Raw genomic sequence first — 71,180 nt, 5'->3', positions numbered from 1 at the left:
GCTTCCAGGTCTCTGCACACAGGGAAGCCTCTTTGTTGTCACTGCAGCGACAGACTGAACTAGAAACCCTGGTCCAAGGGAACTTGTTAGCGGGTTTCTTACAATCTTCAGCAACTTCCAATTTCCCATTTCCAGAAAAAAAGCAAATCAAGTGTAATATATAAGGTAGGGATTACTTCATAGGGTGGTTAAAAAAAGAAAAAGTCAACCTGTCTTATTTCTTGAGGAAAGATCACAGGTAAATGTGGAACAGATTTTTTTTTTTGAAGGGGGCAATAATTCACACATCAAACTCAGCCCTTTTAAGTGTACAGTTTGGTGGAGGGTTTTTAAATATTTATATTTTATATATATATAGAGAGAGAGAGCACGCCAGAGCGCGCGTGTGCAAGTGAGTGGAGGGGCAGAGGGAGAGGGAGAGAGAGAATCTCAAGCGAACTCCCTGCTAAACATGGAGCTTGATCCCATAACCTTGAGATCATGACCTAAACCAAAATCAAGAGTCAGATGCTTTACCGACTGAGCCACCCAGATGCCTCATTTAGGTGGTTTTTAATTTAAAAAGTGCCACAAGGGCTCCTGGGTGGCTCCGTTGTTAAGCATCTGCCTTCAGTTCAGGTCATGATCCCAGGGTCCCAGGACCGAGCTCCACATTGGGCTCCCTGCTCGGTAGGGAGCCTGCTTCTCCCTTTCCCCCTGTTTGTGTTCCTTCTCTCACTGTATCTCTCTCTGTTAAATAAATAAATAAAATCTTTTTAAAAATTAAAATAAAAATAAAAAAATAAAAAGTGCCACAAAAAAATGAAAATAAAAATAAAAATAAAAGTGCCACAAGAGTGGACTGGAAGGGTAACAAGATGGTGTGGAGATGGTGGAGCTCCATCAGCTGAAGCTTGTTGAACTAAAGCAGGAATGTCGTGCTCATGGTTTGGAGACCAAGGGAATAAAACAAGTTCTCATCAATGGGCTCCAGGCATATCTTGAAGAGGAGGCAAATGAAGATGTACTGGAGGGCGCCTGGGTGGCTCAGTGGTTTAAGCTGCTGCCTTCGGCTCAGGTCATGATCTCAGGGTCCTGGGATCGAGTCCCGCATCGGGCTCTCTGCTCGGCAGGGAGCCTGCTTCCCTCTCACTCTCTCTGCCTGCCTCTCTGCCTACTTGTATCTCTCTCTGTCAAATAAATAAATAAAATCTTTAAAAAAAAAAAAAAAGATGTACTGGAGAGGAAAACAGAGCAAGAAGAACCTATTAAGGAGGGAGAACCCCCCAGGCAAACTGTGGATGAGGCAGCAGAGAAGAAAGTGGTAAAAATTACTTCTGAGATACCACAGGTGGAGAGAAGGTAGAAGAGAGCTGAATGAGTCCATGTATCGATGAGTTTGGAGAGTAAGAAAGCAGCTCAGGCAGCGAGATTTGGCATTTCTTCAGTTGCATCCAAAGGCCTGCCATCTGACGCCAAGACTATGGTTAACCTGGATAAACTAAAGAAAAGAGCTCAAATATTTGGTTTGAATAATCTCCAGAAAGTCTTGAAGATGATGAGAAGCTGATAGAGAGGAAGGAGTGATTTGGGATTGTCACAAGCTCAGCTACAACGGAAACCACAGAGGAGACACAGGCCAAGCACAGAGCGCTTTGCGATTGCCTGATGAAAAACTTCCTGCTTTCTGTTCTCCAGTGGTTTCCATCTCTCAGACTTGTCTTGGTGATATATATACCTAAATGCACAGTCACGTGCCTGGGTCCTTGCCTTGCAATGAGAGAGCATGGACCCTGGTACATCCAGAAACTTCAGCAGCAATTTGACTCATTGCTGTTCCAACAACTTTAAGGTGGTTGTTCTTGTTTTTTTTTATTATTATTTTGCTTGTTAATAAAAAACAAATAGAAAGTAAAATAATGAATATATACATACAGATAAATAAATAGAAAGTGCCACAAGAGAACTTTCTGAGGTGATAGAAATGTTCAATAGCTTGTTTTGCATGATGACTTCACGGATATATATATATATACATATATATATATATACTTAACAAAACTCTTCTAACTGAACCATTAAGACCTATTCATTTTATTGTATCTAAACTATACCTTAATTTAAAAAATAATTCTAAAAGTATATGGCGCCAGGACACTTGGGTGGCTCAGTGGTTAAGCCTCTGCCATTAGCTCAGGTCCTGATCCCGGGGTCCTGGGATTGAGCCCTGCATCGGATTCCCTGCTCAGAGGGGAGCCTGCCTCTCCCTCTGCCTGCCACTACCCCTGCCTCTCTGCCTACTCGTGATCTGTCAAATAAATAAAATCTTTAAAAAAAAATAAAATATACACATTTGTCTCTAAGGATGTGTCTTTATATAAATATTTTTGTTCTTATGTGTTTTCTGGATGTGAGGTCATCTATGTGGGCATATATGTAGGGGTTTTAATCTCTAGCTAGGTATTTGTGTAGGAGAGAGCCGGGGTGAGATGTATTTATCTATGGGTGTGTTTGTGCTCTCACAAAGGTTTAGAATTGGGGCGTTGTACACTCAAAGTGGACCAGTAACTAGAGGTAGGGATGTGTGAATTTCAAACAGGCAACGTTCCCACTAATGGAATATAATTTTATTATTTATTTATTTTTAAGATTTTTATTTATCTGACAGAGAGAGAGCACAAGCAAGGGGAGTGGCAGAGGGAAAAGCAGGCTCCCTGCTGAGCAGGGAGCCCAATGTGGGGCTCTCCACCCTAGGACCCCGGGATCATGACCTGAGCTAAAGGCAGACGCTTAGCCAACTGAGCCACCCAGGTGCCCCAAGGATATAATTTTTTTTTAAAGATTTTATTTATTTATTTGACAGAGAGAGATCACAAGAAGACAGAGAGGCAGGCAGAGAGAGAGAGAGGGAAGCAGGCTCGCTGCTGAGCAGAGAGCCCGATGCGGGACTTGATCCCAGGACCCTGAGATCATGACCTGAGCCGAAGGCAGCGGCTTAACCCACTGAGCCACCCAGGCGCCCCCAAGGATATAATTTTAAATACATTAAGACCCTTCTACTTTACAGAGAAAATAATTTAAAAAAAAAGGGGGGGAACACTTTTTGAACAACTAGTGTTGCCCATACCCAGCTGGGTACTTCACCGTCTCTTGTAATTTTCACAATCAACCTAAGCAGGTACAAACTGACCCAGCTTTATAGTTGAGGAATCTGAGGCTTGTCCAAAGCAACAATAGGTGACCAAGCAGTCTGATCTCAGAGCCTGTAATTTCTCTTTCTGCCAGAAGTCTCAGCTAAACTGTGAGACAATCTTCTCAAGGAGGAGAAAATGATGAATGAGTATTTCATTAGACCTCGCACTGGCTTTTAGTGATATGGAATGTGATTTCAATTTTATTCAGAAAAATTTCACTTCTTATTTTCACATGAGAGAGAATTATAGTGTTTGCTTAAGGCTGAAGGTCATAAAGCTGAAAGGACTCTGGGCTTTAGTTTAATTGCAAACTATAAAGATCTGACCCAGAAGAGTGCTCCTACCTCTCTGGACTCCAGGATGCATCTCCCAGGTCTCCTCTCCTAACCGTTTCTCTCAGTCCCCATCAGGGACCAGATCCTCCCCCTTCTGCACACCCCCCACCCCCCCATCCCCCACCCCCCACTCCAGCTTCCTGAGGACGTTCCTTTCTGCACGGTCTTCATCTCACCTCAATGCACTCTGCCGTCTGTAGGCTGCCTCATCCACGCCCTTGGTCTCACCCGCCCCTGGGCTCACTCCAGCTCACACCCCCTTGCAGTTCTGCAGAAGTAATCTACCTAGATAGCTCAGAGGACTTTCAAACCCAACAATTCCAAAGTCTACCTCATTTTCTTCCTTATCTACCCTTCCCTGGAACATGCCACTTTTTCCTCCTATATTTATCGTGGCAGCACCACTCACCCACCTATCCAGGTGAGAAACCGGAGTCATTTTAGACATCCTTCATCTACATTCAATAAAGCTTGAGGTCTTCCCATCGATGGCTCTCAAACACACCCTCCTTTTCTCTATTCCCACAGCCGTTGCTTTGGTTAGTTATGACCTTCACTACCTGTTCACTGGACCACCCCCACAGCAGCTGGGCTCTGGCCTCCAACCAAAAAGTCCCTGCCAGTGTGCATGTCTTCCCTGTTTGCTGTAGCCAACAGGAAACCAGATTCCCTTCTGCCGTAACTTAAACCCTTTTCTGGTTCCTTTGTACCCGCAAGCTAACAGCGTAAGAGGCCCTACTGAATACTTCATAAATACGTGGTCAGATCCACACTCCAATATTCCAGTCTACACTCCCAACATTAAACTCCATGGTTTTTTAAAAGATTTTGAGAGAGAGAGGGAGCACGTGCAGGAGGAGAGGGTGAAGTTGGCTCCCCGCCGAGCAGGGAGCCTGATGACGACTCCATCCCAGGACCCTGTGATCATGACCTGAGTCAAAGGCATGCACCCAACTGAGCCGCCAAGCTGCCCCTAAATTCCATGTATTAAACGACTTAAAGTTTCCAGAAGATATGCTATTTTAGCCCTCTATGCCCTGGAAAGTATGTACTTCTACCTCAATTGAACTGATTTCCAATTATTGGTTTTCTTCCCTTCTTTGGGAAGTTTTTATACCTTGTGCTTCTCTCTCTCCTAGCTTTATCATCCCTATATTGCTCTGATTTGTTCATTGGTGCATCTGCCTTTCCTACGTCCGATTCTTGAAGCAGGCACAATGCCTACCACACTGTGAGTGTCTGAAATGGTACAATTTCTTAAATATTTATGAGATTGTATCTCAAATTTTAAAAATTCAAAGGCCACACCCAAGAGACTCTTATCCAGCTCGAACTCCACTGGTATAGCAGATCTACACCAGCTCCTTCCCAGTCACGTTGATGACCACGTATTTGTCAAGTATTCAGTACAACAACCTAGCAACCAAATACAACAAGGAATCTTGGATTGGATTCTGGACATAAAAATACAGCTATAAAGGACATTAATATTAGAATGGAAATGGGTTTTATGGCAGGTGATATTGTTTTAGGAACCATCTTTTTAGGAACAATGGTATTACAATCCGCTACAATGTTCTTTCCCTAGGCATAAAACTCTTTATGAGGTCTGTATTTAAGGAGTTCATTTATCTGTATTTATTTTTGAGAGAGAACAAGCAAGCGAGCAAGCATGTGCACATGAGGGCTGGTATGGGAGCAGAAGAGAGGGAGCAAGAGATCTCAAGCAAGCTCCATGCCCAGCATGGAGACTGACACAGGGTTGGATCTCATGACCTGAGCCAGAGTTGGACTCTTGAACCAACCGAGTCACCCAGGTGCCCCTCAGAGTTAATTTTAAAAGAAGCAAAATAATATAGAGATAGAGCAAATGCAGCAAAATTTTCAATAAAAAGTAGTATTCTTTGTACTAACTTGCCAACTTCTCTGCATATCTGAAAGTTCTCAAAACACATTTGGGGTAAATGCTAAAAACACAACGAAAAATAAAATCCGTTAAGTCTTTTGAAATTGAAGTATTAATACTGCTCTTGGGTTTCTCCTGCCCAAATCCACTGCCTGGTACCTTCCATTGCCATGTTCACCCCTTAAAACCACTGCATTTCAGTAATTAAGTTTGTGTTTTAAGGTTGTAAAGTACAGCTACCCCTCACAAAACACTCAAGTTTGCTCTCCTAATTGGTCAACCCGCACAAGACTGTTCATTTCCCTAAATGGCACCATATTGCACTTCATAAACCTAAGCAAATGAAACCTAAGCAAATGAATCTGCTTCCTCACTGGTCCACGTACTATCTTGACATCAACTACCAGAGCTTTTCATATGGGAAGACAAGGTGATCAAGGAATCACTAAGGTTGGAGTAGCCTGAGGGATTAAAGTCTGGCAAGAGCTAGTTATTTCTAGAAGGGGAGAGGATAGGCCTTCTCTTAAATTTCTACTACATTCAGACAAATTTTTAAAAGGCATTTATCACCTTTCAGAGTTGAATTTAGATATATGCCCCAAAGAAATGAAAATGTATGGTTCCACAGAAACTTGGATATGGCAGTCACAGTGCTATTATTCATAACAGCCGAAGTGGAAACAGTCCAAATGTCCATCAAATGATGGGTAAGCAAAATGTGGTATATCCATACAGTGGAAAATTAATCATAAAAAGGAGTAAAATATGCTTATGTGTCACATGGATGAATCTTGAAAACATTACACTAATCAAAGCTTACAAAGGTTATAGAACACGTGATTTATATGGAGTGTCCAGAACAGAAAATTCATAGAGACTAAGTTTATCAGTTTCTGATGGGCTGAGAGCAGAGGAGTCAGGAATGGGAGAATGACTGCCATAGGTACAGGGGAGATGGAAATATTCTGGAGTCAGATGGAGATGGTTGTAAAACTGTTGTGTGAATATACTAAAAACCAATGAAATGTGCACTTTACATCAATTAATACTATGGTATGTAAATTGTATTTCAATTTCTTTTTTTTTTTTTTTAAAGGTAATGAAGGGGCACCTGGGTGGCTCAGTGGGTTGAGCCACTGCCTTCCGCTCAGGTCATGATCTCAGGTCCTGGGATAGAGTCCTACATCAGCATCAGGCTCTCTGCTCAGGATGGAGCCTGCTTCTTTGCCTACTTGTGATCTCTGTTAAATAAAATCTTAAATAAATAAATAAAAGGGTAATGGAAAGCAATACCTACTCAGTCCCATTTTTAAGAACAGTCGAGGGGGAGCCCAAGGGCATGCTGGGTTTGGTTGCCCTTTCAGTCTTCAAGTCACCATTGGCCAGAGTGAAGTGTCCCCATTCTGCAAGGTGTCGCCAAAGCTCTCCATTACCCCCTCCCAACCCTCGCAGGGGTACTTATGTTAGCTTTGGTACCAGCAGGGCCCATCTGGGCATACCCCACATTCCTACTCACCATTGTAATCCCAGCGCTTCCTTCCAAGACCAATTGTCATGCAGATCTCATTCCCCTATCTTCTTCATTGTCCTCATTGTGCTCACCATTTATTCATCTTCCTAAATTTGGTTTTGTCCATTGCTTTATCTCATCTGCGCAAGAATGGTGTACAACTTAACAGCAGTGGCTCAATAATGTAATTTCTGGTGAATGAGTACACTAGCCAAAAGCATTTGCACTTCTTTTTTTAAGATGTTATTTATTTGACAGAGAAATCACAAGTAGGCAGAGAGTCAGGGAGAGAGAGAGGGGAAGCAGGCTCCCTGCTGAGCAGAGAGACTGATGCAGGCCTTGATCCCAGGACCTTGAGATCATGACCTGAGCCATGGCAGAGCCAAGGCAGAGGCTTAACCCACTGAGCTACCCAGGTGCCCTCCACTGTGTATTATTTTAAAAATGAAGCTCTATGCTGCAAAATGTTTTTCTCCCATAAAAGGACATCCTCCTTCATTCAAATATGTTATCTTTAAAAAATCTTGCACAAGTAGTATTTTATTATGGACAATTTAGGTTATAAATCTTTATACACTTTTAGGAAAACATTCAGGCATCATAAACAAAAATCTCAATATGCAAATTAAATTTACAATGAGAAAATAAACACAAACTTATTTTTGAACTATGTGGCTACTGCTGTACTACCTTTGTAAATCCTATCCAGAGTCCAAAAATGTAGTCAAGCCCTAAAAATGTAGCAGAAGCATTTCCGCACACTGGTATCCATCATCTAGTTTGTGCAGCAATGTTTCCACTAGATTCATAGAGTATCTTTTGGAAGAAAGAAGCAAAAGCTTGTCATTTGGTGGCTTTTCTGACTTTCTGCAATTCTTCAATGGGTTTCCATTCTTGGTTGATTGTTAGAAGCTTAAAAAAAAAAGGAAAAAAATTTTTTTAGATCTGTCCTTCATCCTCATGGCCCTTTTTTGGGATTCTCCACACTCCCTTTGGAAAAAGCCATCACCATAATAGTTGTAGTCAAAGAACCATCTCTAAAGACATGCACAAAACAGTATTGTGGGTTCCCAAAGTATCATAGATCAGAAAGAAACATCAAATATATTTTCCCACTTTCACGTAACAGGTGCTAGGTTTTTAAGTTCCCCATGGCTTTATGTGAACTCTTTTTAAGTTCAAAAAGAGTGTCTACCCCCGGTGAGTGGCTGTAGAATGCTCCAGCACAGGGGCGTGGCACATAGCAGGCTCTTAACCAAACTTCCTCACTGTAACTACGCAGCAAAGGTACATATGATCTAAGTTATGCAGTAAGGTGAAAAGGGGCAGAGCTGTGGACAGTCCTTGACTTCCCAAAAGCTCAAATTCAGAGGTTCTCATTTATCCTCACAGTTTTCTACTGCTGCAGGATCTAGGAGATACAGGTGTTTTTTTTTTTTTTTTTTAATTTTAAATTGAATCCCAGTATCATTAACATACAATGTTATCTTAGTTTCAGGCATACAACAATTCTCTACATTACTCGATGCTCATGATTCAACAACTCTATGCATTACTCAGCGCTCATGGCAAGTTCCCTCCTTAATCCCCATCTATTCCCCCCACCCCCCACCCAGCTCCCTCTGGTAACCCCTAGTTTGTTTTCTACAATTAAGAGTCCGTTTCTTGGTTTGCCTCTTTTTCCCCCCCTTTGCTCATTTGTTTCTTAAATTCCACATATGAGTGAAATCATATGGTATTCCTCTTGCTCTGACTTATTTTGCTTAGAGATACAGGTAGTTTTAAAGATTCTAAATGTCCTTCATTAGGTCAAACTATGCTATTCAGAGGTTTAAAGAAAAAAAAAAAAGATTTCCTGATTGACATAAGTAGTGTTAGTTCCAACAGACTCAGTATTTACTTCCAAAATATTTAAAATGTTATAAAATTTTTGCTGGTCTTCAAAGAATGAGTGCCTGTTAGTTGATTTTGCTTGAAGAAAAGGCCACTCCTGTTTCCCAGAGCTCCTGTTATTTTTCCCAACAGACCTTACACTAACTTCAGATAAATGATACCATGAGGTAAAATATTACAATAATGATTAAAGTTAGCATCTGAATACGTACTCTGGGCTAGCCACTATGCTAAAGGTTTTTATGTATTTTACATTCTTTATCTTCTTAGCCCTATTATTGAGCCCACTTTAGAGATTGAGAGCCTCAGAAAGGCCAGGTTGTCCAAAATCACCTGTGAATAACGGACAAGGACTTCAACTAGATCTCTGCAACTCCATAGCACTCCCCTTACCACTAAACAGCACTCTAAATGTGAAAAGGTATTAAATCCATTTTGCTGACAAGGGTGTTAAGGCTCAGGCTAAAGGTATATCGCCTTAAAAACAACAACAACAAAAAAAAAACCATTTATCTCGGAGAGAGCACAAGCTGGAGGAGGGGCAGAGGGGCAGAACCTCAAGCAGACTCCGTTTTGAGTGCAGAGCCCAACATGGGGGCTTGATCCCATGACACTGAATCCTGACCTGAGTGAAACCAAAAGTCAGACAGTTAACCAACTGAGCCACCCAGGCATCCCGTAAACTACTTTATAATATAGCAATACCTTTCTAGGTACACTAGGATCCACAGTTTCCCAAGGTTCTGGATTTCTTTTCCGATCAATGCTAAAAATAAAAGGAAGCTGATTAAACACTGAAGTAAGTGAATTTATATATTTATTTTTTATTTTTTAAAAGATTTTATTTGGCAGAGAGGAGAGCGCGCAAGAGCCAGCGAGCACACAAGCAGAGGAAAAGCAGGCTCCCTCCTGAGCAAGGAGCCAGATGCACGACTCAATCCCAAGACCTAAACTGAAGGCAGGCCCTTAACCAGCTGAGCCACCCAGGTATCTCTAAAAAATGTAAGTGAATTTAAACCAACTCTGACACAGGGTCTGTAAACATGCTGGGACATCATAGAACAGATCCAGACTGATAAACGGGCATTCATCAGTTAGTTCTTTGAAACTGATGGAAGGCTGAGTAAGGGAGCCTCAGGATTTGGCTCAAATGTTGAGGACCAGTTCCTCTGAGAGTAGAAGCTCTGTGTTCCCTTTGTTGGGCTGGATGGGAGAATGTTCCCATAAGCTGAAAAGCAGCAGTGAGGGTTTAGAAGTGTTAGGCTACGAGCAATAAAAAAACAGTATTCTCGCTCTGGTTTCTGAGACAGGCAGAAGGGCTGGGGTTGAACTCTGTAGGTGGTGAACTGCACGGTGAACTCCCCTCTGCCAGGATCTGGCTTTATTTATCCCCTTTCCAGTCCTGCTCTGGGTCAAGATCAGTTTCAAATTTTTCTCTTCCTCATATTCCAGGTCCCGTGATATCTGATCTTCTTACACAGAGCTGAGATTAGGTTCACTGTAGACAACTCAATCTATATACGCTACCACATTAGGAAAGATCTAATAAACTGATTTTTGATAAGTAACCCAAAAGACCATTTGAGAACTTTAAATTTCAAAACTTAACTTAAAAAATCAAACTTTACTGCACAAGTGGAAGAGGGCCCATGGATGAACGGGTGTACAAGGAACAAACTAATTTTATCAGCATCATAATTTAACAGTCTCCTGGGTATCAGAAAGCTTTCTAGTCCAAAGTTTGACATTCTTACACTAGAGATAAAGGTAGGAAACTGATACCATGCATTTCATTACTAAGGTCAACCTAACACTGCTAAAAACGTTTTTATAAATGATGCCTACTTACATCACATCAGTTTTTTGAAGGGAATATACAGCAAAAGCCGAAGCTCCACCCGCTGCTGTGGCCATGATCAGCACCAAGGGAATAAGCTAGCAAAAAACAAGTGGAGGATAAATATTCCGATGTTTCAATGTGAAACGTTAAATTTAACGCAGTTAACTAGATATCATTTTATACTTTCTTCAAAATCTGCACCTTATCTTTAAAAAGTAGTTGTTTTAAGAATTTCAATGGTCTTAAAAACTTACTTCCTTCTTTTTCCTCAGGAGTTGGAAAAAGTTCATGATGACTTCAGTGTAGAACGCCAAATCTAGAGTTTAAAAAAAAAAAAAATCCAAGATACTGATCAAAACTTCAGCCACTCCAAACCAACCTGGGATGGCCAACCGGCCGACGTCCTCCCCACAACGTCCGTCCGACTAAAGTCAGCCTCGGGCGCCTCACCTGGGAGGCGGGGCCACAACACACGCGCGAACGCTGCAACCGCCCCAAACATAATTGGGTCCCAGCGTCCGCACTTATATACTGATCGCAAAGGATGGGCCGGGCCAAGGCACTCTAATCACGCGGACCGGGCTGGGGGCGTGCGGGGCTGACTCTCTTCCCCCGCTCTGCGCCCATCTGTCGGGCGCCCCCTGCAGGACATCCTCCCCGCGGACGCGACGCAGCCGAAAGCGGGCACTGGCGCCCTCTGCTGCCAGGCGTGGTCCTTTCCCGTCGCCAGGCGAGCGCAGAGGCTCCGCGTTTTCAGAGCTTGGGACCCGGCCCAGCGCCTGCAAGGAAATGGGCCCTGAGAACAAGCGGAGCTCGGATGGCCAAGGCCTGGGTGAAAACCGAGACCTCTAAAAGGCAACCCGGAAAAGGAGCCGCAGAGCGGGGGGCGGGGGGACGGTGGGGCTCCCAGGTGCAGGCAGGTAAATTAAAATCAATCCAATCACATTAAAAGCTCCAGCATGTGATGCAGTGCACACATGGAGATAATTAAACTGCAATATCCATTTCAGAAGAACTCCCATGGTGTTGATTTGTTCCATTAAAATTTTAAATTTCCACTCCCCTTCTTTCCCCATTTCTTTAAATGGAAAAAATCAGGAGGTGGGGAAGAAACAGAACCAGCTTTGGAAACATTTCCATCTCGGAAACGACAGTCTTTGCTTTCGTCCTGAGGTCTCCTTTTAACTCGCCCCTAAACTACCAGCCTTGCCTTGCACAGAGCATGCAGGAGGTTGCAAAACCACGGAAATAATGCTAACCCTTCCGTTAAACCAAGGCCTAGTGCCAGACTCTGGGTCTGACTCTTTCTGGCGTTTTTGCAAGGTGATTCTGTTATTTAGATTCAGAGAGGCTCAAGTCAAGTAGCCAGTTAGTGGCGGGCATGTAATCAGAACCCAGGTGAGTCTGGCACCCAACACCGGCTGTTCTTTCCGCATCACGCTCTTAGCTCCTGCAATTAAGCCAAGAGCACTAGCTCGGTTATTTTAAAATAGTTATTTTAAATGTTTGTGGTCAATCCACAATTTTTTTTTAATTTTTTACTTATTTGACAGAGAGAAATCACAACTAGACAGAGAGGCAGGCAGAGAGAGAGGAGGAAGCAGGCTCCCTGCAAAGCAGAGAGCCCGATGTAGGGCTCGATCCCAGGACCCCGGGATCATGACCTGAGCCGAAGGCAGAGGCTTTAACCCACTGAGCCACCCAGGCGCCCCTAAAATAGTTATTTTAAAACAATTATTTCAAAGCTCTTTGAAGTTCAGGCTATGGGTTAACCTTAAAATGGAAACATCTGGGATGCGGCTCAGTTGAGTGGCTGCCTTCCGCTTAGGTTGTGGATCAAGTCCTCCATCATCCCCTTGCTCAGCGGGGAGGCTGCTACTATGTCTGCTTGCAGCTTCCCCTGCCTTATGCTGTTTCTGACAACACATAGATTAAAAAATCTTAAAAAAGAAAAAACCTCTTTATGTCCTCTGGAAAGGACCAGGGCCAGATCTGTTTCAGTCCATTTTAGTTCTAGGCATGGGCTTTGCAGTGAAACCAGACATGATCTTGGAGTCCACCCTGCTACACTATCAGCTGAATGACTTCGAGGAAACTACTTAACCTCATGAGTCTCGATTTATAAATCTGTAAAATGGGAACAAATCTAGCATAAGAGAAGGTTGGGAAAAAATGTTAAAATGTATGTTAAGTGCGTGGCATTCTGCCTTGCTTGTAGTAGGCATTTAATAACTAATTATTATTCGCAAGGATTTGTTTTGTTTTACACAGGGCAGGCGATAAACATAGCTTCACACCCACTTATTCTGATAAGGGTTTTTACTGTGTGACCTCAGCACTGTAACTGGAGACATTTTCTAGTCGGTTAGGTTCATTATTCAGTTCAAAGAAAACTCAACACTAATTCTCCGTGGTTTTTATTATATACAACCAAAGGAGCCTTTTAATACTCCTGCAGGATTTCTAAAATTACTTTTGTCAGAAGTTTCTTAAAAAGCCCCATTTTTTAACAAAGATAGGTGCTTCCAGGAAGGAAAGGAAGAAAAAAGGAAGGGGGAGAGAAGGGGAAGGAGGGAGGGAGAAAGAAATTTTACAGGAAATCTATCATGTCCCCAGATTAAAATTACAATGTGTAGCCCTTGACCACTGATGACTTTAAACTCAGAGCCCTGTTTTGCCAATGTCCTTTCTTTTAAAAATGCAGTATAGTTTTGTGGCAGTCTAAGCATTAACCTGGAGACAGGGGCACAGTAAACTTTAATAAGATATGAGGGATGCCTGGGTGACTCAGTCCTTAAATGTCTGTCTTTGGCTCTGGCTCAGGTTGTGATCCCAGGGTCCTGGGATGGAGCCCTACATGGGGCTCCCTGCTCAGTGGAGAGAGCCTACTTCTCTCTCTGCCTGTCACTCCCCATGGTTGTGCTCTGACAAGTAAAATCTTTTCTAAAAAAAGTCAACATACATATACTTTCTTCCCAAGTTATGGTATTTTAATATACTTTTTAGCTTATTAGGTATAAAGACTTTTATTTACAGGAAATTACACAAACTCTGAAAGTGTGAAGTTGCAAACTATAGGGCAAGTTTACAGTTAATCCTTGGTCAGGGATATAATAGTTATACGCCCTCTAAGTTCGAAAATCCTTGTTTCTGAAATAAGTTTTCATATAAAGTCAAGTCCTCATGACTTAAGGATGGCTTTACAGTCCTCAGTGATTTTACAAAGTGCTCTTGCTTCACTGTGGTTGCTTCTAATCCATTTTCTTGCAGAGCCAGCAAGGCAGCCTGTAAGAGACAAACAACAAGAAATAATTAATGTGCTTCTTTTAAAAAAATTTTTTTAAAGATTTTTAAAAATTTTAGAGAGAGAGAGAGAACACAAAGGAGGGGCAGAGGGAGAGGACAAGCAGACCCCCCCCACAGCCTGCTGAGCAAGGAGCCCGATGTGGGGCTCGATCCCAGGACCCTGGAATCATGACCTGAGGCAAAGGCAGCTGTTTAACTGATGGAGCCACCCAGGCGCCCCACAATTTATGGTAATACTTCAAAATCTAAGGGTAAAAACCTCAGTCCCACTTTTTAGAATTCCCATATTCATAACACTATAAAATTAAAAAGGTAATTTTAATAAAAGTTTTATTAAAAATAAAATTAAAAGCTGTCTTAACAGACCATAATTTTAAATGCAAAACCACAGATGAATTTCACAAACATAATTTTTTTTTTTAATAAAATTTTATGTATTTATTTGACACAGAGAGATAGACGGCGAGGGAATACAAGCAGGGGGAGTGAGAGGAAGAAGCAGGCTTTCTGCTGATTAGGGAGCCTGATGCGAGGCTCCATCCCAGGACCCTGGGATCCTGACCTGAGCGGAAGGCAGATGCTTAACAACTGAGTTACCTAGGCGCCCCTTCACAAACATAATCTCGAGTTAAAAAAGCAAATATATTAGTATACATAGTCCTATTTATATAAAGTTCAAAAGCAGACAAAACTAATCTCCAGTGCTTTAAGTGAGGAGTGTGGTTCCCTTTTGGCAGGAAGATTGGGAAAGCCCCATGAGGAGCCTCCAGGGCACTGATAATGTTCTCTCTCTAGTTAAACAAGTGTGTTCATTTTATGTCAATTCAATGAACTATGCCCTGATGATCCGTGCATTTTTCTGAACAGCACACTTAATAAAAGTTTATGGAACGGGAAACACCTATGATGGCTTCTTTTGGTTTCAAAACAAAGTCTAAATCCCTTAAAATGGCTTACAAGGGCCTGTGTGATCTGGCCACTGTCCAGCTCCGTAGTGTCATATTATCTCTCACTCAAGTCACCCGCACATTTTGTTCCCTCTGCCTCAATGCCACCCCCAGTTCCCTCCCTTAGCTACCTCTCTCATCATCCTTCCAATTTCCCCTTACACATGCCTTCTCTCAGAAAGCCTTCTCTGATGCCCCCAAGTCTGGGTCAGTGTCCTTCCCAGGTGCTCCCGCAGCACCCTAAACTTCCCGATTCACTACATATTTTCAATTGCCAATGCAGTATGACAATTTGCCTCTCTGCAACTTGCCACAAACCTGTAAGCTTGGGAAGGGAAAGAAAGGGTCCCTATCTGTTTGTTTCACCTTACACAGTGCCTGCCACATAGGAGGTCTTTCAGTAAATGCTGCCAAATGAATGAATGGAACCATCCCTCAGAATAATATACTACTCAAAATATAACTTTAATAACTAATGAGGAATTGTACTGGTCACGGAAGCATGAAGGATGACCTTGAGAAAAACATGTACTAGCAGCAGGCCTCTGGGGGAGGGGATGATACACGCCCTTGAAGCCAAGCAACTGGGGAGGCCCGGCCAGCTCAGGGTGGGACATCACCTGCTTCCCTTTTTCTAGTCCCCTGTACCTCAGAGAAAGCCTGCGGTTAAGGTAATCCCTTTAAGTGTGCCCGCAGCAACTACAAATCCAAGCTGCTGGACCAGACACACCTTACTCTTCTTCTTATTTACCTTGTTTACCTCTAAAACTTGTGACCAACATCTGACTCACATTCCTTCTTGTTTACCTACTAGACCTATGGCTATTGTATAACCTTCTTTTCTTCTCCTTTGTTGCTACCTTGTATCTAATAAATTCGGGACTGAGGAGTTGTTGGGGGACAATCCTTCCAGCTGTTGTCCCCTGCTCCCTGTCTTACAGCTGACTTGTTTGTGCCTCATTCTTCTCCCGCGTGCTGTTAGGAAAGTGGCAAATGAAGATCTGAATAAATGAAGAAACGCTGTCAACCATACATTCCCTCACTAATTAACTTACTTTTTATTTCTATTTTTTATTTATTTGACAGACATAAATCACAAGCAGGCAGAGAGGGAGGAAGCAGGCTCCCTGCCAAGCAGGGAGCCCGACACGGGACTCGATCCCAGGACTCTGGGATCATGACCTGAGCCGAAGGCAGAGGCTTTACCCCACTGAGCCACCCAGGCGCCCCTAATTAACTTACTTCTTTGCAAAGATTTCCAAGATCAGCACCAGAGAAAAAACAGGTTTCTGCTGCTAGGTTTTCTAAGGAAACATCAGGCCCCATTGGCATGTTTTTTGTATAGACTTTCAAAATAGAAAGCCTACCCTGGGGAAAAAAAAAAATAAGAACAATATGTTTATAATCTTACAACATTTATGTTAGACACAAATCTATATTAAAACATTTTTAAAAATAGTTTATTTATTTATTTGACAGAGAGAGAGGTCACAAGTAGGCAGAGAGGCAGGCAGAGAGAGGGAGAAACAGGCTCCCCACTGGGCAGAGAGCCCGACCCGGGGCTTGATCCCAGGACCCTGAGATCATGACCTGAGCCCAAGGCAGAGGCCTAAACCATTGAGCCACCCAGGCGCCCCTATATTAAAACATTTTAAGTTAGTGTTTCCTGTCATACTGCACCGGAAGTGTATATATTTATTTAATAAACAGAATCACTTATGAAGAGGTAAGAAAGAGTAACTCATCAATGGCTCATATGATAATGGCAAAAATTACATGATAAATTTTAGTATTTTTAAAATTTTTAGGGGCACCTGGGTGGCTCAGTGGGTTAAAGCTTCTGCCTTCAGCTCAGGTCATGCCTGCTTCCTCCTCCCTCTCTCTGCCTGCCTCTCTGCCTACTTGTGATCTCTGTCAAATAAATAAAATCTTTAAAAAAATTTTTTCTTTTAAATAGACAATTGTAGATAAATTTCTTTTAGAAACATGAGTCCCTATTTTGGGTACAAACAGTGTTATCAGACATGGCTTAAGAAGCAAAAACATGAATTATCTAGACACAATTTAAAAATAAATAGTATTTAATTTTAAAATTTTATTTATTTATTTTTTTTTAGGAAGGAAGGAAAAAGTTCATCTTTGTTTTTAACCATTCCCTGCCAGTGGCTGTGGATGTTAAGGGCAAAGATTTACTGATTCTTAGACTATGGATACATTGTGTAATCTCTCTAATCTCAGACTTTCCCACTGTAAAATAAGGATACTGATGCAAATCATCTCCAAAATGCTTTTAACACTTTGGGATTCCTCCATTCTAGTTGTAACAAGCTTGGTATTTTGAGTCTGCCACACAATGAAATAAGGTAATACTTTACTTATAGGCATATGTTTTTCTGAAAATACGCCTAGAGTATCCAGCAAAAGCAGATCGAAATTATGATTTTATGAAGGACCACCAGGCAATGGAAGACTGCAGAACCCAGTGTAAGACACATACATGTATATTTAGCTTGGAATTCAATTCTGTTAGGCTCCTTAAAGCTCAGATATTGATCTGTTCAGAATCCACACAAAGATTAAACATATAGAGTGATTACCTTTTCATCTGGAGGTGGAATATAAATAATCTTATCTAATCTTCCAGGTCGTAATAAGGCATCATCTAACACATCAGGTCTATTTGTTGCAGCAACAATCATGACACTTCTGTTAAAAACTTCTTGAAACTCTGAGGAAAAACACCAACCCAAAGTAATGTCAGTAAGCTGGTCAAATTATAAATCAGATGGTCCATTTATTTTTAAATAAGCATATTCTTTTCTTGGGACTGAAGTGCTTATACCTCCTATCCAGACCACCTTCTTGATATTAATATATGCTAAAACAAATTATTAATCAAAGAACTACTTTGTGTGTGGTGAAGGGACTGGCCATTCCTTAGGGACATCTGTCCACATGAGAACCAATGGAAAATCTTATACCACCACAGCAGAGAACACCTACTGAATGCACCTGAGCCCCAAAGAATGATTATAACCTAAGTGGATGATTTGAAAAGACAAAGCATATGACTAACAGGTGGAGATGTATGGCTATGAATCACTCTGGCTCTCATGTCCTGCAAGAGAGAGATTACTTTGCTTTTTATTTATTTTTCTCTCAAAAGGCAGAAATACAACATAAGCTGCAGATGTATAAATCCTAGATAAAGGTAAGAAATATAGAAAAGCAGCCAGAGCAAAGCCATACACACACTGAGCATTCAAAATTATTGAACTCCCAACAAATAAAAGTTCAGAACCAGATGGCGTCTAGGTGAATTCTACTAAACATTTAGAGAAGAGTTAAAACCTATTCTCAAACTATTCCAAAAAACAGAAGAGGAAGGAAAACTTCCAAAATCATTCCACCGAGGCCAGCATTACCCTGATATCAAAAACAGATAAAGATACCACAAAAAAAGAGAACTAAAGGCAGTATCTCTAATGAACATTAGATGCAAATATCCTCAACAAAATACTACCAAACCAAATTCAACAATACATTAAAAAAAATGACTCATCATGATCAAATGGGATTTATTCCTAGAATGAAAGGGTGCTTCAATATTTACAGATCAATCAACATGATACATCAATAAGAAAAAGGTTGACAACCATGATCACTTCAAAAGATGCAGGAAAAGTATCTGACAAAGTACAACATCCATTCATGATAAAAACCCTGAACAAAGTGTAGGTTTAGAGGGAACAGACCTCAACATAATAGAGGCCATATAAAAAAACCCCACAGCTAACATCAGAGTCAATGGTTAAAAAACTGAGAGCTTTTTCCTAAGGTCAAGAATAAGACAAGGATGTCCACTCCACCACTTTTATTTAACACAGTTCTGGAAGTGCTAGCCACAGCAGTCAGACAACAAAAAGAAATAAAGACATCCAGAATTGCAAGATTCTTCTACTTCAAACTTCCACTATTTGCAGATGAGATGATACTATATACAGAAAACTCTAAAGACTCCACCAAAAACTACCAGAACTGACAAATGAATGCTGTAAGGTCACAGGATACAAAATCAATGTACAGAAATCTGTTTCATTTCTATACATTAGTAATGAGGCAGCAGAAAGAGAAATTAAGGAAAAAATCCCATTTGCAATTATACCAAAAATAATAAAATACCTAGGACTAAACTCAACCAAAGAGGTGAAAGATCTGTATTGTGAAAACTATAAAACAGCAATGAGAGAAATCAAAGATGACATAAACAAATGGAAAGACCGTCCATGCTCATGGATTTGAAGAACAAATATTGTTAACATGCCCATACTACCCAAAGCAATCTACAGATTTAACACAATCCATATAAAAATACCAACAGCCTTTTTCACAGAACTAGAAAAAACAATCCTAAAACTTGTATGGAACCACAAAAGACCCTGAATAGCCAAAGCACCTTGAAAAAGAAAAAAAAAGTTGGAGGCATTACAATTCCAGATTTCAAGTTGTATTACAAAGCTGTCATCATCAGAACAGTGTGGTACTAGCACAAAAATAGACACATAGATCTATAGAACAGAACAGGAAGACCAAACATCAGCTCAGAAATGAGCCCACAATTATACAGCCAACAAATCTTTGACAAAGGAGTTAAGAATATGCAATGAGAAAGACAGGCACTTCAACAAATGGTGTTGGGAAAACTAGACAGCAACAACGCAAAAGAATAAAACTTTCTCGCCTTTTAAAAAAAAAAAGATTAATGTATTTATTTGAGAGAGAGAGCATGTGAATGGGTAGAGAGGCAGAGGGAAAGAATCTTTTCAGATTCCCCACAGAGCTCAAAGCCCCATGCAGGGCTCAATCTCACAACCTGAACACCATAACCTGAGCTAAAATCAAGAGCTGGATGCCTAAATTACTGAGCCACCCAGGAACCCTGAAAAAGGACCACTTTCTTTTTTTTTTTTTTAATTCTTTTTTGTTTATTTATTTGCCAGAGAGAGAGAGAGCACGTGCAAGCAGGCAGAGCAGCAGGCAGAGGTAGAGAGAGAGAAGCAGGCTCCCGTTGAGCAAGGAGCCCGATGTGGGCCTCCATCCCAGGAGCCTGGGATCATGACCTGAGCTGAAGGCAGCGGCTTAATCCACTGAGCCACCCAGGCATCCCCTGGGTCACTTTCTTAAACTACACACAAAAAAACCCAAAATGGATTAAGGATCGAAATGTGAGACCTGAAACCATAAAAATCCCTTAAGAGAGCACAGATAGTAATTTCTCTGACAGGAGCCATAGCAACATCTCTCTTGTCTCTTGATGCAAGGGAAACAAAAGCAAAAATAAACTACTGGGAGACTACATCAAAATAAAAACCTTCTACATAGCAAAGAAAATAATCAACAAAACTAAAAGACAACCTACTGAATAGGCAAAGATATTTACAAATGACATATCCAATAAAGGATTAGTATCCAAAATATATAAATAACTTATATAACTCCACACACAATAATCCAATTTAAATATGGGCAAAAGACATGAACAGACATCTCTCCAAACACATACAGATGGCTAACAGATACATGAAAAGAAGCTCAGTATCACTCATCATCAGGGAAATGCAAATCAAAACCGCAATGACATATCACCTCACACCTGTCAGAATACCTAAAATAAAAAACACAAGGAACAACAAGTGTTGGTGAGGTTGTAGAGAAAAAGGAACCCTTTTGCACTGCTGTTGGAAATGCAAACTGGTACAGCCACTTTGGATAACAGTATGGAAGCTCCTAAAAATATTAAAAACAGGGGGTGCCTGGGTGGCTCAGTCGTTAGGTGTCTGCCTTCAGCTCGGGCCACGATCCCGGGGTCCTGGGATCGAGTCTCACATCGGGCTCCCTGCTTGGGCTCCCTCTCTGCTGTGTTCCCTCTCTGTGTCTCCTCTGTCAAATAAATAAATAAAATTTTTAAAAAAATTAAGCACAGAAGTACCCTATGATCCAGTTAATTGCACTACTGGGTATTTACCCAAAGACTATGAAAACACTAATTTGAAGGGATATATGCACCCCAATGTTTACTGCAGCATTATTTACAACAGCCAAATTATGGATGCAGCCCAAGTGTCCATCAATAGAGGAATGGATAAAGAAAATGTGGTGAAAAAAAAAAAAAGGAATGGGCTTTTTGAACTTCTCCTGTCAAATAGAGCACAGGGGACTGGTACAGGTGACTCCAGCCTCAAAAAAAAAAAGAAGAAAATGTGGTGTGCGTGCACATGCACGCGCACTAACACACAAACACACACCGATATTACCCAGCCATAAAAAAGAACGAACTCCTGCCATTTGCATCATGGATGGCTCTAGAGTATAGTATAATGCTAAGTGAAATAAGCCATTCAGAGAAAGACAAATACCGTATGATCTCACTCATATGTGGAATTTAAGAAACAAAACAACAGACAAAGGAAAAAAAAGAGAGTGAGAGACAAACCAAAAAACACACTCTTAACTATAGAGGACAAACAGAGAGGAGGGGAGGTGGTGGGAGTGGAGGAAGTAGGTGATGGGGATTAGAGAGTACACTGATCACGGTGAGCACTGAATAATGTATGAACTGTGGAATCACTATTCTGTACACTTGAAACTAATATAATACTGTATGTTAACTATACTGGAATTTTAAAAAAATTTCTTTTAAATTGAACTGAATAATCAGAGTGGTTCCCCAGTAATGTCATCTCTCAAAGTAGTGAATTCCCTGTATCTGCAAGTATTTTAGCAGATGCTGACTAATCACTGGTCAGATACTGTAGAAGGAATTCCTGCGTTATGACAAAATTTGATTAGAAAACCTTAGGGACCCTTCAAATTCTAGTGTCCTATGTTCTTAAGAAGCTGTAAGATTCTCCTTCCATGAAATGATTTTTCAAATGGGAAACAAGATTAAAAACGAGGAAAGAATAAAAGAAAAATCATCCACTGGAAAACTTAAGGATATCAAATTCTATCTAGAAAGAGACTCAGAAGGGAGGAAGGGACTTCCAAAGGTCATTTTAATTTCATTGTACCTAAGGAAACCCATTCCTCAAGAAAATTAGAAGTTTTAAATTACTAAGATCATAGGTAATAATGTTTTGTTTTGTTTCATATAAAAAAAATTTTTTTTTTAAAGATTTTATTTATTTATTTTTCAGAGAGAGAGAGGGAGAGAGAGCGAGCGAGCACAGGCAGACAGAGTGGCAGGCAGAGGAGGAAGCAGGCTCCCTGCCGAGCAAGGAACATGGGACTCGATCCCAGGATGCTGGGATCATGACCTGAGCCTAAGGCAGCTGCTTAACCAAGTGAGCCACCCAGGCGTCCCTCATATAAAAATTTTTAGAAAGGGATGAACACTGGTTCTACAGGAAATAAAATTAAAAATCAACTCCCTTTTCTATTAGCAATATGTATAAAATTATGTTTCTAAATCTTAGGGAAAATGAAATTCATTCATACATATTTAAGATAACTTACTATAAAATTTACCTCCTTCCTAGCCAAATCACAGTTTTTAGGTCTATAGCTATCCAAATACAGTCAAACTGAAATTGTATAATTTCTTCTATGAGATGAATCCAGCATAGGAAAAGCTAGTGTATATACACTGTATTTAATGCTGGCCTGGGTTTTGGGTATTTTCTGGCTAATAAATACCTCTTCTTTTTTTTTCAGCTCCTTGTATTTACCCTGTTGATCTGATTTACTTCCTCTTCTCTCTGTAGTCTTTAGTCCCACACCATCTAATTCATTCAGAAGAACAGAAAGAACACGTTCTTGAACATTACATTCTGTTTTGCTGATGGATCGAGAGCCCAAGATTGAATCAATCTCATCCAAAAACACAACTGCTGGAGTATTTGCTCTTGCTTGTCGGAATACCTTTGGTTAGGAAAATAAAATTACTGAAAAGCCACACATTATTTAATATTCCAGCGAATATATGCTTTCTGCATTACTATTTATTATTTTTAAAATATAAAGAAAGTTGCTAAATGTCCAAGAACTAGGGAATGAATAAATAGAACAAGAAACAATGCAGTATTACATACAGGTTAAAAATCGTATTTTCAAAAAATATTTAAGGGGCGCCTGGGTGGCTCAGTGGGTTGAGCCGCTGCCTTCGGCTCAGGTCATGATCTCAGGGTCCTGGGATCGAGTCCCACATCGGGCTCTCTGCTCGGCAGGGAGCCTGCTTCCCTCTCTCTCTCTGCCTGCCTCTCTGCCTACTTGTGATCTCTCTCTCTCGCTGTCAAATAAATAAAATAAAAAAAAAATATATTTAATACTATGGGGTTTTAAAAGTGATAATGATTGGGGTGCCTGGGTGACTCAGTGGGTTAAAGCCTCTGCCTTTAGCTCAGGTCATGATCCCAGGGTCCTGGGACGGAGCCCCACATCCAGCTCTCTGCTCAGCGGGGAGCCTGCTTCCTCCTCTCTCTCTGCCTGCTTCTCTGCCTACTTGTGATCTCCGTCTGTCAAATAAATAAATAAATAAAATCTTTAAAAAATAAATATATAAAGTGATGATTAAAAAACCATGATAAAGATATAATCTACCCTCAATTTTATTATATTTTTAAATAAAGATTTTATTTACTTATTTGAGAGAGACAGACATAGCAAGGGGAAATACAAGCAGGGAGAGTGGGAGAGACTGAGCAGAGAGCCCGATGTGGGGCTCGATCCCAGGACCCTGGGATCATGACCTGAGCTGAAGGCAGACGCTTAACTGACTGAGCCACCCAGGCGCCCCATAATTTACCCTCAATTTTATTTTTTTTATTTATTTTTTTTTATTTATTTTTTTTTTAAAGATTTTATTTATTTATTTGACAGAGAGAGAGATCACAAGTATGCAGAGAGGCAGGCAGAGAGAGAGGAGGAAGCAGGCTCCCTGCGGAGCAGAGAGCCCGATGTGGGGCTCGATCCCAGGACCCTGAGATCATGACCTGAGCCGAAGGCAGCGGCTTAATCCACTGAGCCACCCAGGCGCCCCTTTACCCTCAATTTTAAAAGAAAAACAAAAAAAATGAAGCAAATTCACCAAAATGTTAACAGTAAGCAGAGAGATTACAAAGGATTTCTTATCTAACACTTTCCTATATATTCTATAAAAAATGCATGTAACTTTTCTAATTAATAAAAAGGCCAGTAATATTTTTAATAACTAAGGTTTATCCTTAAGGCATGCCATGAAAATTCAAAAGGACACTTAACTACGTGGAGGAAAATAAACAAACCTGAGACAAGACTTTTTCTGAGTCTCCAACGAAAGGAGAAAAGAGATCAGCACCGCTCAAGGAAACAAAAGAACAATGACAGCTTGTGGCCAGCGCCCTCACCAGGATGGTTTTAGCACATCCAGGGGGTCCGTACAGGAGAACCCCTTTTGGCTGTGTGAGGCCCATCCGGATAAATTCCCGAGGGAATTTTAGAGGCCACTCGATACTCTGCAGATACACAAAGAGAGATGGTATACAAAAAGAGATAGTTATTTTAGAATAAAGATTAAACATCACAAATAATTCAGTAAATTCATTGTTCACTCAACAATTCTTAGGTATCTGTTTTGAGCTGGAAATACAGTCCATTTTTCTTGCAGTAACCAGTGCTCTTCTAACCTAAGTCAGGTCATATCATATCCTACTTAAAATCCTTCAATGACCTCCCATCAGAATTAGAATAAAATCCAAATCCTTCCTACAGTGATTACAAGGCCTTACATAGCCTACTTCCCAAACACCTCAGTCTATTCCTATTTCAGCGCCTTTGCTATTCTATGTCTGAACACTCCTTCAAGCTCTGTGTGGCCACCCCTCATCATTCAGTCTCAGCTCAAATGTCATTTCCTTCGAGAGGTCTTCCCTAACCACTCTAAAGCAGAACACACTCTTCCTGCCCCCCCACCCCACATTCTCCCAGCCACTCTACACTACTGCCCATCTTTTACTTCGGGAGCACTTAATCATTTACTAACTGTAATTCTTTTTCCATGCTGAGTTTGTCATTCTGCTTCTGGCAGAACATAAATAAAGTTCACCTCTAAATAGCCACATACAAAATGTCACCTTCACGAAGCTGGCACTCCACAAATGTTAACTGAATAGTAAAAAGGTCTCCTTTATCTCTGAGGTAGGTGATTTTATTATCATCATAATTTTACAGATGCAGAAGCTCAGACTTACAAAAGTTAAGGAAGTTGCCCAGGTCTTATTTCTAGTGAGGCAACAGAACTGAGACTGACCCCAGGCAGTGTAGATCAAGAAGTATAAACTCTTTTAACTACTGCCTATCTATAAGAAAGGCTAAAATCCCTGGACCATGGCAATCCAGATTTTAGTTGGAGAGACAGAATTGTAAACTCACAATGAGACCAGCAAAGGGCATTCCACAGAGAAGGAACAGTATGCAGAGACACATGAAACTCTAATTCATATCATCAGTAAGCAGGAACAGAGGGGAGAATAGGGGAAGCAAGGAACAATAGAGTTGAAGTAGAAGGAGTCAGACTGTGTTGCACCTTGAAAGTTTTAGTTAACATTGAGGAAGCAGCAGGGAGAATGGACTGGAAAGAAATAAAACCAGAGGTGAAAGACCAGTTAGAAGTCTCTTGCAATGACTCAGACTACAAAAATAATAAAGCTGGATGTGTCACAGGCAGTGGCAATGGTGTCAAAGGGATGGACTTGAAACATAAAATGTAACTCTTTTAGGGGCGCCTGGGTGGCTCAGTGGGTTAAAGCCTCTGCCTTCGGCTCAGGTCATGATCCCAGGGTCCTGGGATTGAGCCCTGCATTGGACTCTCTGCGAAGCAGTGAGCCCGCTTCCCTTCCTCTTTCTCTGCCTGCCTCTCTGCCTACTTGTGATCTGTGTCTGTCAAATAAATAAATAAAATCTTAAAAAAAAAAAAATGTAACTCTTTTATGTAGAGACTATGTTCTAAATCGAGGGGAAGTTACACATACATAAGACATGACCCATGAATTTAGAAGACAGGTTTCTTTTTTTTAAGATTTTATTTATTTGAGAAAGAGAGCATGCATGGGGAGGGGAAGGAGCAGAGAGAGAGGGAAAGGGAGGGGGGAAAATCTTAAGCAGACTCTGCACTGAGCAGAGAGCCCAACATGGGGCTTGATCCCATGAATGTGGTGAAAATAAGAGTCAGACACTCAACCAACTGAGCCACCCAACTGCTTCTAGAAGACAGGTTTCTGACTTGGGACACAGGTGGGCTGCCTGTATTCAGAGATAGGGAATCCAGATACAGAGATGGGACTCATTAGCTGAGTTTTGGACATGCTGAGTTTGAGATCTCTGTAAGTTACCTGGTAGGCAAGCAGCTAAGCAATTCTGATGATTAAAAGAACTATCTGCACTGGATATAAAGATTTTCGATTAACAGTTTTCAGGGGACAGTCGAAGCCCTGGATATTAACATCATGGGCTCACAAAACGCAATAAGGGGCCTCCCAGGAGCTTGGAGCACTAACATTTAAGGTATGGAAAAGAATGTTCAGAAAGGCAGGAAAGCTTAACATCTCAAAGCTGAAGAAAGAGTGTTTACAACAGGAAGGTGTGGCTAATCTCTCCTGTACTTCCTGAAGATTAAGTGAGACAATGTATGTAAGAAATTAGGGAATATCACAAATGCACTGATCCATGGACACAAGGATTCTATGATTCAGTGCAGAAATAGCTTCTAGTTAAGATGAATAAATTATGATACCTATAAATCAGTCTTTTGTACATATGGTCAGAGAAACCTAATTCCTTATGGCAGGATCACTTGAAGGTAAATTAACAAGATTAACTTCTAAAACTGAAATGCCAACTGACCGGCATCTGGAGAATTGTGTCCTTAAGCATCCATAGTGAGAACAGTAGCCACCCGGGTCATACTGTATATTATAATTCTGTGCTTTTACCAGTCCCAGGGCAAACTCAGGCCTACAAATTAAAAATCTGTATTTTACTACACACAAACTAAGAACCATTTTTACCTTTTTAAATGCTCAAAAAAAAAAAATCAAAAGAATACTTTGCGACATGTGAAAATTGTGATTTCAGTGTTCATAAAGTTCCGCCAGAACACAAATACTGATTTTGCATTATCTATCACTGGTTCTATGGACTGAAGACAGAGCTGAGTAGTTGCAATCCACACTGGATGGCCCACAAAGCCTAAAATATTTACTCTCCAGCCCTCTACAGAGAAGTCTGCTGACCCCTTTCTACATGATAAAGCCTTTAAAGCAAAACAAGTGTGAGGCAGGAAAGTATGCAAAATGGTATTTGATGCCTAGAGAAGGCCAGTTAAACCAGGACTGAAAAGGGTTCCTTGGATTGTGATTATAGGATGTATGACCGATGGCAGCAAGATAGTCTCAACGAGTAACATTTGTCTTCATCATAAATGTGGTACATTAAACCCAACCATTCTACTGGCATAAGGGAACTCTCTAGATCACCTGTTTTAACTTCAGTTTGACATCTTCGAGGCCACCAATCTGCTCCCAGCCAACAGGCTTGATGTCCATCAGTCCAATACTACTTCGAAAAGATGAGGGTTGAATCTTTTTAAAAGCTTCAAGGAAGTCTGCTTCATCAACAACTGGGCTGTCCTTGTTCTGAAGAAATATGCCCCAAAAGCAAAATCAGACCAAAAATTACATGGGCCTTTTTTGTGCTACGGGAGCAAAATTATTTTTTATTTTTATTATTATTATTGTTTAAAGATTTTATTTATTGGGTGCCTGGGTGGCTCAGTTGGTTAGGCAATTGCCTTCAGGTCAGGTCATGATCCTGGAGTTCCAGGATTGAGTCCCATGTCAGGCACCCTGTTCAGCAGGAAGTGTGTTCTCCCTCTGACCTCCCCTCTCGTGTTCTCTTTCTCCCTCATTCTCTCTCACTCTCACATCAATAAAATCTTAAAAACAGACACAGTGACAGGGTAACACAAGAAGGGGGAGTGGGAGAAGGAGAAGCAGGCTTCCCGCTAAGCAGGGAGCCCGATGTGGGGCTTGATCCCAGAACTCTGGGATCATAACCTGAGCTGAAGGTAGACACTCAATGACTGAGCCACCAAGGTGCCCCCACTTATTTCTTAAAAAAAAAACAAAAACAAACCCCCCCTTCTTTTGAATTTATAATCTATAAAGATAAATCTTTACATATATAAATGTTCTTTTTTTATAAATGTTCTTATAAAAGATTATCTTAAAGGATAAATCTTTTATCATTATAAAAAAATTTTACATATATAAGACAAAAAAATTAAATGTCTCCTCCCTCAGTTCTCCCCACTACTCATCTCTATAGAATGTCAACCATTTCCTATGTACTCCAGCAGTACATGGGACATCCTTTCAAACAGATACATAAGCGGGACCTTACTATACAAATTAAGCTGCATTCTTTTTCACTTATATTAGAAATCTCCTACCAATTTAGTTCAACCTCACTTTTTTTGACAACTACGAAAGACACTGGTGTAGTGTATCGTAATTTAACTGCATCCTTCTGTTGAACACTGGATTGCTTCCAGTCTTTTGTTATTAAAAACAAAGCTACAGCTGAAAATGTTTGTGCACATGTTCAAGTATTTTTATATTTCCTCCGAGTAGAATGCACATTTACAATTGTGACAGGTATTATCACACTGCCTTCAAAGCTGCACCGCTAATATAAAGCTCTTCTTCCCATACCCTCTCCAGCACTGGGCATTACCAAACTTTTAAATGTTTGCCAGTGTGACAGAGGAAATGGTACTATTATACTAATTTCTTTTTTTTTTTTTTTAAGATTTTTTATTTATTTATTTGACAGAGAGAGATCACAAGTAGGCAGAGAGGCAGGCAGAGAGCGTGAGAGGGAAGCAGGCTCCCTGCCAAGCAGAGAGCCCGATGCGGGACTCGATCCCAGGACCCTGAGATCATGACCTGAGCCGAAGGCAGCGGCTTAAACCACTGAGCCACCCAGGCGCCCCTATACTAATTTCTATAATCAAGAGTGAGGTAGCGGCACTGGGTGGCTCAGTCAGTTAAGTGTCTGCCTTCGGCTCAGGTCATGATCCCAGGGTTCTTAAGAAAATCGAGCCCCATGTCAGGCTCCCTACTCTGCAGGAGGCCTGCTTCTCCCTTTCACTCTGCCCCTGTTTGTGTTCCCTCTCTCACTATGTCTCTGTCAAATAAATAAATAAAATCTTTAAAAAAAAAAAAAAAGAGTGAGGTAAAGGGAATATGGAATCAGAAAATCAGTTTTTTTACAATCACATATAGTAAAGGCTGCTCAGGGCAAGAATCATCCACAGATATAAAACAAGGGTGGGGAAGTTTTTCAAGAACCATGATCTCAAAGGGCCTCTTCATAGATTTCTTTTAGTTGCAAAGGGGAAAATAGCAGCTATACAGTGGAAAAATGGGACAAAACCCTGACTGGTTGGTTGATCGTATCAATCACCAGTTAGGGACAGCACCAAGGAGGGACAGACAGACATCTTGTGCCTTCACATGTGATACCTTAAGAAGGACACCAAAATTTATGGAGTATCCCAAACCAGAATGTGTAACCTAAATCTGACTATGAAAAAATATTAGACAAACCCATATTGAGAGACATTTTATAAAATCACAGACCTACAACCTTAAAAACTGTCAATGTAAAATATCTCTTTAAAAAAAAATGGGGGGGCGCCTGGGTGGCTCAGTCGTTAGGAGTCTGCCTTCGGCTCAGGTCATGGTCTCAGGGTCCTGGGATCGAGCCCCACATCAGGCTGTCTTCTCGTGGGGATCCTGCTTCCTCCTCTCTCTCTACTTGTGATCTCTGTCTGTCACATAAGTAAATAAATAGTCTTTGGCTCAGGTCATGATTCCAGAGTCCTGGGATCAAGCCCCGCATCAGGAGCCTGCTTATCCCTCTGCCTCTGTCTCTCTCTCTCCCTCTCTGATGATAAGTAAAATCTTAAAAAAAAAAAAAGAAAAAGAAAAAAAAGGAAAAAAAAAAAGCTGGGGAACTGGGTGGCACAGTCAGTTAAGCTTCCAACTCCTGGTTTCAGCTCAGGTCATGATCTCTGTCGTGAGATCAAGCCCTGTGTCAGGTTCTATGCTGGGCATGGAGCCTACTTAAGATTCTCTCTCTTGCTCTGCACCTGGCCCTGCATACTTTCTCTCCTTCTTTAAAAAAAAAAAAAAGCTAAGGGAGAAAGGGAGAACTATAGATTAAAAGAAACTAAAAACTAAACATAAGGTTTCTTCTACTAGAGGGGGAAAAAACCCAAAAAGATAGAGACAACTACCAAAATCAGAGTATGGGCAGTAGAGCTGATGATGTTTTGTATCCGTGTTAAATTTCCTGAATATAATAATGATGCATAGCCATACTGTGGTCTCGTACGGGGACATACTTTTTCTTAGGAAATGGATAACGGGTTATGATGTATGCAACCCATCCTCAACTGATTCAGAAAAAGTTAAGTAATGTGTGTATACACATACATTCAGAGAAGAGAGAGAGAGAGAGTGATAAAACTGATTTGACATAACGAAAAACTGATGAATTTGAATGGAGGGTTTAGCAGGACTTCTCTATTTTGCAACTTTCCCTAAACTTTTTGTTTCAAAATGAAGTTAAAACTGAAAGAGTTTAATTTTTTTAAGATTTATTCATTTATTGTTCACTTTGGCAGCACATATAACTAAGATTTATTTATTTTAGAGAGAGAGAGAGAGCGCACGAGCATGTGGAAGAAGGAAGGAGAGAGAATCTCAAGCAGACTCTACTATGAGCACACCCGAGGAGGGGATCGATCTTATATCTTGAGATTAGGATCTGAGCCAATACCAAGAGTCAGACAGTCAGGGTAGCCCCTGAAAGAGACTAATTTTTTTTTTAAGATTTTATTTATTTATTTGAGAGAAAGAGCACAAGCAGGGGGAGGGGCAGAGAGAGGAGGAGAAGCAGGCTCCCCACTGAGCAGGGAGCCCTATGCAGGGCTTGATCCCAGGACCCTGGGATCATGACCTGAGCTGAAGGCAGCTGCTTAACTGACTGAGCCACCCAGGCACCCCAAGACCAATTTTTAAAGAAAGTAAAGCTGAGAATTTTTCATGTTTACTAGCTATTTGTAATCCTTCTATGGTTAAGCATAGGGCTCCTGGTTTTGGCTCAGGTACTGAAATCAGGTTTGTAAGATTCAGCCTTGCCTTGGGCTCCAAGATCAGCATGGAGTCTGCGTAAGACTCTTTCCCTCTGAACCCCCCCACCTCGCACATTCTCTCTCTCTCTAAAATAAATTTTTAAAAAGTAATCTTCACATTAAGATTTTATTTTAGAGGATTTTCTTGTAATTTCCTTGATCATTCTAGTGAAGCAGATTTTTTGTTAAAAACTGCTTATATTTATAATAATTGTATTATATTTAAGATTTACCCTCATATCAAATTCTGAACATTTAGTTGTCAAAAAATTCCCCCCCTTTTTTTTTAAAGATTTCTTTTATTTATTTGAGAGAGAGCAAGAGAGAACAGGGTGAAGGGCAGAGGGAGAAGCAGACTCCCCACCAAGCAGGGAGCCCAGTGTGGGACTCAATCCCCGTGAAGTGAGCTGAAAGCAGACACTTAACTGAATGAGCCACCCAGGCTCCATTTTCTTTTTTTTTAAAAGATTTTATTTATTTATCTGACAGAGAGAGATCACAAGTAGGCAGAGAGGCAGGCAGAGAGAGAGAGAGGGAAGCAGGCTCCCTGTTGAGCAGAGAGCCCCAAGCGGGACTCCATCCTGGGACCGAGATAATGACCTGAGCTGAAGGCAGTGGCTTAAACCACTGAGCCACCCAGGCGCTCCAAAATTCCCATTTTCAACAACAAACTATATTATCCCATTTACCTAAGATTATGTAAGTGCATATATACGTATAGAGCTCTTCTGAATAACGTTTCTAAAAATTATAATCTCTGAGAGGTAGATTTCAGGCAATTTTTATTTTCTTTAAAATGTTTTTATCTAGTGCTCGCTTCGGCAGCACATATACTAAAATGTTTTTATCTAGTTTAACTTCTCATAAAGAGCACTATTAAATAATTTTTTTTAAATAGTGCTTTTTCCCCCCCTAACTACTAGCAGTATTAGATGTCGGGTACCTAAATACTAATTAATTTTTAAGTAACACTAAGATCACTTATATGTACATTAATTCACTTGACTGTCATAACCCTTCCAGGCAGATAAAATTCCTTCCCCACATGTGTGTGCATGTGTATGTACTAAACAATATTTCTAATCCTTTAATGGGAATTCACAAAAAGCTGAACAAACTTTAACATACCCCTGTCTGCCCTGGTAGCAGCAGCAGCCCCTCAGGTATCTGAGTGGCAAAGAAGAAAAAGATGAAGCCAGTACCTTCCCAGGTGCCTGTCCCTTCTTCCTTTTGGCCTTTCTTCCTTCCATTTCCCTTGGTTGTTTATGAACTCAGTCATCACTTGTGGTAACTATGCCTGGGCAGGGCCCTCCTGAAGTAGCAGCTGGCTGCTCCACCAAAGCCAGAGTGCTTAAGGTTAACCCTTGAACCTCAAAGCACAGGGAATCCTAAATGTAATCTTCCTTCCCAGCCCCTGGTACTCTCCTCCTCCCTTCATAAAGCAGTCTCACACCTCTACACATGAGAAGTTATCATTCAGTGTTCAAGCAGCTTAGATTCTAAACCCACAAGAGAACCTACAAGTTCACATAACTCCTTCTCCACCTTCTGTATAGGTGTAAAAAACAAATGGAAGTGAGAAAGGATGTCAATTATGTAGGTAAAAAAGTCTCAAAACTTTGGATGAAAAAAATCATCCTTTTATAATTTAAACAAACTCAATTTTTTTCCATTTGGGTGGCTCAGTGGGTTGAGCCGCTGCCTTCGGCTCGGGTCATGATCTCGGGGTCCTGGGATCGAGTCCCACATCGGGCTCTCTGCTCAGCGGAGAGCCTGCTTCCCTTCCTCTCTCTCTGCCTGCCTCTCTGACTTCTTGTGATCTCTCTGTGTCAAATAAATAAATAAAATCTTTAAAAAAAAAAATAAATAAATAAATAAATAAATTGGTTTTTAAAAATTATAAGATCAAAGGACAATTTTAATGTTATAATAGTTACAACAGAGATTGAAAACTTCGTCTCAAAATCCTCGGGTCCTAAATTATTTTTTTTCTGAAGGGGTTTAGGGATTAAGGATTACTCACTACATATAAGGTAAAGAGATTTTCCAATGCATAATGTTGAAAATTATTATATTTCAGCTAATATTCTAGGTATTTTTAAAAAGGTAGTCATGAATTAAAGATTTCAATATCAAAGACAAATTGAAAGACTGTATTTATTTATTTGAGAGAGAGAGAGAGAGATAGCAACAGAGATAGCATGAGCATGAGCAAGGAGGAAAGGGAGAAGCATGGGGAGCCCCACATGGGTCTTGATTCCAGGACCTGGAAATCATGATTTGAGCTGAAGGCAGACACTTAACTGACTGAACCACCCAGGTGCCTCTTAAAGACAAATTTAAATAAAAAATTCCAGGTGCCCAATCTTCTTCTGGGTTAGAAAAGGTTATCTTCCCCACAAAATATTTAGTTTTTAACAAGAAAGGAAAAAACAGATGCAATTAGAACATAGTATTTCTGTGATCCTCTCGCCCAAAATGCAAAAGCCAAATCAAACTATGAGGAAGTATCAGTCAAACCCACACTAAGGAGGAGTCTACAGAAAGAATGACCTGTAGTCTTGAAGTTAGCCATACACCTGGGTGGCTCAGACAGTTAAGCAACCAACTTTTGGTTTCCGCCCCCATCATGAGCTCAGGACTGTGGGATTCAGCTCCACATAGGGCTCTGCACTTAGCAGAGGCTGCTCTGTGCTCATCCCTCTCCTTCTGTTCTCCCAGCTCCCATGCTCGCTCTCTCTCAAATAAATACATACATAAAATCTTTAAAGAAATTAAAAATCAGAATTAAAATGTAGTGATAAAAGAAAGCTTAAAGAATGGTTCTAGATTAAAGAATACTGGGCAGACTGGGTGGTGCAGTTGGTTAAGCATCTGACTCTTCCTTTCAGCTCAGGTCATGATTTTAGAGTCCTGGAGTTGAGTTCCATGTCGGACTCATGGGAATCTGCTTGAGATTCTCTCTCTGCCCCTCCTGCTCATGCTGTCTCTCTCTCTAAAATAAGTAAAATCTTAAAAAGAACAACAAGAAATCATGGTAATTAAAGGCAATGTGGAATCTTGGGTTACTATTTTTTTTCCTTTTAAAATTTCTGCTATAAAGGAAATTCACGGGACACAGTGAAACTTGGATAAGGTCTATAGATATTAGGTAAAAGTACTGCGTTAGTGTTAATTTCCTCATCTTGATAATTGTACTGGGGGTAAAGTCTTTGTTTTTAGAAGATATACACGTAAGATTTTAAGGTAAAGGACCATCATGTTGGCAGTGTATTCTCAAATGTTTCACACAAAAAAATATACATACATAAGAGATTTATCTATATGTAAAGTTATATAAAAACACAGATAAAGAGAAAAAGATAAAGTAAAACTGGTCAAGTGCTATATTTGTGGAATCTGGGTAAAGTATATACAGAAATTCTTTGTACTATTTTTGCAACTTTTCTCTTGGTCTGAAATTGCTTCAAAATAAAGAAAAATTAAGAAGAAAAATGTTTGACTGTTCTAGGGCCACACTGTCTTTTTCCTGGCTGCTCTGGGCTTTGGCACTAGGGAGTTACTATGGGAATTAGGGAGCATGCCCTGACAGACCTGGGAGACTCAGTCCTCTATTCCCACCTTCAGTCAAATGCTAGTCCCAGGGAGGTGAGATATAAAAATATATGTAAGGAAAATGGGGCGCCTGGGTGGCTCAGTGGGTTGGAGCCTCTGCCTTCGGCTCGGGTCATGATCTAAGGGTCCTGGGATCGAGTCCCCCTTCGGGCTCTCTGCTCAGCAGGGAGCCTGCTTCCTCCTCTCTCTCTCTCTCTGCCTCTATGCCTACTTGTGATCTCTGTCTGTTAAATAAATAAAATCTTTAAAAAAAATAAAATAAAATAAAAATATAGGTAAGAAAAAAAAAAGGAAGAAACAGCTGTGGAAGGTATCACAAGTTGCAAGAAAATGTACTTACCACTTGTTTTAATCCCTAAATTCATTATAGTAATGAAAAGATCAACATACAGGCTCATGTATCATTTCTTCCTACCTTCTCACTATGAAGGAGAGCATGCAGGGCTGCCTCCCTACAGAGTGCAGTCAGGTCTGCACCAACATAGCCAACTGTCATTTCCGCAAGGAGGCTCAAATCGACTTGACTGGAGATGGGCATCTTTGAGGTAATCACTTGGAGTATTGCCTTTCTTTGTTTAAGTGTGGGAGTCCCAATGACAACCTATAAGCAAAGCAAAAAAAGAAAAATTAAAGTTTCCACAATTTAGAATATAATGTACTATTTTTATCCCCTCAAATGTGTTTAACTTGGTAAACAAATTTGGAAGCAGAACTATGTACTCTTAAGAATACCACAGACTAAAAAAAAAAAAAAAAAAGGAAGAATACCACAGACTCTCAATATATTAAAATCCTAATTTTCCAGAGGAATAACCATGGCTAAATAGTTGCATAATGAAAACTACATACAGGATCTTCCTGAGCTTAAGATGGGGTTGCATCCCAATAAATCCATTGTTTGTTTTTTTGGGTTTTTTTAAGATTTTTTTTTTTTAAAGATTTTATTTATTTATTTGACAGAGAGAGAGATCACAAGTAGGCAGAGAGGCAGGCAGAGAGAGAGGAGGAAGCAGGCTCCCCGCGGAGCAGAGAGCCCGATGTGGGGCTCGATCCCAGGACCCTGAGATCATGACCTGAGCCAAAGGCAGAGGCTTAATCCACTGAGCCACCCAGGCGCCCCAAGATTTTTTTTTTTTTAATTTATTTGACAGACAAAGATCACAAATAGGCAGAGAGGCAGGCAGAGAGAGAGAGAGGAGGAAGCAGGCTCCCCACTGAGCAGAGAGCCTGATGCGGGGCTCGATCCCAGGACCCTGAGATCATGACCTGAGCCAAAGGCAGAGGCTTAACCCACTGAGCCACCCAGGCACCCCCCAATAAATCCATTGTAAGTTGGAATTACAGTAAGTGGATAATGCATTTAATATACCGACCCTACTATCACAACTGAGCCTAGGAAACTTAAATGTGCTCAGAGCATTTACATTAGCCTATGGTTGGGCAAAACCATCTAACACAAGGTCCATTTCATAATAAAGTTTTGACTATTCATAGAATTTATTGAATACTGTACTGAAAGTGAAAAATAGAATGTCTGCATGGGTATAAAATGGTGGTCAATATGTTCATTGTTTACCCTCATGACCTCGTGGCTATCCAGCACCATGAGAGCATTTACTGCATATCGCTAGCCTGGCAAAAGATCAAAATTCAAAATTCAAAATATGTTTTCTACTGAACACATATGACTTTCAGACCATTGTAAAGCTGAAAAACCACCAAGCTGAACCACTGTAAATTGGGGGCCCTCTGTAATTCATTTAACAACATTCTGTTATTTTTAAAAACCTACCAAGTTCTGCGAGCCAGGGATGCAACAGTAGAGCAGATAGTCTAGGTCCCTGCCCTTAAGGATTTTATTCAGGAGACAAGTACAAGACAGTACAAAAAAGAAATCTTTTTTTTTTTTTTAAAGATTTTATTTATTTAGTTGACAGAGAAAGATCACAAGTAGGCAGAGAGGCAGGCAGAGAGAGAGGGAAGCAGGCCCCCTGCTGAGCAGAGAGCCCGATGCGGGACTTGATCCCAGGACCCTGAGATCATGACCTGAGCCGAAGGCAGCGGCTTAACCCACTGAGCCACCCAGGCGCCCCAAAAAAGAAATCTGATCAAGTTCTAAGTAGATTAAGCTAAAAGTGTGCAATTATCATCTCCTCGGAATCTTAACACAAAGGTTAAACATCACTTAATCACTATTCAACCTATTTAATAAAGGATCAATTTGGGACTGAAGCTTATAAAATAAAGGACACCTTTGAATACTCAATCCTCCTGGCAACTCAGGGAGCAATTGTGGGTAACTTCTCACCTGTGGGACAGGATGCTAGTGTCCTGACAAGGAATGAATGAATCCAGAAGAGTTATTGCCTGCTTTGTTTTAGTTCTTTCATGCCTTCTCCCTTTTTATTTCGAAAACTTATTTCTTGAGGCTATCCCACTTTAAATAAATTCTTATTCCAAATCCACAGTTCAATATGCTTACAGCTGACCTAGCTGCCTTAAAAACTAATATTACTCATTGTACTCAACTTCAGGTCCTGCACAAAATTAATCTCTAAAGCTTACCTTGCTTCTCCCAACAATCTGACTCTGGGGAAAAACAGGTCCTGGCTCACAGATCGCACAAGGGCAGAGAACACGTTCTCTGCATTACAAAAAACCCCACTCCAGTCTGACCGCCAAACCTAAGCGGCCCTCGGGGCAGCCAACTCCAGCCAAAAGAGACCTTGGTTGCAGGGACAAGGGGCTGACAGCCCGGGCCTATTTACCTCTCGGTCAAACCTCCCCGGTCGGCGCAGCGCTGGGTCTAGAGCGTCCGGCCGGTTGGTGGACGCCACCACCACCACCTCGCGGTCCCCACTGATGCCGTCCAGCAGCGTCAACACCTGGGCCACCACGCGGCTCTCGGGCGCTCGGTGTGCGCCGCCCCGCCGGGGACACAGAGCGTCCACCTCGTCCAGGAAGAGGAGGGTGGGTTTGCGGCTGGCCAGCTCCCGCGCGCGCTGGAAGACCTGCCTCACGTTCTCCTCGGTCTCCCCGGGCCGCGTGCCCTGGAGCGCGGGGGCGCTCACTGCCAGCAGCTCCGCGCCCGCTTCCCGGACCACGGTCCGCACTAGCTGACTCTTGCCCACTCCGGGGGGACCCGCCAGGAGCACCCCGCGAGGCACTGCTAACCCCAAGGCTGCCAAGGTGCGGGGGTAGCGGAGCGGGAGGAGGAGCAGCTCCCGCAGCGAGTCGGCGGCCTCCGAAAGACCCCCTAGGGGCACCTCGGGCTGCCGTTCCGCTTCCGACGGAGGCACCGAGCTGAGACTGATGCGGGTGCGAGCGGTGACCCGCCCGGCCGGATTCGGGCTGGGCGCCCCGCCGACGATGTGAAGCGCGGCCACAGGGCCGGAGGCCCACGGTGGAGCGGCCACCACGTGGCCCCGGGAGACCGGTCGGTTCCTCAGAAGCTCCTGCGCCGCCTCCAGCACTGCGGCTGGGTTCAAGGCACCGGGTGCGCCCGCCCGCTCCCGCAACACCGGCCACACGGTGAGGAGCCGCAGGGACGGGCAGGTCACTAGGCGGAGGCTGCTTAAGCTGAGACTCCCCCTGAACCTCGAAGCCCCCACAGCCGTCCCGGGGCTCGCACACTGCGGATCCAGTTGCACAAAGCCGTCTGCTCCGTCCCGCCGCAGCCAGGCGATACAGAGACAGGAGCCACCGTCAGGCAGAGAGATGTTTACCGCCGAGCCCAAGTGTGCGCCCAAGGCACGGAAGGCGGCCGGGCCCAGGCGACAGCGCTGGGTGCCCCGGTCCCTAGCGTCTAAGGGTAGCACCTTTAAGAGCGGCTCTTCGGGAAAGGAACCTGAGTCCGGAGCCATGGCACACACAAAAAGCCAAGCCAAGGAAAGTGAGGCAAGAATTCCACCCGGGTGGGAAAGGCGGGTACACCGCTCTCCGCGGCCGGAAGCTGGTAACGCGCATGCGCCAGGAATGACTCTCAGTTGATAGCCCAGAAGTGGAGGCTGAAACGGCCAATCGGAAAGTTAGATGATGCTCTGGCAGTGGGTGTTGTGGTGTCGAATTTGACGAGAGATAGTGGCCCATTCCAGGGCTGTATGGAAAAGGCCTTAGGTACAGGTGTCTGGGAGTCCTCATAAACTAGCTTCAGGAGGTCATTAGGCATATACGTAGGTGATATAGAGAGTGCCCGCATAGCATACTCTCCCTGGCTCTCAAACTCGAGCATCACCACCAGCGCTTTGTGAACGAACCTCAGCTGTCTGTGGGCACAATTTTTTGGAGTGCTGTGGTGCTAATACCTAAGGCGACCTGGAGTAGCTGACAAATACAGCATTAGCGCCCTCGATGGATCTGGGTTCTAACGTGTTCAGAAGGTCCAGGCATGCCTTTTCTATAGCAAAGCGCCATTGCCAAGAGAAAAAGCACAGGGTAGCATTTTCAATCCCTGGGAAAGAGAGAAGGAAAACCAGGCCATCTGATATTTGGTGGCACGCCAATATATTCTGCTCAGTCTACTCCTGTAGGGGCCAAGGGCAGGTGGGCCAAACTACCACAATGGCACACTGATGATTTTGAATTGAAGCTACCTGGAGAACAGCTAGTTCAACGGCACTAGGACTGTACGCTGTCCCCCAAAAGCAAGCAAGAAACCTCCCGTGAGCAAGAAACCTCCCGTGTGAAAGGTACCTTCTCTGTACTAAGAAGTAAGAAGACATCCTTATCACCAGAGATAGGAACGTTAAAGCTGAGAGTTGTAGAAACCAACCTTGTAACTTTACTAATCTCCCACCTCAGCCCAGATTCCACTTTGAATTTCTAATTAAAGCTCCCCAAATTTATTTTATCCTGTCAGTTCCTCACAAATTTATTGTCTTTTTGTCTAAAAAGTATACGAACTGCCTGCGTTGGTCATTTCTTTGGTCTCAATTTCATTATCGGGCCTCTGAGTGCATAATAATAAAATTCTGGGGTTTTTCCCCTATTAATCTGTCTTGTGTAAATTCAATTCTCCTCCAGCTGAGAGATGAAGGGCAGAGATGGACTTTTTCCTTCCCTACATTTCTCTGAATGTTCTATGACAAAACTTAATCATAATCTCTTCTAGTCATTTGATAAGTGCCTATTGCCTCTTTGGTGCACAGCAGTGCTAAGACCTGTATTAGAGGTGATGCCCGTCTACATTATTTTTTTTTTAAGATTTTATTTATTTATTTGAAAGAAAGAGATCACAAGTAGGCAGAGAGGCAGGCAGAGCGAGAGGAAGGGAAGCAGGCTCCCCGTTTTGCAGAGAGCCAGATGCGGGGCTTGATCCCAGGACCCTGGGATCATGACCCGAGCTGAAGACAGAGGCTTTAACCCACTGAGCCACCCAGGCGCCCCTGGAGCTGGAAAATCTTAGAAGGAATTAGGAAATAGCATAGTAAGGGGAGGTTCTGACCTGCCTAAGTCACCCATTACATACCATTTTCTTCTTTCTCCTAATCTCATTGCCTTCTGTTCTCTTTGGAGAACAAAGACCCCAAATTCAGACTTTCCAAGAAAAGTTTTGTATTTTCTGAAATAAAGAGTCACTATTTTTACTAACCCCTGTAGACGTGAAGAAAATGCCCATCAAGTTATTCTATCATACTGCCTATACATAGATGTTCTTTTATTCTGGTCCAAAGAAGCTTTAAGGATCAAAAAAAAAAAAAAAAGTGGGGGTTGGGTGACAGAAAGATGACTTAATGACATAATAACTGTCTTAAATATGTGAAGGGTTGTCATATAAAAGAGTTGGTAGAATATGAAAAAATATATATGTAGTATATATACTACATATATACATACATATATACATGTATATAAACATATATATACATGCATGTATGTATATATATATACACACACACATATATACATGTATAAATGTACATATATATATATTTTTTTAATAGTGCAGAACTAGCCAGGAAATGAAAGTTTAATGGAATAAACCTAAGAGTCTCTCCTCATATTCTGACTATTGTTATGTGGAAGAGGTAGGAGACTTTTTATAAGGTATAGCCGAGGGGCATAACCAAAGCCAACATAAATCAAGTTAAATCAACCTGAATTTTCTACATTTAATGTGAAAGAAACTACAGGTTGCTTTGGGCTCCCTAACCTTGTAGGACCCATAGACCCAGAAATATTTACTTCACCCTCTTTTTAAAAGTCTGGTTCTCACCTTAGCTTGCAAACAAAAGCAACCAGGAATCCTGTTTATGGGCCTTTGGCCCTTATCCACACACTCTTAGCAGAACTATAACTAGCTTTTCCAGTCAGCCCATGAAATCCACTGAGTCCCTTTAGGTCAAACCATTTGCAACCCCACTATTATCTCAACTATTTTAATGCCTACGTTTATTCTACCATCGATAAATGACAATAGTCTTTTATTTATTTATTTTTAAGATTTTATTTATTTATTAGTCAGAGAGAGAGAGACTGAACACAGGCAGACAGAGTAGCAGGCAGAGTCAGAGGGCAAAGCAGGCTCCCCGCCGAGCAAGGAGCCCCATGTGGGACTAGATCCCAGGACGCTGGGATCATGACCTGAGCCGAAGGCAGCCGCTTAACCAACTGAGTCACCCAGGCATCCCGACAATAGTCTTTTAAAGACCAGTAACATAGTCTTCTCCTTGTGGAAAACCATTCTAATAGTTGTGTGGTTCTTTTGCATATTTGTTTTTAAGGATTTATTTTACTTATTTATTTGGGGGGTGGGTGACAAAGGCAAAGGGAGAGGATCTCAAGCAGACTCCATATTGAGCATGAAGCCTGACACAGGGCTTGATCCCACGACCCCGAGATCATGACCTGAGCTGAAACCAAGATTAAGCTGCTCAATAGACTGATCCACCCAGGTCCCCTGCTTATTTGTTTTTAATATGACCCCCAATTTGGGTGCTTCTATGAACCGGAGTACCAATTAAAGTGCCAAAACGTTGGACCACTAGAGGGAGTCCAAAACCAAGTAAGTCAAAGGCTATAGGATTGTTGATACTGAAGTATTCTAACCTGTGGCTTCTGTTAGATTTACCAAGAGTAACACCCAGGTGTGTGAAACAGTCTGTTGTCAGACAGTTCCTTATTTTAACATAATTTCTACATGACTCAGGCTATGGAGAATTCATTTCTGAGTTATAATTTAATTGCCATATTAAATATCAAAATGATATTCTCCCCAGTTCAAATTTACCAGTGGATCAAAATACAAACAAAATGAATTTATCTTGCAAGAGCCCAGAAATAATTCTAGCTCTGGGTTGTTTCAAATAGGCTTGCTAAACAAAATCTTTTGTGAGATTTTCCTGAAGAAACGCATTTTAACAAATTGTTCCTCTTCATTTTAGTTACTACATTCAAGGTTACAATCGCTCTAATATTGAATTAGCTATAAGCATTCTTCATTAGCTTCTAAAGTCTTCTAAGTCTAAAATTAAAAAGAAACAGTTGTAACCTGTTTATTTTTAGAATAAGGTTTGCACATTATTTTTGTGCCTTCAGCATCAATAATATTACATATTAAATAATATTTCAGGATGTGAAACATACTGTAATTGTAAAAAAAATTTAAAGAAAATGGTTAAGTTAGTAGTAAATCATGAATGCTAATCTTTTTTTTTTTTTTTTTAAGGATTTTATTTATTTATTTATTTATTTGACAGAAAGAGAGATCACAAGTAGGCAGAGAGGCAGGCAGAGAGAGAGGGGAAAGCAAGCTCTCTGCTGAGCAGAGAGCCCAATGCTGGGCTCAATCCTAGGACCCTGAGATCATGACCTGAGCCAAAGGCAAAGGTTTAACCCACTGAGCCACCCAGGCACCCCTAATCTTTCTTTTGTTTCTGTTTTCATGTTATGAACATGTTATGTTCAACCCTAATATATTTGAACAGTAGTAATGATTATGAGTTGTAATAGGTAAGTGTAGACAACCATTTAACCACACTTAAAAGGCATGATTTGCAAATGCTTTCATCTCAACACACTCATCAAGTGACTTATTTCCACAGATACTTAACATGCCAAACAATTCAAAGCAAATAAAAATGAAAATCCTTTAAAATAGGATATCATTAAAATTGTTCTTTAAAACTAGGCGTTTTTAGTTTTTCTCATAGATCAAGGTTAGAATTATTCTTTGCAAGATACAGAGTCACGAGGTGATCAGAGCCGTCAGAAATCTTGGCTGGACTACAAATGACCTGCAGACAATGGTTGGCTGGACTACAAATGACCTGCAGACAATGGTTCACAGAACACCTTTTGTAAAGTTGGCTCTTGCAAATTTTCCAGAAGCTACTTGTTTCATCATTTTTGAGAAGTCCTTAAAATAATTATCCTCTATGATATTGGTTGAAACTATATAACTAGTGAAAGTAATGCTGTTCATGTATTTATTAGACAAATATTTATTGAACATCTACTTCATGCTACATACTGTCCCAGAGGCTTAGTATATGGTGGTTAAAAAAAAAAGGTAATTCTTGCCTTCATGAAATGTATAGTTTAGTAGGGAAGTCAGACATGAAAGAAATCAGTAACTAAATAAATCAGATAAGTAACAAGTGATGAAAACTGCTATTAAAAAAAATAGAGGGATGCCTAGGTGGCTCAGTCAGTTAAGCATCGGCCTTTGGCTTGGGTCATGATCCCAGGGTCCTGGGATTGAGTCCCATGTCAAACTCTCTGCTCAGTGGGGAGCCTGCTTCTCCCTCTGCCTGCTGTTCCCCCTGCTTGTACTCTCTTGCTCTCTCTCTCTTCTCTCTCTCTGAGAAATAAATAAATCTTTTTTTTTTTTAAAGAAAAATCTATTTTAGATACCTTTAAAGTTGATAACTTGGGGTGCCTAGGCTCAGTCAGTTGGGCATTTGCCTTCAGTTCAGGTCATGGTCTCAGTGTCCTGGGATCCAGCCTCACTCCTGGCTCCCAGGGAGCCGGCTTCTCCCTCTCTTCCTTCTGCTGCTCCTCCTGCTTGTGCTCTCTCACTCTCTTTCTGTCAAATAATAAAATCTTTTTAAAAATAAAAAAAATAATAAAGTTGATGACTTTCTTTGATCCATTCCCTTCTCCAAGATAAGTGTTTCTGCTGTGGGTTTCCTCAATAGCCTGTGCATGTCTCTTAGAGTGGTCATCATACAGTATCATAGCTCTGGTCTCCTTGTCTGTCTAAACTCTACCGACAGAAAATGGGTCTTGTTCTTCTCTGGATGCTCTGTGCCTACCACTGAGCTTGAAGCATTCACCTGTAAAATAAAGACCTGCTGAATGAATGAACGAATGAGTAGTAGCAAGGCTAGATTGGTAATATAGGACTCAGTTGGGGAAAGCTTGGAATACCATTTCATTAGTTCATTTTGTGTGCCAGGAAATGTCCTAAGAAATGGGAAGCAATAATACCCAAAGCACTACAAGGGAGGAGAGGACAGAGCTAATGGTATGCCCTTCTGCAAATAAATTCTTTACTCCAGTCCATTAATCTATAAATCCTCAATACAAATCTAACTTCCTCCTCCATACTGTGGTTCAAACTCTTCTTGCCTTAGTCTGAGATTCAAGAGCATGACCCATACATTCATGGATCTAGCTGCATTCTGTGTGTCGTTATGCAATTGTTTATGCAACTTTGTATTCTCTCCTCAGTGAGATCTTCAGGTGATTTGAGATTTGTCCCACTCTTTAATAATATTTTATAGTTTTTGCTGCCCACCCCCAACACTGAGCAAAATGCTAGTTTCTTAATAATTAAATATGTCTGTTCTTTTAATCACTAGAGATTTGGTTTGAATTTAGCAGAATGAGCTTGAAGAATCTCGGAAAATCTAGTTTGAGTATTACACTTGAGATCTATTAGATTGGAGAACTCTAGTCTATCATAATGAATCCTAGAGCTTTCACACTCTCAAACTTGTCTAGGAATTGATCTAGGATCTAGTCTTGGGGACTGAGCCATAAACAAGGCCAGGCTACAGAAAGAGGGAAGACCCTATCTGAAAATGGTTTATTCATAGTGATTCACAGATACATACTTCATTTAAGTTTCCTCCAGTGCTTTGCTATACCCCATCCCAAAATAGAATAAAATATCTATTTTCCAAGCCACCAAGATCTGGCAGAGGAGAAGGAATCATCTTTGCTGCACCACGATATCTCCTTGATTGGCAAGACCTTGCTGGAAGAGTATAAGCCCTGAGAGAGGAGAGAGAGACACACAGAGAATATCTCATAACCCCTGGGCCTCAAAATGGGAGGACTGACTCCAGAAGAAATTGATCCACTGGGTTCCAAAGTAGCAAAACTACAGATAAAAGGAAGAAGATACACATTCTCAATCCTCTCAAGCAGATAGGGAAATTTCTTTAGAATAATCACATTGTTCACATTATCCTTGGTACTGAATACTTCATTTGTCCTTATTCAAGGTCACTGTTTCTCTCCTACGTCCAAAAACGTGTAGGAGTGGCCACGAATGCCTAGGCATTTTTCAAAGTTTTCTTTGGGCAACTTCTTTCCCTGTTGTTCTGCTACTTCCAGACCTTCAAGCCTTCTGACTTCAAGTAAAAAATATGCTTCTCTACCATGAAATAGTGTCTAACCTGCCTTGCTGCCACTGGGCTGACTCCTAGGCAAACATACTACCTCCAGACAGAATTCATTGAGTCTTCCTCTGGCTTTCTTCAGCATGTATCTTGCACCCTTTTTAGCACATGGCTTCATTCTATCCTGAAAAACTAGTTATTTTCTTAGCTATCTTCCCTCTATTTCCTTCTGAATTTGAGAGTTAACATTGTGTGTTAGTCATTCTTAATCTTTCATTGTACCTTTCCCAACAGGGGCTACTGGCTTGCTGCTGTATGATCTTGAGCAATCCACTGAGACTTTCTGAGCCTGAATCATAAATTAATCTATAAAATGGATTAATGTGAAGATCAAGTGGTATGCAATGACAATAACTGTAATTATTATTGCCTATCTTTTCAAGTCATCATGAGACAATTTGTGGAAATTTCTTTTGAAGAGTAGCTCTATTGCTGTATAATATAAGGCTCTACTGAACAGTAATAGCTATACTTACAGAGTACATAGTACATAGTTCTGAGTGCTCATTTAATCCTCCCACTAACACTGGCAGGTAAGAATTTTTATTTTAATTTACAGATGAAGGAATTGAGGCACATAAAGGTTAAGTAACTTCTCCAAGGTCACAGAGCTAGTGTGTGACTGAGCTAGGATTCAAAACTAGGTCATCTGGCTGGCTCCAAAGTCCCCACTCCGAATTACTACACTATGCTATGCTATAACCACATTTGGCTTTGCAAACTAGGTTCACTAGTTACTTAAGAATTATGTGACCTTAAGCAAAGCTTGAAATTCTAAACCTACTTTTCGTCATTTGTAAAATAGATAAAAGTAATTCCTACTTCAGATTCATTAACTCAACGATACTTATTGAGCTCCTACTGTTTGTTATGTGCTGGGCATACTGCAGGATCACGATGATCCAATTCACATAAGACATCTACCATATTGCCATGGTCATATTAAGTGGCCAATGTCAATTATTATTTCAATGAATTATAATAAGCCAATAACTTCTCTGATACCTATTTCCTATTACTTGGCTAGAGATTATGTTTTTCTCCCCATATAGCCATTCTCTAGAATGTCCCCTCATTCTATTTGAAACATTTTTTTGTGGCACTGTTATATAGGATATTGCCTTGGTGTCAGAGCAAAACAAAACACAGTACAACTATCTCTCAGGGCTAAATTGAGGAAGTGCTTTAAATGCTACCTTCTGATACGTAGCTCAGGCCAGGCAAGGCAGGCAAACTGGGCTTACTCTGAAGGAATCTGAAGGGCAGTTGGCAAATGTGAAGCTGTGAAGATGATCACATACAAGGCTTTCAGGAAATGAAGGATGAGGTCATCTTAGGAAATGAAATAGACCCACATTGCATCTCTGGGGATATATAAAGAGCTCAGCAACACTCTTTGGACTCTAGACCCAAGTGGATGGTCTGCTGGGTTCTCCGGCGCAGAGCTTTGGTGCTACAAGGTCCATCCTATGCTCGCCTTCGCCACTATCTGTGAGACTCAGCAGTATTTGCCAAGTTGTGTAAGGGACTCCACCTCCCTAGACTGCTGATAATCAGATGATATATATGAAATCACTCTAAAGTACTACACACACACGTGTGCAAATAGTGAAGCACTTTATACAAGAGTGTTACAGTTATGTACAGAGAATACGTAATGTAGGAAGCAGATGGGGAAAGTACTATCTTCCTCACTTCTAAAATTGCTCTCAACATCTTTTCTTTTAACAGCTTTTTCTTTCCTAATGTGACCAAGCTTGCCTTCCTGTCCCAATTTCACTTCCTAATAATAACGATCATGAGAGCTAATTTTGTAGTGAGTGGTATTGTAAGTGCTTTACATATAAGATCTTCTTCAACTTACAGTGGAGTCACATTCTGATATATCTGCTGTAAATTGAAAATGTCCTAAATAGAAAATGAATTTTAGAGACCTAACCTAACGGACATCATCGCTTAGACTTCAATGTGAGAACACTTACATTAGCCTACATTTGGATGGAATCATCTAATACGAAGCCTATTTTAAAATAATGTGCTGATGGGACGCCTGGGTGGCTCAGTTGGGTAAGCCGCTGCCTTCGGCTCAGGTCATGATCCTGGGGTCCTGGGATCGAACCCCAAATCGGGCTCTTTGCTTGGCGGGGAGCCTGCTTCTCTCTCTGCCTCCGCCTGCCGCTCTGCCTGCTTGTGTTCTCCCCCCCATCTCTCTCTGACAAATAAATAAATAATTAAAATCTTTAAAATAAAGTGCGGAGTATCTCATGTAATTTACTAAATACCATACTGAAAGTTACACACAGAATGGTTGTTAGTGTGTGGGTTGTCTACCCTTGTGATTGTGTGGTTCATGGAGCTGCAGCAACCTGCCAAGCTCAGAATCACGGGGGAGTATCATACCACATATTACTATCCTGAGAAAAGATCGAAATTGAAAATTTGAAGTGTGGTGTCTACAGAAAGCATACTGCTTTCACATCAGCCACCGTCATAATGTTGAAAAATTTTAAGTCCAAATATCCTAAGCTGGGGACCACCTGTATTCATTTAATCATTAAGAACTCTGTGAGTTACATATTTGTATTAGGCCTATTACACTCAGGAAAGTTGAGCTATGGAGGGCTTCAGTAACTTCACAAAGTCACACAGCTGAAAAGTAGTAGAGTCGGGCTTCAGACCCGGACATGTAGCTCAGAGCACATGCTCCTAACTGCTACCATGAACTTTCTTCCATTCTGTGGCAGTGCCTGCCACTGTCTTGGACACGTGTTTACCAAGACAAACTTCTTCAGGCAGCAGTCAGCAGTTTTCCTCTTTACCTTTTATAATCAGGTCCGTGAAACCGGGGTCCTTTTTTTCCCCTAAAATCAACTCTATTAATATAATATTTGTTATGATAAATTCAGAATCTTATTAACTGGTAATAATTCACGCTATAAACTTTTATTTTTACTCATTATCTGGGGAAAAGGAGAATTTAGCAATAACTCTATGATATTAACTAAACACTGGCTAGCTCACAACCACAAGTACATCTATTCAAGAAATGAGGTCAAAATCTCAGCTATTTTTCCCCTGATGATTGTGTGATATATGATAACATTCAGGCTGCTACTTGCTCAAAGGTTAGACACAAAGTTGGCAGAATCAGCTTTAGTAATGGCATTGGGATTAAACAGGGATAAGCATTGTTTTGAAATGCATGCAAAGTATCTTTCTGAGATAGCAGAATGAAGTGGTAAAAAACCAGGACTTGAAAGAAAATTTGAGATTAACTAGTGAGGTCTGGAGAGGTTATTAAGTGTCAAGTAGTCAGTTATTCAAGAGGTTAATGGTTAAGCAGGGGCTAGAAGTCAGGTCTCCAAGTCAGCCTGAATTTCCTCAGCACTGTACTTCAGGCTAGAACTACCTCAGACAGGCTGCTGTCACAAGCACAACAACATGAAAGATTTCTCAGAGTCAAGAAACCCTTCATCAGTTGCCCTAATGAGGACACTACACTCAAGAATCACAAATTCATTGTATACTTAAATAAGTAGATTTTGTTTGTCCTATCAACTTAATTTGAAAGCAGCTGAAGGTTGGCTGCTGTGGCTTAGAACTTGAAGGACAAACCTACTTCCTGTTTGTGAGAAAACAATGGAAGCAAGCATATAAAATGTATGTGAGTGTTTTACTAAAACCCTCAAGAGTGACTTTAGGGTAAGAAGCCTCAAGTTCTAGAACTGGAACTTCTTTTCACAAAGCTGATCTCTACATTAAACTAACTTATTATCTTTTTTATATAGTCTGGGTACTTTTCAATATCAAAGGAACCACAGAGTTGAGGAAATGTTTACTTCAAAAGCACTTTTCTTAAGAAAGAGAATTCTTTCCTTCCTTTGGCTTATATTAGAAGGTACCCAGATAACTAAGTTTTATTCCTTTAATCACCCAAAGTTTTCATTTTATTTTTTTTAATTTATTTTTTTTTAAGAATCTATGTATTTATTTGAGAGAGTGTGAAAGCAAGAGAGATCACAGAGCTCCAGAGAGGGAGAATCAGACTTCCCACTGAGCAGGGAGCCCGATGTGGGGCTCTATCCCAGGACCCCAGGATCATGACCTGAGCCAAAGGCAGACACTTAACTGACTGAGCCACCCAGAAGCCACAAAATGTTTTTAATATATGAATTTGTACCATTCTTATGGCTGCCTTCCTAAGACATATACACTTTCTTCACCTTCTTTTTTTTTTTTTAAGATTTTATTTATTTATTTGACAGACAGAGATCACAAGTAGGCAGGGAGGCAGGTAGAGAGAGAGTGGGGGAAGCAGGCTCCCTGCTGAGCAGAGAGCCCGATATGGGGCTGGATCCCAGGACCCTGGGATCATGACCTGGGCCGAAAGCAGAGGCTTTAACCCACTGAGCCACCCAGGCGCCCCCTTTCTTCACCTTCTTGAACAGAATATGCTGAAACAGTATTTAACCTTTTTACAAAAGTTGATCATTATACTGAAATTCACAAGAACCGCGATGGTTGAACTTGATGACCTCTGCAGTTTGTTCCAACTCAAGTTAGTAAGTATAAGACAATATTAATGAAGCTATGTTCCCAAATAACCGAAGACTTGTTTTCAACCTAAGGTTTTTACGTCAGGGTGCGGTATAATAGTTGCAAACTTACTTCCTAGATCAGAGATAAGCAATAGGTGTTCACACAAAAGCATTCAGGATTGTGCATACAAATCACAGCAGGGAAGTTGTTAGAAGGAAGATTGATTCAGACCTGAGATTCTACATTTCTTTTCTTTTCAAGATTTATTTATTTGAGAGAAAGAGAGGGTATGGGGTGAGAGGGAGAGGGGAAGAGAATCCACTGAGTGCAGGGCCATCCATCTCACAATCCTGAGATCATGACCTGAACTGAAATCAGGAGTCCTGCAGGGGCGCCTGGTTGGCTTAGAGGCTTAAGTGTTTGCCTTCTGCACAGGTCACGATCCCAGAATCCTAGGATCAAGACCCCATGGGGTTCCCTGCTCAGCGGGAAGGCGTCTCCCTCTCCCTCTGCCACTCCCCCTGCTTGTGCTTGCTCTCTGTGTCAAATAAATAAAATCTTTAAAAGAAAAAGAAGAGACAGACACTTAACCACCTGAGCCATCTAGGTGCCCCTGACATTCTACATTTCTAACGTCTCATGTGATGCCAATGCTGCTAGTTCATAGATCACTCTTGGAGAAGCAAGGACCCAGGGAACCCCACAGAGCAAACTTTGTAGTCTGGCTGTTGACAGGGCTTTCTGAGGTCAGGGATTTCCTGGGACAGGGCAGAGCTTTCCTCTCAGGCTGCAAAGAGCATTGACTAGATACGGATTATTCACAAAGTACAGTCAAACCTTTATAGTAGAAGGAGGAGCTAAAATGAACATTTTTATTAGGCAATTAATTCCACAAACATTTATTAAGTGTCAAGCACTGTGCCGGGGGTAAGGGCTGCCCTCCAGAGGTTCGAGTCTGGTAAAGGAGACAGATCTGCATGCAAGCTGTTTTGTGTGTGTGTGTGTGTGTGTGTGTGTGTGTGTTTGCGTTTTTTAAAAGATTTTACTTATTTATTTGTCAGAGTGAGAGAGTGAGAGAGAAAGAGAGCATGCACACACACAAGCAGGCAGAGGCGAGAGAGAAGCAGGCTCCCTCCGAGCGAGGAGCCCAATGTGGAACTTGATCCCAGGACCCAGAGCCGACGGCAGGAGCTCAACTGACTGAGCCACCCAGGTGTCCATGCATACAAGCTGTTAACAGCCTCATGCGCAGGGAGGAAACACTTCTCTCTGCCTGTGCAGGCCAGAGAAGCCATGGGACCTAGCAACAAGGAAGACCGGAAGACCATGAATCATTACTACGTGATCTAACCAGAGCCAGTGAGGAATCAGTCCTATACTAAACCTTGATGTTAACTGGCTATGCATGAACATCTGGGGCTACTGGATTTTCCCAGCCATAAATTGGCTGCCACATGAGAAATCTGGTTGCGGAAGAGCTGGGCCAGAAACGCACAAGTATCTCCTGTTAGCAAATTCATTCTCTTGGGAATGCAGGTTGATATGCATGAAATCTGCCCCCTGAGGTGCCTTAACTGCTGTCACATGAACATAACTTTCTAGAAAAGACCATATGTTGGCTGTCATATTCTGTCATTTCTAAATCAGGCCTTCATGAAAAGTTCATGCTTCTGAGAGCATTCCACTTCTATTTTACCACTGCATACTTGTGGCTCAGGCCTTGCAAGCCTGTCTGATCACAGGGTTCCCCCGCCATCTGAAAGCACAAGGCCCCATGAGACATTTTCATAAGGCAAAGGGTGTAAAACAAAGAAGTGATTACCTTTTCCTAAAAAGGGAAAATCCTTTTTGGATTTCTTTCTGTTAATGAAAATGGGTACTAATGTAGCAGGTCTTTTGTGAAAGCGAAGTGGTATCATGTGAACCTTGGGATAGCGGGGGAAGCCTGTATATAGTTGGCCTTTTAAATTTTGAACAGCACATTGGGGAGCCTGGGTGGCTCAGTGGGTTAAAGCCTCTGCCTTTGGCTCAGGTCATGATACCAAGGTCCTGGGATCTTGCCCCCACCCCCACCCCAGTCCAGCTCTCTGCTCAGCAGGGAGCCTGCTTCCTCCTCTCTCTCTGCCTACTTGTGATGTCAAATAAATAAATAAATAAAACCTTAAAAAAAAAAAAATTCTGAACAGCACGGTGGAAACAGAAATTTAGGGTTCCAAAGCAAAAGTTCAAAACTGGCTCCCACTCTGACCCTAAGTTTGCAAATTCTGAATTTTCTACCTCGGCAGATATTTCTTTAGTGAGGATAACATGTCTGTGGGGCACATTTTGTCACTTAAATGGTCTGGGGGGTGGCAGTGAGTGCTTTCTGCTAGGATGTTGCCCAAGCTAAGTAGGATTACTGCAGCCCAGTACAGAAAACCAGCAAACTTGAGTTCTTTTTCCCAGGGCCCAACTGGACAAGTGCCTTTTGCTGGGAGCCATAATTCTGGAAAACTCTTTATCAGCAACAAGTGAGACAGACAGGAGTGAAAAAACAAGTACAGATCTGAGAGAGACGGGGCAAAGTGCATGGCATACAGAAGTGCCTTCCCACGCTAATCTCCCTGTCCTGCCAGATCCTGCAGGTTACACATGAGAGGAGCCAGGTGGCTATGGGAGGTTTTCTCCCAGAACAGTGTCTACAGTTTCCTCAGGGCAAAGCCTCAAGGGAAAACATCTGTGACAATAAGACAGTTCTTTTTGGGTATACACAGAACCCTTTGCTTCTTCAAAAAAAAAAGGGGGCGCCTGGGTGGCTCAGTGAGTTAAAGCCTCTGCTTTCGACTCAGGTCATGATCCCAGGGTCCCGGGATCGATCCCAGGGTCCCGGGATCGAATCCCATGTCGGGCTCTCTCCTCAGCAGGGAGCCTGCTTCCCTCCTCTCTCTCTCTGCCTACTTGTGATCTCTCTCTGTCAAATAAATAAATAAAAATCTTTAAAAAAAATTGGCATTTATGCTTTTTTTTCTGATTATAAAGTAATAATGGCTTATAGAGAAAAATGCACAAGTTGCAGAAATGTAGAAAGAATACTATAAAGAATACCCATTATCGCTCTGTCCAAAGATGGTCACCATTTAGTGAGTTTCTTTCCAGGATTTCATGTGCATAGATATTCAACATGGTTAAGAGAATCCTGTACAGACAATCTCATATTCTATTCTTTTTCTCTTAATGTTATGATGTAAGAATTGTTCTAGGTTATTACAATCCTTTGTAGGGGCACCTGGGTGGCTGAGTCAGTTAAACATCTGCCTTCAGCTTGGGTCATGATCTCAGGGTCCTGAGATTTGAGTCCTGAATCAGGCTTCTTGCTCAGTAAGGAGTCTCCTTCTCCTTCTGACCTTCCTCCCCACTTGCATGCACTCTCTCTCTCTGTCTCATATAAATACATAAAATGTTAAAACAAAACAAAACAACAACTCTTTGTAAACATTCTTCTTAGTGGCTGCATTTATCGTCATCCTATGATAAAATTTATATATTCTAAGTCCTAAATGTATTTATCATTTAAGAATATTCATTAAGAAAAATGTACTTAATCATTTAAAAACCAAATGCTGAATGTGTTGCAATTTCTTTAATCATTCTCTATCATTTTTGTCATTCAGTCTGTTTCTTATGTCATAGTGTTTTGTTTTGGGTTTTGTTTTGTTTTGTGGATATAGACCAGAAATGACAATAGGGAGTCAGACTGAAGAAGAGGGTTGAAAAAAATACTGGGAGAGGAAATTGTCGGTGGGCAAAGGAATCTTTGTGGCTCTGACACTACGTAACATAGTGTCAGATTCATTAACTTCTCCATCATTTCTGGAATTGGCCAGTATGCATTCCTCCCTGTTAGGTGCTGATGGGCTGTGTCCACTCCTGGTCACTGTTGCCCCTGCTACTGGCTGTTGGGTTCGGAAAGAGAAATGCCAACTTAGGGGGAAAGGTAAGGCACAGTTTTTCTCAGCAGGGTGAGTGGAGCTATTTTAGCCCCTGCTAAAAGTTTTTCTTTCCTTTAAAGATTTTATTTATTTACTTGAGAGAGAGAGCACACAGGGGAGGGAGAAGCAGACCCCTGCTGAGCACGGATCTGGATGAGGGGCTCCATCCCAGGACCCCAGGATCATGACCTGAGCTGAAGGCAGACACTTAACTGACTGAGCCACCCAGGCGCCCCAGCCCCTGCTAAAAGTCTTAAGGTTGGACTCAAGTAAGGATGAATAAGTAGCCTATTTCCGGAACCATCCCAATAGGATAGAGCCTTCTGGAGTGTCTTCCCCCTTCCTTGGCTGCAGAGTAGGAGGCGACAGCTACACCCATGCTCACACGCCCTCTCCGGCCTCCGTGGAGCTCTGCAGGAAGCATCAGGGCCATTTCTGCACTTCTTTAGAAGGCTCCACCTATGTTCAATTTGTCAAAGATTCATCACCATACAATCTTTATAGGTACAGTGTTATCCTAAGAAGGGCAATTACCTGGTAAATAGCTCCCAGACAAAATACTCAGAGACATCCTGAAGCATAAACGGGAGCATGTGACACCTGATGCTCACAGGACAGTATCTAATACTGGAAGTAGCTGGACTACATATGTAATTCTGTTATGGAATAGATACTCCCTGGGGGTTGTGAGGAAGCCAAGAGGTATAGAAGTTAAGGGCACAGGCTTCTAAGTCTGAGAGCCCTGGGCTTGAGTTTGACTCTGCCAGAAACTGAGCAGCTGTTTCACTGACTTTGGTTCAGTTTCTTCCTCTACATGAGATTATTTTAAGAATACCTCCTCGTAGATGAGTCAATGAGATAACACAGATGAAACTCTTTTCCGGCACATGGTAAGCACTCAGTAAATAGCAGCTATGATGCTTAAGTAGAGTGAGAGTCATCGTAAAATTAATTAATTGAGCACAATTAGGGGCGCGGCAGTATGAGAGACCCCCCCCCATGCACATACACTTTATCTTTTATGTAGACTGAGTTTCTCTATATGGGTTCATTTATATTAAAATAACTTTACCTTTTTCAGGGGCGCCTGGGTGGCTCAGTGGGTTAAAATAACTTTACCTTTTTCAAAACAGTAGATCTGTTGCATTATCTACTAACTTCTAAGAAAGTCTCAAATGCTCCTCCAAAAGATAGTAATATTGGTGGTAACGTCTCTTTCAAGCCTATTTAATTTTTAAGGAGGGAACTGTATTTACTGCTTATTTATCTACTCTAAAAATGAAATTTCCTCTAGTCATTTAGCTCTACGGTTATCTTTCATAATTTTTTTAAAAATAAGGGGTGTTTTTAACCCCAGTCTTATACAATGTATTTATTTATTTATTCTTAAGACTTTATTTGTCAGAGAGAGAGAGAGAGAGCACACAAAGTGGGAGCAGCAGACAGAGGGAGAAGCAAGATCCCTGCTGAGCAAGGAGCCCAATGTGGGACTAGTGCCTAGGACCCTGGGATCAAGACCTGAGCTGAAGGCAGATGCTTAACCAACTGAGCCACCCAGGCGTCCTTCATAGAATGTATTTAAAGAAGTATTTTTTCTTTGTATTTGTAAGCAACTATTAATTTTGCCTCATTTGAAGGAAGGATGTTAGTTCCTGTAAATGGGCATCAGTTCCACCCTAAATAAAGGTATTTCAGTTTTTACCTGTTCTAAGTCAGGTGTTCCCAAGACATACAAATGGCCAATAAGGAAATTAAAAGATTATCAACATCATTAGTCATTAGGGAAATACAAATTAAGCCCACAATGAGATACTCCATCATACCCACTAGGATGGACATAATCCAAAAGCTGGACCAATATAAGTGTTGGCGAAGAGAAACTGGAACCCTCTCCATACTGCTGCTAGGAATGCAAAACTGACACAGCTACTTCGGAAAACAGTTTGCCTGTTCCTCAGAATGTTAAACACAGAGTTACCATATGATGAAGCAATATCCAGAAGACACAAGAATCTATATCCATATGAAAATAGGTACACGAATAACAGCATTATTCATAATAGCCAAAAACAATACAAATGTCCGTCAACTGATGAACAGATAAACAAAATGTGGTATAGCCATATAATGGAATATTACTTGGCCTTAAAAAAGAATGAAGTACTGATACAAGCTACAACAGATGAAACTTCAAAATATTATTCTAAGTGAAAGAAGCCAGACACAGAAGATCACATATTGTTTGGATCCACGTATATCAAATGCTCAGAATAGGCCAATCAACATATTAAAAAGTAGATTTGTGTTTGCCAGGAGTTGGGAGGGGTAAGAAGCAGTGCCTGCTAATGGGGGCAGGACTTCTCGTTGGAACAATTGAAGCATACTGGACTTAGCAGTGATAGGTGCACAACTCTGGGAATATATGAAAAACCACTGACCTTGTACTCTTCTCTTTTTTAAAAAAAAAATTATTTATTTATTTGACAGAGACAGCAGGCAAGAGAGAGACAGAGATCAAGAACAAGCAGGGGGAATGGCAGGTAGAGGAGAAGCAGGCTCCCCACTGAGCAGAGAGCCCTATGCGGGACTCCATCCCAGGACCCTGAGATCATGACCTGAGCCCAAGGCAGAGGCTTAACCCACTGAGCCACCCAGGCGTCTGTGACCTTGCATTCTTTGAAAGAGTGAACTTTATGCTTTATGAATTATATCTCAACAGAGCTGTTATTTCATTTTTTTTTAAAGACTGGGGTGAGGGGCACTTGAGTGGCTCCATCGGTTCGGCATCTACCTTCGGCTTGGGTCATGATCCTGGGGTCCTGGGATAGAGCCCCAGCACTGGGCTCCCTGCTTGGTGGGGACACTGCTTCTTCCAGTCTCCCTCCCCTCTCCCTTCTGCTCATGTTCGTTCATTCATTCTCTCTCTCTCTCTTAAATAAATAAAAGACTGGGATGAGAATGGAACAGATGCAGTTGTTTTTCCATTAATAAAAGTTGCCTGCCATATACTTATGGTATCAAGACATGACCAGATGGTGATGACCTTTGTCTTTTAGTTTAAGTTTAGTTAGGACCTAAAAGCAAATAGTGTTTATTTCTTTTAAGTTCCAGAAAGCTGTCAGAAGACTGAAGTGAAGGAAAAAAGAAGATTTTCTGGAGCAGACTCTGGATTTTTCTTCTTTAATATTCTTAAAGCCAGATGGGTTTGAGTGCTGACTTAAACTGGGATTATTTTAAATACTTGGGGGGGATGCTGGATTTAACTTAGTATGTGCTATTGTTCTGCAACTGTTGTCTAATTAAAGACTCCATCTCTGAGACGTGCAGGCCAGTAACAACCTAGATGTTGATAATAAAAATCCTAAAAGGCTCTGTAAGAGGACCGTGCAGAAGAGGCCTTCATAAGATTTTGCAGCTCAGTGGATATGGAGGACCAGAGTACAGGGAGGAGGCAAAGATGTCTCTAGAGTTTCAAACCTAATTGACGGGAAGAGGATAGAATTCTTTCTAGGAGGAAGGGCTGGTGTGAGTTCCACTGCAGGAGACTGAGGTTGAGGTGCTGACAAAATCCCAGGGTAGAAACACAGCATTTTTAGAGCTGGAGGGGACCACAGAGATTATCTAGTAACCAGGGCCTTTAATTTCAGAGGAGAAATCCCGGGCTAAGCGAAGAGGAGTGTCTTGCCCATGTATAGCAGAAAATTGGTATCAGAGCTCCTGGGCCAACATTCTGACCTGAGGGTACTGGACAACATAGGTCAGACACCCAGGACAAAAAGTGGTACTAGAACTACTGGAAATCATCTGAATCGTGGGGAGAGTTAAAGTTATGTGAGACGAGTTCCAGAGACATAAAGGATGCTGAAATCGAAGACTGCAAGACAGACAGCAAAGACAAAGCTTCAGTTATTCAACTCCAGGCTTCCAGGGCAGCACCTCCTTCATTGAGATTGATGGAGGACCTGTGTAGTGACAGGCACTGTGCTCAGGATGCAGTGGCGGATGAAACCGGCTCTCTGCCTTTTGGGAGCCAATGGCCCGGCAAGAGACAGAGAAGCAGGCAGTTCCACAGCAGTGTGACAGGTGCTGAGCGTTAGGAGAACATGGTATTGTGGGAGTGTGAGCCAGGCTCACATAATTTCAGGCCCAGAAACCAGATTTCATCAGTAAACCTACAATTTACTAGGAAGACAGGAAAGGGAGAACATTAAGAAGGGAAATATACTTTGAGAGCAAGGACTGAGCTCTACCTACCAAACTCACCAGACTCTGAAGGATAAGCTAGAATATTGATGTAGAAGTCTACAATGGGGGCTCCACCTTTCCAGCTCTTTCAGTTGTGCTTGGCCTGAAGTGTGAACCCTTCCCCATGTCAAGGTTTCCAGAAATGATAAGGTTGCTTAGTGAACTCAGAAGCTGGGGGAGGTGAATATTCTAGAAGGATATTCCATCAAAACCCAGGAAATTATTCTTGTCCTCAATAGGTATAAGCTTTTCAGGGACCAGAATATTCTGATTCCATTCTTAGATAGAGCAGGATGAATAGAGTCTGACAAACTGTGCACACTGGCTTCCTTTTTAAAAACTCCATTTTGACAATCATACCTCTGTAAATGCAGTCTTTAACTATTTATTTGCTTAACAGGCAACTCATTCAAATGTTCAAAATTTAAAAGTGCAAGAGGGTATGCAGCAAAAAATCTCCCTCTGGCCCCTGTCCTATAGTCATCCAGATCCTTGCCCCAGGCACAACCTCTGTTATAACTGTCTTGTGTATCCTTCCAGAGACATTTTATTAATGCAATACAAATCATACTTTTTTTTAACTTGAAAGTAGTTTTTGTTTGTTTGTTTTGTTTTGTTGTTTTTATTTTTTTCCAGTGGGCGGGAGTGCCTGGGTGGTTCAGTTGGTTGAGTATCTGGTTCTTGATTTCGGCTCAGGTCATGACCTCAGGGTCATGAGGTGAAGACCGGCTGTCAGGTTCCACGCTAGGCATGTAGCCTGCTTAAGATTCTCTCTTTCCCTGCCCCCTCTCTCCCTCTTCCTCCTTAAAAAAAAAAAAAAAAAAAAAAAAGTTTTCAAATTAATCTCTATACCTCATGTGGGGCTCAAACTCACAACCCCAAGATAAAGAGTTACATACTCTATTGACTGAGCCAGACAGGTGACCCCAAATAATACTTTTTAAAAATTGCATCTTTCTGGGGCACCTGGGTGGCTCAGTGGATTAAGCCTCTGCCTTCAGCTCAGGTCATGATCTCAGGGTTCTGGGATGTAGCCCCACATAGAGCTCTCTGCTCAGTGGAGAGGGGAGCCTGCTTCCCCTCTCTCTCTGCCTGTCTCTCTGCCCACTTGTGATCTTTATCAAATAAATAAATAAAATCTTTTTAAAAAATTGCATCTTTATTTTTTTAATTAGCAATAATCGCGCCTCGGATAAACCTCATTGGCTACGATACTGCCACTGCGCAAAGCTGCATCTTTATTTTTTTAAAAGATTTTATTTATTCATTTGACAGAGAGAGAGATCACAAGTAGGCAGAGAGGCAGACAGAGGTGGGGAGGGAAGCAGTCTCCCCGCTGAGCAGAGAGCCCAATTTGGGGCTCGATCCTAGGACCCTGAGATCATGACCTGAGCCGAAGGCAGAAGCTTAACCCACTGAGCCACCCAGGCACCCCCCAAAAATGGCATCTTTCTTTAATTACATTCTAGTCATGAAAATATACTGTAGTCACTCTGTTTGAACTTGAGTAATACCATCTTTTTCTGATTTGAGAGCTACCCAGTCCCCTAAAGTTTAAGTACAAATGTCTCTTAGACAACATAGCTAATTCTATCTACTGTGTGTGTTACTAGTTTCACAGAGTATCTGTATCTCTTAAGTTCTAGGAACACATTATTCTTGCTTCCTATGCACAAATTCTGACGTCAACCATGATAGTCAAATAAATGAATTCTTACAATAGGCTCTTTTGTTGTTCATTGTGTTGACCCAAAGACTTTACTAGCTTTTGGGGTTTCTTTAGTCTCAGAGCACATTTCACAAACTCTGTACTTTGTTGGGGGGAACCAGGTAAAGTTGAACATGTCCCCAAAGCAACAGTGATGAGGGAGAAATCGGAAAGTGGAATAATCTGCCATGCTTCTGATAAGTTTTCTATTCCTTATGCTTTTACCCCTACATGACCCTAAATTATGCTCCTAGATTAACCCATAAGAGTATACTACTATTAGACATGAATATGCATAATCATTAATTATGGGACCACCAAGATCCTAAAATCATTGGTTTGATAAAGTTACTGGTGTTACATTAACCTATTGCCAATGAGGGAGAACAAGGCAAGAGTCACAGTCTATTCCACTTCTTCTGAAAAAAAGCAGCATAAACACCAAGGAGTTGCCAGGTATCACTGTAGACACTTTGCAGAGTCAGACAGACAGTATAAGACAAACCAGTAGGGAAGGCTCGTGCTTTGAATTGATGAAGTCAATCCAAAAAGTGTTACAGATTTTTTTCAAGAACAATACATATATCCATACACAAGAAAGAAAAAGGGAGTGAGGAAAGAGCTTTGATTTGCTTTTATAGCAATAGAACTGTTTTGGGTGGCTCTATCCACACACTTTCCCCTGGGTTCCAGAAGATAAGGGTATGTTCTATGGCTATAACATGAGTCTTTCTTTACGTAAAATTTAATGACACCCTGGCCTCATTATTTCCAGGCACTTCCAATTCTTACATCTGGAAAATTAAAATTAAAAGTGTCTTTAATGAATGATATGAGGGTGTCTTCAGATCTCAGACAGAAATAGTACAAAGTAATGTCAACACCATTTGTTAGGTGTACTTACTGTATTCTTGAATTCCTTTATTGAAGAGGAATATAGCTCTGGCCACCCTAAGTACATTAGAAAATTAGACCCTCAAGGTGGTTGCATTAATTCTTGGGAGAGGTACTTTATAAATTTTGAGATATATTAGCCAAAACCTTAATTAATAGTGTGATGCCTTCATTAGAAAGGAGGAGGAATTTGATTCCAGGTCACAAAGCAAGTTAATAGCAGAGCTAAGACATGGACCTAGACTTTCTGACTCCTTTCACCCTATTATCACATTTGGAGGCCTCCTTACTGTAAGGCCTGGTAAAATATTACCTCATATTCATATAGCTCTTAGTGCCACACCACGTTCAGCATGTACAGTCTCTCCTTTTGGCCCCTCAACGACCCTGTGTGCTAGAGACAATAAATGCAAGTGTTCTCTCTTTGAGGATAAGGTTGCAACTCAAGAAGACACATAGTAGTCTATAATAGAGTCAAAACTAGCACCCAGTTCTCCCAATTCCTCTTTCTACCATGCCATCCTGCTTGTCTGGTCCCTTCTATCAGTGAACTTTGGTTTGAAACGCCAGGATTAAAACAACAGCTCATTTTTTTTAAATTACCTATTTTGTAGGTACAAAATGAAATAGTTAAATCTCTCTGCCCCCTTTCCTCTGAAGTACTTAAATGTTAAACTGAGTTCTCTAGTTTTGCACTGTTCGGGAACTACTTTTCTAGGAAACTACCCTAATTAAGTTGAAACAAAAATTTTAATACATGAAATAGAAGGGAAGATGCATCTGCAGTCCTCTCTTATTTCTGGCCCACATCAGTCTCTATTGCCATGGTTGAGTTTCTCAAGCTAGGGCACATGGCCAAAGACTATTTGAAACGTCTGGTATTCCCCCAAACACCTAACTGGCTAGTAGTAGGTGGAAAGTGCAGGACCCCGGGGGAGAGATGACCTGAATTCTAGACTTAGGCTTCTCCAGTCTCAAACCCGGTGTTGCCTTAAGAAGCCACCTAAACTTCAGGTGGTTCCGTTCATTGCAAAATGAGGGGACTGAGTCAGTGCATACCGACAAACGTAACCGTGTGACTGTACTTACGCTTTACCCACGTCATCCAACAATGTACATTTAATGTACTATTGAGTTTCCTTCGTCAGAAGTCGCGTGCTCCTCCCCTCCCCGAAGCACGGGTGGGCCTCCAGCGGCGGACGGAGGCTGGGCTTGGTAGCCGAAGCCAGTCGGCCGACTGACAAACTAAAAAAATAGGCAAACACCGGCGGCTGGACCCCGAGCCACTCGCTGTGCCCTAACGGTTCCTAATTCGGGGCGGCGGGGCGCGCTGGCCTGCGCTCCCCGGACCCCGCCACCTGTTCCCAGCAGCCAATGGGGCGCGCGCGGAGGGCGGTGGGGCGGGGCGAGCCTACAAAAGGCCGGGGGCCGCGCGCCGCGACATCCCCTGCTGGCGCGCCCTCGGGAGGCTCGGACGGACGCGGCCGAGCACCTGGAACATTCCGTTCGTGGACAAGCCGGGCGCGGGGCGATGCTGCGGGTGCGGTGTCTGCGCGGCGGAAGCCGCGGCGCCGAGGCGGTGCACTACATCGGCTCTCGGGTGCGTGCGCCTCCCGCCTCGGCTAGCGGCCGCGCGCGCTCCCCCTCGCCTTCCCCAGACAGCATTGCATGACAGTGTCCCTCGGGTCCCCCCTTGGAAGCTCATCTTCAAGAACCTTTGCTGGCTGCTGGGAGCTCGGCGGGTTCCGGGGAAAGCGGGACAGGCATTGGGGCCACACCCCGAGGGACGCCGTGGCCGTCATTGCAGGGGGCGCCGCCATGCCCGCCGGACCCAGATTTGCTCCAAGAGGCTTCCCGCCCGGGGTGAGGGTATGGGGGCGACGAGTGACACTTAATACAAGGATGGAATTATTGGGCTTTAATACAGGGGGTGGGCATAGAGTTGGGGAGCCTTCGGGGAAATTCGTGTGGTGTGGATGGACGGGAGAGGAGGCAAACTGGGAATCTGGGATGGATGGAGAGGGAGCAAGCAGGCCCACTCCAAGAGTAACATGCAGTCCCGAGACCCGAGAAGAGTTGGAGCTAGTTCAGGCCTTACCCAGACTTTCTGCCGGTCCGGCCCTCCACTTGCCGGTTTGTAAGCGTGCGTCTGCAGACCTCCCTAGCTCCTGGGACAGGAATAGCTGGGCAGTTTGGCTCTCTGCTGGCAGCTGCTTCCAGAACAGCTGTCACTCTCCCTCCTGCTTTGGTTCTCACCCTGGCTCCCTTCCTGCCTCTTCCTAAGGCATTTAACAGAGTAGGAGCGACATTGGGCACAGGGGAGCGGTGTGGGCTGTGGGTGGTTTTGAGATTTGCGCGGTGGGTGAGGGACTCTCCCTATTGTAGATTTTATAGGCCTTGGATTTTCAAAAGGCTTTTTGGAAGTCCTTAGTTGTCTTTTCTGGTTTATAAATTTGTGCTTGGGTTAATTCTGTCATGGCTGGGATATTATGGACCATCTGTGAAATGGAGCAGATGGCACTTGGTTACTCTCAGAATTGAAGTGCCAAAGAGTGGGAAGTGTCTGTTACCAATGCAGAATTTTTAGTTTGAAGCTGATAATTCTGAAAGATAAGGCTCTTTACATATGCTTCTACATTTTCATTTGGAAAAAAAAAGTATTGGTGACTTTCACCGCTGAAGGGCGAAGGAGGCTTCTTCCTCCAGCTGGACTTGGCAGAGAGATATGGAGCAGCTTTCTGTGGTTTTCTAGGAACGGGGTGATCCATCATCTATGGAAGGGTTGCTTAAAGCTTGATTAAAACTTGAATGCAGAAAAATCATTCTGAGATATAAGGATAGAATCTTCTGAGGGGCTTTAAAGAGTTATGTCAGTTCACATATAGAGAAAAAGATAATTTATAAAAAACAAGAAGGGAAAACTATAGCCCCACTACCCACCTACATAGTAACTAACATCTTGATTTACATTCTTCTAAAGGATTTTAAATGTCTGTATTATGCTGGGTTTCATTCTACCTCCTCCTGCCTGCAAGTACTGTATAGGAATATGCAATAATCTCTTCTTTGTTCTTGGAAGCTTGGAAGAACCTTAACAGGGTGGGTGCAGAGAACTTTCCAGAGCACCCAGGCAGCTACTGCTTCCTCCCGGAATTCCTGTGCAGCTGATGATAAGGCCACTGATCCTCTGCCCAAGGACTGCCCCGTCTCTTCTTACAACGAATGGGACCCGTTGGAGGAAGTGATAGTGGGCAGAGCAGAAAATGCCTGTGTTCCACCATTCACTGTGGAGGTGAAGGTAAAGCAAGGGTATTCACATGTCTGAAGGGGGTTCACTCCTTACCTTCTGCAGGCTGGCCTCTAACCCCATTCTCCTCTATAGCTGCTTTCACTGTAGCTTACTCCAAACCTCTGAACTCGTGGCGATTTTAATTATCTTACGTGAAATACCTGTGGTGGTTTATTTTTCTTAAAGATTTTATTTATTTGTTTGACACAGAGAGAGAGCATGTGCACAAGCAGGGGAAGCTGGAGAGAGAGAGAGAGGGAGGGAGAAGCAGGCTCCCCACTGAGCAGGGAGCCCAAGGTGGGGATCCATCCCAGGACCCTGGGATCATGACCTGAGCCGAAGGTAGATGCTTAACCAACTGAGCCACCCAGGCGACCCTGGTGTTTTATAGTATTTACACAAATAACTCCTTCCTTCAGATTCTGACAGATCTCATCTGGGAATGTTAGTTCTTTCACTATTCCTCATACCTTCCTTCACTGTAATGTTGGGGTTGAGCGGAATTTCACTTTGGCCCTCTTCTCACAGCTTCGCCTCCCACTTCCAGTCTGGTCCAGATCTTTCTCCAAATCAGTGTGTTAAAACTCCTTGGCACATCTTGAGTTTAGCTGCCAGCCTCACTGCTATACTGGACCCTTCTTCATTTCTTCCTTTCCAATTTTGGCATTTCTATTTACTAGAACTGAAACAACAAGGAGCCATCTTTGATTTCACCCTCAGTCACATCCTCCGCATCCATTGTCCAAGATTCAACAAGTCCTTTGTCAAAAGCAACCTTACCTCCATCCCTCTGCTGCTGCCTTAGGTCAGGATCACATCTACTGCCTGGACCATCGCAGCTAACCCCTCACTGGCCTCCCTCATTTGTTGTTCTCTCCAAACCACCTTCCAGCTTCTGTGAGAGTGCTTTTTAAATTTTTAAATATTTTTTTAAAAAAGATTTTATTTATTTGACAGAGAGACAGGGAACACAAGAAGGGGGAGCTGCAGAGGGAGAGGGAGACGGAGGCTTCCTGCAGAGCAGGACCCTGGGATCATCACCTGAGGCAAAGGCGAATACTTAAGGACTGAGCCACCCAGGCACCCTGAAAGTGCTTTTTTTTTTTTTTTAAAAGATTTTATTTATTTATTTGACAGAGAGAGAGATCACAAGTAGGCAGAGAGGCAGGCAGAGAGAGAGGAGGAAGCAGGCTCCCTGCGGAGCAGAGAGCCCGATGCGGGGCTCGATCCCAGGACCCTGAGATCATGACCCGAGCCGAAGGCAGCGGCTTAATCCACTGAGACACCCAGGCGCCCCTGAAAGTGCTTTTTTAAGCCAAAATTGGATCACGTTGCTCATCCTGCTCCTTTCATTCCTCGATTTCCCAATCTTTTCTTTCTTTCTTTTTTTTTTTTTTTTAAGATTTCATTTATTCATTTGACAGAGAGAGAAATCACAAGTAGGCAGAGAGGCAACCAGAGAAAGGGATAAGCAGGCTCCCCGCCGAGCAGAGAGCCTGATGGAGGGTTTGATCCCAGGACCCTGGGATCAGGGCTGGAGCCAAAGGCAGAGGCTTAACTCACTGAGCCACCCAGGCACCCCCTTCCCAACCTTCTACATGTCCTCTTCCCCTACCACTACCTCAGATAAAGTTCTCATGGTATTCAAGATCATTCACAATCTGGCTTTTATCTGCCTTTCTAGGACTCCCCATTTCAATCATTGGCTCATCTTAGAGGTGTGTTAATATGGCAGGTTAGCAGATGTCCATTCTCGTTTGGGTCCCTCTCAACTCTAATATTTCACCTTGGTTTTCAGAAGACTTTATATGATAACCCTATAAGCAGCCAAACTAGACTTATCACTGTTCCCCAAACAACCATCATGCCTGTGCTCCCACTCAGGACTCTTCCATCTATGTTCTTGTACCGCTCCTGTCCGTAGTTTAAACCTACCCCTCTTACTACCACAGAGATCTGATGGTCCCTTCCCCAAAGCCTTCCAGGGTTTCGCTGGCAACAAGTAATATCTCCTAAAAACTCCTAGTGTTCTTTATCTGTAATATTCCTAAGGCTGGGCCTCTGTGGGTTAGTTTTCAGGTTTCATCTTGGATAAGGGAGTTCCATTCACATTGTAGACACAGCCTGAGCTTCCATTAATAATGTGTTCAAAATATATCTTAAGTGTACTTAAATTCTTCCTGGTTATTTACAATGTTATTTATAACATGGATTAAGGAAATAAGTTCCGTTACATCATTGCCCTCATGAGCAGAAATGCTGCCTACCTTGTACCGGTGCTCCAGAGGTATCAGCAAAAAAGACCTTGCTTTCTGTTCACAGAGAGAGCTTTGTCTAGCAACAAAGACTAAAGCTAAGTATCTTAAGCCAGTCACTTGGCAGTTGAATTGAATGCCCGAAGAGTAAAGGAAAAAGCAATGACCAAATGCTGGAGAGTTAGGAAGTCTTCTTGAAGAAAATGACTCTTTAATTAGACCTCAAAGACAGTGTAATAGAAAAAGTTACAAGTTCTAATTGTTCTGAAACTACCTCTGGTTCTGATATGTGATGTTTGCTGAACAGATTAATCTATGTATCATCCATGTGTTTTAAAAAGGCATTATCTTTTTTAAGTCTTTTCTTAAAAAGAAGTCCCATCCCTTAACCATATTAATTGGGTGGAATTAAATTTCAAATTCAAGCAATAGCTTGTCCTTTTACTTGTCTGTAAAACTGTTGACTTTTGTGCTATGTAATCTTACAGAAACAGAAGTGATTCTCACACATGATTTTGGGTTCTCTGTCATTTGTGGGAAATGTACTGGGCTGAAGTCAGGAGACCAGGACTGAATTACATATTTAATCAAGAAGCTTGATACTAGTCTTGGCTAATCAGCTCTTTGACCTTGTGCAAGATTCCACAGATTTCTGGGCCTCAATAAAGTGAAGATGTTAAGAGGTTTGCTATCTACCTAACAAGATTAAATATGAAGGTAAAAGGTTGCATGCTAAGTATTTCAAGGGACAAAACCATACTTCATTACTGTTGTATGGATCTAGGTTTACATTACAGAAGTACACTGTAAGTGCAATGATTGTAGATATTGCTAATATTAGCAGTATTGATTTCATTCATTTGTCTGGTTATTTCTGCTTTATGCCACATGCTAAACTAGGTAACTAGAGAAAATTAAAGACATGCATAGCCCCAGAAGGCAAGGCCTTACTAATGGAGAAAAATGATACAGATGTATCAATCATCTTGGGAACAATGAAAGATAAAATAATGTATTAAACTGCTTATGAGAAATTAGGCATAAGATTGGTTGGAAGATATAAAGGCTAGAGAAATTTTATGGGAGTAAGAACTGTAGTGTCAGAAAGCACAGTTTTTAAAAGCTGTGTAGCTTTTTATACTGTAAGACATAATGAATACTTTCTACCAAATACTTGCTTTTTGTTTTGCTTTTATCTTTAAAACAAAGCTTGTAAGAAAGGACCTTTTATAAGATACAAAGTCAGTCAAGGTTAATGTACTATAAGCTTGAGGCTGGATCGATCTATCTATGAAATATCTCTTGATATTTCATAGCTTCCAAAGACTATTTAAAATTCTTTTGGCAGCCGACCCCCTCACCCTCCACCCCTCACACCAACCTGAAGGGTTTTAAGCTCTGAAAGACTATAAAGTTCCAGGACTGCAGCCATATCTGTGCAACAGATTATTAAAAACACCATATGCTAAGCATTTAATGTAGTGTTTTTTATCTTGCAGACACTTGGTAAATAATTGCTAACTCATTTAGCAGGGTTACATGAGGCAACTTATTTAGCAAAGGTTACAAAGGAAGTGTAAATAATTTCCAACTATGTCTTGGAAATGTAATGTGCCTTGATCATTTGGACTTTGTTCAACCTTAGCCAGACAGAGTATGAGTTACATAAGGAAACTCACACTGTTCAAGTAGATTTTTTTCCCCTAGGAAATCTTAGTTCCTATTTACCAAGGCCAGCTTCATTCTGCTGCATTCTGCATTACACAGAATACTTTGGAATGTGTCCGGCAAGACAGCATGGCTGTGCATCTGCTGGAACCAGTTTTAAAGTTTCAAAGGCTTCTTGTCCTTTAGCGGACTGTAAGCGATGTGCCTGGCATGAGAAGGAGAAAGTGATGAATGGAGGAGTAGTACTGGGATGTGTCTGAGAGGACTATAGAGACTCATTGTTATCCTCTCCTTCCGGAGGCTGCTGCCGGACTTCCGAGGAGTGGAAAACAGTGGAATGCTTTTGTTTTTAAAAGGAGTAGATTGATCTTAAAAACTATGTGAATTAATACCGATCGTTTGATACTGATGATATTTGTCAGAAACTGAGCCTATTGTTTTCCTATAGATCTTCAAAAGAAAAGCAACTAACCAATAATGTGGACAGGGATCAGAAAACTTTTTTCTGCCAGATAATAAACATTTCAGGCTTTACAGACCATACATTTCTGTCATGACCACTCACCTCTCAACTCTGCCACTATAGTGCAAACAAAACAAAACAGCTGCTGACAATATGTAAATGAATGTGTATCTGTGTTCCCATAAAACTTGTATTTACTTAAAAAAAATGGCCATGGATTTTTAGTTTGCCAGCCCATTTTTAGAGCCTCACTGGCATCCTCCATTTTTGTTAAAGACATGTTTTTCAGATTCTTATTCCTTCTCCAGCAGGCTCAGCTCCAGCCTTAGTGGTGTGAACCTAGGTACTGAACTAACAAGAGGCAGGTCTGCCTCTATATGTTTGATATTTATCAGACTGAGGTGGAAATGGAAGTAGAGACAGAAAATCTGGAAAAGACATCATCTTTGACATTACTGGGCTAGACATCTAGACACTGTATCTCATCACCCAGTTCCCTTAACCACTATCTGAAATTGTCTGATTTGTGTGGAAAACTTACCTGACATGATCAAGACTGGTAGATAGTCAGTTAATCGATGATATAAGGAAGTATTTTGGGGGGCACCTGGGTGGCTCAGTGGGTTAAGCCTCTGCCTTCAGCTCAGGTTATGAGCTCAGTCCTGGGACAGAGTCCTGCATCAGACTCTCTGCTCAGCAGGGAGCCTGCTTCCCCCCTCTCTCTGCCTGCTTCTCTGCCTACTTGTGATCTCTCTCTCTCTGTCAAATAAATAAAATCTTTTTTAAAAAAAAGGAAGTATTTTTCTTAAATACCTGCTTCAGATATATTTTTTTAAACTTAAAATACATGGATGCATATCACTTTGCCAGTCTTCTGATGAAAGTCCAAGGTTTTCTCCTAGCATTCGGATCTTCTGATTGGACTTCTGCCTCATCTACCTTGATAAATTACATCCATAAACATGGTCTACATTTCCCAATGTATTTCTTTAAATTGAGAACTTAGGAACATGCTAAACAATCTGAATGAGGAATCCTTCTACATTTTTATATTTTTGAAAACCATTATTTTACAATTGTTAGGCTTGCCCTATTTCAATAGTCATTTTTAGCAAATCAAGCCTTTTAAAAAGCATTTAACTGGTTTTCATTTAGTTGTCTTTTTAAAATGCATATAACCCTTGGACACTTTCTAAATGTTACGCTTTTTTTCAGCTGCTAAGTGTGTGAATTCATTTATGGGACCACTTCCTTCTGTGACAAAAGGACTTGAAGTGGTTTGAGAACTTGGAAAGACTGGGGAGAGGAGGCATGTCTGCAGGGAAGGCTAGGAAGTAGCAAAGGCAGACTTGCGCTGCTGCACAATTTTGCCAAGTGCTAATTCTGTTGAATGAGAAAATCAGTAATGGGTTTTTAAGAGCAGCAAAGAACGTTTGACAATGTGTCCCTAATTTTAAGGGGGCGGTGTCCTATTTTCCTACAGAGTATCTTGCAGTGCTGTTTTCTAGATAGAATTCTGGGATGCGTGGGTAGCACATGGTTTTATCTAAGTACGGATGTGCTCTTCTTAGGCTCTTTTGTTTGTTTTGTTACTTGATTTCATTTAGTGTAACCATCCCTCAGAATAAGATGCTGCTCAAAATATAACTTTTAACTAGTGAGGAGTTGTACTGGTCACGTAAGCATGCTTAAGGATGACCTTGAGAAAAACATGTACTAGCAGCAGGCCTCTGGTGGAAGGGATGATACACCCCCTTGAAGCCAAGCAGCTGGGAATTCCCGGCCAGCTCCTGGCAGGACACCGCCTGCTTCCCTTTTTCCTTGTCTCCTGTACCTCAGAGAAAGCCTGCTATTAAGGTAATCCCTTTAAGTGTACTAGCAATTACAAATCCAAGCTGCTGGACCAGACACACCTTACTCTTCTTGTTGTTTACCTTGTTTACCTCTAAAACTTGTGACCAACATCTGACTCACATTCCTTCTTGTTTACCTACTAGATCTATGGCTATTGTATAACCTTTTCTTCTCCTTTGTTGCTACCTTGTATCTAATAAATACGGGACTGAGGAGTTGTTTGGGGACAGTCCTTCCAGCTGTTGTCCCCTGCTCCCTGTCTTACAACTGACTTGTTTGTGCCTCATTCCACTCCAGTGCACCATTAGTAAAGCGGTAGTTGAGACTGGCTAACGGAGTCCCTACGTCCTGTTTTGTCATGAAGCTTTTACTATGAAGGACCAATAAAAACTGGAGAAGACTCCAAGCCCACCTGAGGGCAGACATGCTGTGAATGGCAGGGCAGAAGATCGTGGGCAAAGAGTGCAAAAGATCTTAAAACATCCAGGAAATTTAGAAATTTTCATTCAGCAGATATTGAGAGTCTTCTCAGAGAGGCAGTGTGCTCAGTGCCGGGGATCAGCACTAGCCAAGACATAGTCTTAATCTCAATTCCATTAAATTATACAAATCAGGGGCACCTGGATAGCTCAGTTAAGCCTCTGCCTTCGGCTCAGGTCATGATCTCAGGGTCCTGGGATCAAGCCCCAAGTTGGCTCCCTGCTCGACAGGAAGTTGCTTCTCCCTTTCCTCCTCACTCATGCTCTTTTTTTCTCTCTCTCTCAAATAAATGCAATTTTTTTAAAAAAGAAAAAAAATAGGTTACAGAAATCCTTTGTTCACTGCCTAGGACTTTATCATGAGTTGTATTTTTCTCTGATTAAGTAAGTGTTTTTCTCTGATTAAGTATTTCACTTACTTTCTCCTGCTT

At 41.8% G+C, this 71,180-nt stretch overlaps 3 protein-coding genes and 2 pseudogenes across 5 annotated transcripts in view; 2 read left to right on the top strand and 3 right to left on the bottom strand.

Annotated features, from left to right (window-relative positions):
- Positions 1-868: 868 nt before the first annotated feature.
- Positions 869-1,830, top strand: LOC123943590 (annotated as a pseudogene).
- A 5,418-nt stretch (positions 1,831-7,248) lies between these two features.
- On the bottom strand, positions 7,249-11,205 carry C6H15orf48 (chromosome 6 C15orf48 homolog). The gene is made up of 5 exons (XM_046009136.1): positions 11,108-11,205; positions 10,912-10,973; positions 10,667-10,752; positions 9,523-9,583; positions 7,249-7,836 (listed from the first exon to the last, which is right to left on the bottom strand). The coding sequence occupies exons 1-5, from the start codon at positions 11,157-11,159 to the stop codon at positions 7,768-7,770; spliced, it is 330 nt and encodes a 109-aa protein (XP_045865092.1). The 5' UTR covers positions 11,160-11,205; the 3' UTR covers positions 7,249-7,767.
- A 2,432-nt stretch (positions 11,206-13,637) lies between these two features.
- On the bottom strand, positions 13,638-38,764 carry SPATA5L1 (spermatogenesis associated 5 like 1). Of its 3 annotated transcripts, none has more exons than XM_046009268.1 (8): positions 37,528-38,764; positions 35,175-35,360; positions 27,420-27,578; positions 24,192-24,401; positions 22,638-22,830; positions 17,508-17,638; positions 16,153-16,278; positions 13,638-13,942 (listed from the first exon to the last, which is right to left on the bottom strand). In XM_046009268.1, the coding sequence occupies exons 1-8, from the start codon at positions 38,620-38,622 to the stop codon at positions 13,775-13,777; spliced, it is 2,268 nt and encodes a 755-aa protein (XP_045865224.1). In that variant the 5' UTR covers positions 38,623-38,764; the 3' UTR covers positions 13,638-13,774. The 3 variants fall into 3 exon arrangements, 2 of the variants coding, with proteins under 2 accessions (XP_045865224.1, XP_045865223.1); XM_046009267.1 differs by having other exon boundaries at positions 24,294-24,401; positions 37,528-38,707; XR_006818774.1 differs by lacking the exon at positions 13,638-13,942 and having other exon boundaries at positions 16,155-16,278; positions 22,606-22,830; positions 37,528-38,708.
- A 20,486-nt stretch (positions 38,765-59,250) lies between these two features.
- LOC123945247 lies at positions 59,251-59,371 on the bottom strand (annotated as a pseudogene).
- Positions 59,372-62,172: 2,801 nt separating this feature from the next.
- The window catches only part of GATM (glycine amidinotransferase), a 16,377-nt gene continuing 7,369 nt past the window's right edge, over positions 62,173-71,180 (top strand). Inside the window, exons 1-2 of the mRNA XM_046009270.1 lie at positions 62,173-62,341; positions 63,821-64,039. Coding sequence (XP_045865226.1) covers positions 62,273-62,341; positions 63,821-64,039 — 288 coding nt within the window. The 5' untranslated portion in view covers positions 62,173-62,272. The remainder of the gene's footprint in view (positions 62,342-63,820; positions 64,040-71,180) is intronic.

Source organism: Meles meles, chromosome 6 (genome assembly GCF_922984935.1).
Source record: "Meles meles chromosome 6, mMelMel3.1 paternal haplotype, whole genome shotgun sequence".
Taxonomy (NCBI): Eukaryota; Metazoa; Chordata; class Mammalia; order Carnivora; family Mustelidae; genus Meles; species Meles meles.
The sequence above is the reverse complement of the archived record's forward strand: the minus strand, read 5'-3'. Positions and strand labels throughout refer to the sequence as shown.

What these genes read in the sequence shown, in the direction of transcription:
- SPATA5L1 (XM_046009268.1), bottom strand. Translation starts at nt 38,622, where the DNA reads ATGGCTCCGGACTCAGGTTCCTTTCCCGAAGAGCCGCTCTTAAAGGTG. An exon ending in CGGGGAGGTTTGACCGAGAG is followed by an intron (nt 35,361 to 37,527) that starts GTAAATAGGCCC and finishes CTTTGCTTATAG; the next exon opens with GTTGTCATTGGGACTCCCAC. An exon ending in TTCCACCTCCAGATGAAAAG is followed by an intron (nt 16,279 to 17,507) that starts GTAATCACTCTA and finishes TTTTTTCCCCAG; the next exon opens with GGTAGGCTTTCTATTTTGAA.
- C6H15orf48 (XM_046009136.1), bottom strand. Translation starts at nt 11,159, where the DNA reads ATGTTTGGGGCGGTTGCAGCGTTCGCGCGTGTGTTGTGGCCCCGCCTC. An exon ending in GTTGTGGCCCCGCCTCCCAG is followed by an intron (nt 10,974 to 11,107) that starts GTGAGGCGCCCG and finishes TTTAAACTCTAG; the next exon opens with ATTTGGCGTTCTACACTGAA. An exon ending in TCCTGAGGAAAAAGAAGGAA is followed by an intron (nt 10,753 to 10,911) that starts GTAAGTTTTTAA and finishes GTTTTTTGCTAG; the next exon opens with CTTATTCCCTTGGTGCTGAT.